General features: G+C 53.6%; 1 protein-coding gene across 3 annotated transcripts; it reads right to left on the bottom strand.

Moving 5' to 3' along the window:
* Positions 1-10,515: 10,515 nt before the first annotated feature.
* On the bottom strand, positions 10,516-55,430 carry STARD10 (StAR related lipid transfer domain containing 10). 3 transcript variants are annotated; one of them, XM_034759221.1, is made up of 6 exons: positions 23,414-23,709; positions 15,878-16,025; positions 15,070-15,173; positions 13,583-13,700; positions 12,275-12,327; positions 10,516-10,863 (listed from the first exon to the last, which is right to left on the bottom strand). In XM_034759221.1, the coding sequence occupies exons 2-6, from the start codon at positions 16,017-16,019 to the stop codon at positions 10,636-10,638; spliced, it is 645 nt and encodes a 214-aa protein (XP_034615112.1). In that variant the 5' UTR covers positions 16,020-16,025; positions 23,414-23,709; the 3' UTR covers positions 10,516-10,635. The 3 variants fall into 3 exon arrangements, with proteins under 3 accessions (XP_034615112.1, XP_034615114.1, XP_034615111.1); XM_034759223.1 differs by lacking the exon at positions 23,414-23,709 and adding an exon at positions 21,123-21,206; XM_034759220.1 differs by lacking the exon at positions 23,414-23,709 and adding an exon at positions 54,265-55,430 and having other exon boundaries at positions 10,519-10,863.
* Between the last annotated feature and the right edge of the window lie 15,079 nt (positions 55,431-70,509).

The raw sequence follows: 70,509 nt of genomic DNA on the forward strand, positions 1-70,509 counted from the left end.
CCTGATCCAGAGCGGCCACCTCTCAGGCTCAGGGTCGCTTATATTTATCCTGCCTTCAGGCTCCTGCCTGGGACCGCCAGCATGGGGGCCAGTTAGTAGCAAGGGGGTCTGGGGCTCTATGCTAGGGACTGCTGGGAACTGGACAGAGACCAGTGCCACCTCATTTCCCCGCTGGTCACCCAGCAGCCGCTAGCTGGTAATGACCTCTGGGGGCTCCAGAGCTGGGTGAAGGCCTCGCTGTACCCCGGCACTGCGCCCCGAGCCAACCAGCTCACCTCCCTTAATGAAAAACAACAAAACTCATATTTCTAGATTAACAACCGCTTATGTTTGAGACTCCTGGGCGCCCTCTGGTGGCTAATGTAGCCTCTGACCATGGCTGGCATCGGCTTTGCCCTGTACCAGTGGGTGGACGGAGCGACCCGCTTGCTGGAGAAGGCACCTGCTGGGGTTACCTTTGCACACCAGCGTAAAACGCCTGTTGCGTTCCCTTTGCCCGGTGCTGCCGCAATCCTCTCCAGAAAGCTGCCAAGCGGGTCCAGCCGGATTTACTCGGTGTCACTATGGGGAGAAGGGGGAGGTTTCGGTGATGGGAACACGGGTGGGCGGGGAGGGTTGGTTTGGCAGGTGTTGCTGGCCGTGGAACAGGGCCAAGGTACGTGGTAGGCTGGTGGGGAGCAGGGGACACAGCAGGAAGGTTTTGGGTGGGGAAGGTGGCGGCAGAGCGGGGAGGTTCAAGGGGAGAGGGAGGTTTGGCTTGACAGGTCTGTCCCCTGAACCAGGCCATGCCCACCGGGAGTGCTTGGCACATGGGGTTGGAGGGTGGAAGTGGACAGCTAGGTTTTGGTGTGGGACGGTCAGTCTGGCAGGCACTGGCCAGCAAGTGGGGCCAGGCCTGCCGGGGAGGAGTGGGAGAAATGGGCAAGGAGAATGGAGAGGGCCAGTGGGAAGCAGGGGCGGGGTGGGATCAGGTTTGGGGAGCAGGGGACACTACCTCTGAGGCCAAGCCGCCTTGATACTAGATCATTTTCTTCTTCCAGCACCAGGAGCCTCTCCCCCATTTCTGATCTATGCCCTTTGGTGCCCAAGGTGGTAAAGTCATAGTTGGCTGGTTCCCCAGGCCCCTTGGGGCAGTCAGTCTGGGTTATGGGGCGGCCGGCTCTCCAGGCCCCCTAGGGGCTGGCAGTCTTATCCGGCTCCCCACACTCAGGGCTGTGGGTCTCACCAGCATGGTCTGCAAGGGGCCTGTTGAGTTTGTGAGCTCCAATCCCTGCCCCTCCCACTTCTGATACAGACTCGGCACCGATCTTCTGAGTGCACGACCCTACGAACTGCACGGGACACAAGGCGCGCGCAGCGTGGCATGAATGGGCCAGGAGACTTGGGGCGGCACACACAGGAGTCAGTGGAGTCGAGCGGACAGAGCATCTCGTGGGGGACTCAGCACCGGCCAGGTCTGGACCCAGTCCTCTTCTCACCAGACTCGAGGGACTAGAGCAGGGGTGGGCAAACTTTTTGGCCTAAGGGCTGCATCTGGGGATGGAAATTGTGTGGCGGGCCATGAATGCCCGGTGAGTGATGGGGACTCTATGGGGCATAGCATAGGGGGGTTGTTATAAGGGATGTTACGGAGGTGGGGTGAGGGAGGACTCATGGGGTGTGGTGTGAGGGGGCTGTATAGGGTGGTACCGGGGACTCCTAGGGACCCTGCCAGCAGTGACACCAAGATGGCCGTACCAGACTCCGCCACTGGCAGAGACACCCTAGCTGGGGCGGGTGCGCCCCCTGGGCGGCTTCGAGGCTCTCAGGGGTGGGGCTGTAGGAGACTGGGAGGCGATTGGGCGCGCTGCCACATGGGGCAGGGTTCCGATCCCGGGAACAGCGCGGAGAGCTCCCGCCTGTGCAGCATGGCTCAGCCTGTCGGAACATGGTGCTCATTGAGGGAGTTAGGGACTGGGGAGCACCGGGTGGTGGGAGTAGGACAAGCCCCCAACCCCGCCCCCCGGCAGGAGCTCGAGAGCTGGATAAAAACATCTGACAGGCCGGAAGCAGCTGGTAGTTTGCCCACGCCTGGGCTCGAGCATAGGAACAGCCAGACTGGATTAGACCCAATCTCCATCTAGCCCTGGCTCTGAGCCCCCAGATCCTTTTCAGCAGTACGACCACCTAGCCTGTTATTCCCCAGGCTGGAGTTGTGCATTTAACTTTTCCTTCCTAAGTGTAGTACTTTGCACTTAAACAACGAGGAGTCCGGTGGCATCTTAAAGACTAACAGATTTATTTGGGCATAAGCTGTCGTGGGTAAAAAACCCACTTCTTCAGATGCATTGGGGTGAAAATTACAGATGCAGGCATTCTCTACTGACACGTGAAGAGAAGAGAGTTACCTCACAAGCGGAGAACCAGTGTTTTTTTTTTACCCACGAAAGCTTATGCCGAAATAAGTCTGTTAGTCTTTAAAGTGCCACTAGACTCCTTGTTTTTGTGGATACAGACTAACATGGCTAGCCCCTGGTACTTTGCACTTGTCATTATTGAATTTCACGTGGCTGACAGACCAATTCTCCAACTCATCAAGGTCATTTTGAATTCTAATCCTGTCCTCCAAAGTGCTGGCAACCCCTCCCAGCTTGGTATCATGTGCAAATTTTATAAGCATCCTCTCCACTCCATTAGCCAAGTCATTAATGAAGATCTTAAATAGTACCAGACTCAGGTCTGAGCCCTGTGGGTCAGTCACTGGATACACCCTCTCTGACAGTGGACTGTTGATAACTCTTCTTTGAGTACGGTCTTTCAATCAGTTGTGCACCCACCTTATAGTAATTTCATTCTCCCACATTTCTCTCTGTTGCTTACGAGACGGTCATGTGTCACGGTGTCTAAAGCCTTACTAAAATCAAAATATATCACATGACTGCTTCTCTCCTATGCACCAGGCCAGTAACTCTGTTAAAGAAAGAAATTAGATAGGGTTGGCGTGATTTGTTCTTTTCAAATCCATGCTGGCTAGTCCTTACAACTGACAGAACAAGGAGCAATGGTCTCAAGTTGCAGTGGGGGAGGTCTAGGTTGGATATTAGGAAACACTATTTCACTAGGAGGGTGGTGAAGCACTGGAATGGGTTACCTTGGGAGGTGGTGGAATCTCCTTCCTTGGAGGTTTTTAAGGCCCGGCTTGACAAAGCCCTGGCTGGGATGATTTAGTTGGTGTTGGCCCTGCTTTGAGTAGGGGGTTGGACTAGACCTCCTGAGGTCTCTTCCAACCCTGATAGTCTATTATCCTTTAGATGCTTACAAATTGCTTGTTTAATAATTTGTTCCAGTATCTTTCCAGGTATCAAAGTTAGGCTGACTGTCTATAATTCCCTGGGTCCTCTTTGTTCCCCCTTTTAAAGATAGGTACTAGGTTTGCCCTTCTCCAGTCCTTGGGACCTCACCCATCCTCCAGGAGTTCTCAAGGATAATTGCTAACAGTTTTGAGATTGCTTCCGCTAGTTCCATAACTACACTAGGGTGAATTTCATCAGGCCCTGCCACCCTGAATACATCTAGCATATCTAAATATTCTTTAACCTGGTCCTTCCCTGTTTTGGCTTGTGTTCCTTCGCCCTTGTTGTTAATATTAACTGTGTTGAGCATCTGACTGAAGCAAAATATGCATTGAACACCTGAGCCATCTTGTTGCCATCAATTATTAGCTCTCCTTCCCCACTAAGTAGAGGACCTGCACTTTCTTTCATCTTCCTCTTGCTCCTAATGTATTTAAAAAAAAAACCAAACTCTTATTGCCTAATAATATATGGAGATATACTTATCTCATAGAACTGGAAGGGACCCTGAAAGGTCATCAAGTCCAGCCTGTTACATCCCTTGCTAAGGATCACTCATTTTTTCATTATATGCTTGTTCTGGTCTTTTGTACACCTCCTTAGCAATCCATCCATAATTTTATCTTACTAGGAACAAATACCACTTAAGCCCCAGCCCTCACTGCTGTCCCAGAGACAGGTTCAGGTTGTGATCTCAACAGCCATCTCACCTTGTCTTTGGGGTGAAATTCTCCCTCCCTTTATGGAGTCCATGACATGGTGTCAATGTCCAAAAACTGTAGGGACCAGAGAGCATTTTCCTATAACTACTCTGGGACCAGGGAACCCACTTCAGCCCTATAAGATTCCAGAGCCACACGTCCAACTGCCCCTGAGGACGATGTACAGACCTGGCTGAGGAGATGGGGTGAGTCAACTGGCTCTCAAATCTCTTTGGCATGAGACCCCACTTGGATCAAAGCAGAGGAGTTCAGGCCCCACCTTCCTGTGTGGGACAGGTGATATCCATACGTTAGCTACTAATGAAATACGGGTACTTACAGTGAGAATGGCCAGTACCCGGACATGGTTCAGCATGGTGGATGAGCTTGTTGCAGTGCATGGACCTAAACCAGGTGGGGAAAGTGAGTCCAGTTTTCATTTGGATGAGTGACCCAAGGGGAACCGGGCTCATGGGAGATCATTGGAGGAATGGGGCTCCAAGAGGTAACATTTTGGGGGTGGTGGACAATAGCCTGGCAGGGGACAGGGAGACCCAGTAGGTTATAAGTAGGTGGAACAGATGGCTTAGTTTCATCCTAACAGTGAGATATTTCAGGGTGTGGAATAAACTTCCAAAGAGAAATAACAACAGCACCCTCCCCTGGACAGTGAAATCTGGACAGGACAGAGCTTTGGTCTGCCAATTTCTCTAAGGGCACCAGAAACCTTCCCTGTAACTCAGCACCCCGAGATTTCTCAACACCCTTGGGGCTGCTCCAATGACTTTTCAATCGCCAGGGCTCAGGGCCAAGCCAGGCTGCGCTCTGTGAGTCACTGTATCAAAACACTTTACTCCAGTCGTCCCCTTGCCTCTCCTGAAAGTGCTCCAGACGCTACATCTCAGGCTGTTGCTTCCTACCCGCATTCTGAACCTCTCTGGGGCCTGCTGGATAATGTCTCATTCTTGGCTGGTGTCTGAGCCACTTCTTTGTTGATAGGGAAAGGTCTGAAAACAAGAACGATATATTTACAGGGGGCTACGTAAGTGCAAAGGGGAAAGAGGCCAATCTACTCCGAGGAGGGTGCGAACGCCCAGAAGGCAGAGGACGCATGAAGCACAACACAATGTGCAGAAGGCAATGGTTGTCAGTGAGATCTAACTGGGTGGGGAATAGTATCTCAAGGGAAAGACTAGACGCCTCATTATTTGGGACATTTGAAACCAAACCTGCACATTACCCCATTCCATAATGCTGTAACACCCAGGGGTGTGCGTGTGTGTGTCTGTCACTACTCTCTGTTGGGCCAGGGAACTCAGATCTATGGGATGGAGAGAGACCCTTGGGCTAAATTCCCAGCATAGCCTAGCCCAGGTGTGAGCATCCCCCCTCGCAAAGTCCTGCTACCCACCTGACTGTGTCTTCACTACATAGCCCACGGTCCGTGGTGCTGAAATTCTGTCCCAGGCCGTTGTGGAACCGGTCTCTCCAGGGGGAGAGAATTGTGGGGCGGCAGAGGGGGCTGTCAGCACTCAAATGATTTTGCCCGCGTCCTTCCTGCAAAGCGGGCGAGTTCCAGCCTGAGTGAAAGCAGCGCCCGGACTCCCCGCTCCCACCTGGGTGAGGGCTTCACACCCCTCCGCGCCCAGCTCAGAGATGCACGTGTGTGGATGGCAGGGGAAGGCTAAAAACCGGTTCAGAGCCCATGTGAACTGTGCCGTGAAGTCATCCCCCAACAGGATTAAGGTTTATAGACTATAACTCTCACCACAAGCTGGCAGGACTGGAAGGGATCTGCTGGCTCAGAGTCCAGGCCCTGCTCTCACAGGTACCTCTGTCCTATAATCCAGTCAAAATTAATCATCCCCTCCCCCCCACACCCCACTTCTGTTGGGGTTACCAAACCTCCATCCTCTGCAGGCTAGAAACCTCCTTCTGCCTTCCAACCTCCCTTACCTAATGCCCTGTTCATCCCCGGTTGGTCTTGTGCCAACACTGCCCTTTGGCTTCAACCGTTCTCCCTCCCCGGTGGAGCCATCAGATCCCCTCTCAGCCTTTGTAGGGCCAGGCTCAGCCAGTCTCCTCTCCTAAGCCAGGCCTGCATGCCCGTGATCCTCCTCATGGCTCTTCTCTGCCCCTGTTCCACTTTGAATTCCTCTCCCTCGAACCCGGAGCCCAGAACTGAACTCTCTATCCCAGGTGAGGCTTGGCCAGCAGCCTTGCGAAGGGCCTAAAATCCCTTCCACCGTCCCACTAAGGGGAGCCTGGTGCACACTGGGAACCTCACTGGGGCACGCTGGGTGCCAGTGATGGGCTTTCAGACCATTCCAGGCTGGTTTGGTAAGCGCCCAGTTTTCCTGCACCTCCTTTACTTCCCTGTCCAGCTTCGGCTCTAACAGACATGAAGCCTGTTGAACCTCAGCCTCTCTCGGCTCTCTCGCACTGTACCCCGCCAGCTCGCAGCACTGCTCTTTCGTGTCCCAGGGAGAGAGGAAGAAGGTTTATCCGGCAACTGGAGCTCACCAGCTGTCTCCTGGAGCTCACCTCGGGCAGCAATGCTGGCCGGGCTGAGGAAAGACGGGTTCTTAGCCCCCAGCTGCCCTGCAGTATCAGCGTGCTGATGCCAGCCTGAAACAGCAGACATCACACACCCCCAAATGCCGGCTGGTAGAAAGGAACAGCGAGTCTCCCTTCTCCTGTTTCCTCCTAGCATCGACTGGGAACCAGCGAGCAGCCTGGAAAGGTGAGAGCAGCCCGAGCTGCTTCCGGCCTTTAGGGAGAGCCTTCAAAAGAGACAAAACTGGCTCTTTCTGACTTACAAGTTTCCTGTGTGCTGAAGTGAACAGATGTGATGGCTTTATAGCAGCGGAGATGGAGGAGTTACAGTATTAGCCCCTTAGTTTCAGCACTTGCCACAGAATGCTCTAGAAGTACCAATCCGTAATCACGACTGCTCAGTTGTGGGTCAGAAGGCCTCTCCTATGAGCATAAGAACGGCCACACTGGGTCAGACTAAAGGTCCATCTAGCCCAGTATCCTGTCTACTGACAGTGGCCAATGCCAGGTGCCCCAGAGGGAGTGAACAGAACAGGTCATCATCCAGTGATCCATCCCCTGTCGCCCATTCCCAGCTCCTGGCAAACAGAGGCTAGGGACACCATCCCTGCCCATCCTGGCTAATAGCCATTGATGGACTTAACCTCCATGAACTTATCGAGTTGTTTTTTGAACCCAGTTATAGGTTTGGTCTTCACAACATCCTCTGCAAGGAGTTCTGCAGGTCGACTGTGCGTTGTGTGAAGAAATAACAGTAGTATTTGTTTTAAAGCTGCTGATGATTAATTTCATTGAGTGACCCCTAATTCGTGTGTTATGAGAAGGAGTAAATAACACTTATTCACTTTCTCCACATCAGTCATGGTTTTATAGACCTCTATCATATCCCCCCTTAGTCATCTCCTTGCCAAGCTGAAAAGTCCCAGTCTTACTCATCTCTCTTCATAGGGCAGCCATTCCATACCCTTCATCATTTTTGTTGCCCTTTTCTTAACCTTTTCCAATATATCTTTTTTGAGATGGGGCGACCACATCTGCACGCAGTATTCAAGATGTGGGCAGGAGCGCCGCCAGCTTTTTTGCCGCCCTAGGCGGCGGAAGGTCCCGCCCCCAAAATACCAACGACGACCAGGGCGGCCGAAGATCCAGCTGACGCGGTCGCTGCCCCCCAAACGTTAGTGCCCTAGGCAACTGCCTAGGTTGCCTAATGGGTTGTGCCGGTCCTGGATGTGGGTGTACCATGGATTTATAGAGACACAATATGATATTTTCTGTCTTATCATCTATCCCTTTCTTCATGATTCCCAACATTCTGTTCGCTTTTTTTGACTCCCACTGCACATAGAGTGGATGTTTTCAGAGAACTATCCACAATGACTCCAAGATCTCTTTCTTGAGTGGTAACAGCCAGTTTAGACCCCATCATTTTATATGTATAATTGGGATTATGTTTTCCAATGTGCATTACTTCGCATTTATCAACATTGAATTTCATCTGCCATTTTGTGGCTCAGTCACCCAGTTTTGTGAGATCCCTTTTGTAGCTCTTTGCAGTCTGCCTGGGACTTAACTATCTTGAGTAGTTTTGTGTCATCTGCAAATTTTGCCACCTCACTGTTTACTCCTTTTTCCAGATCATTTATGAATACATTGAACAGCACTTGTCCCAGAACAGACCCCTGGGGGACCCCACTATTTACCGCTCTCCATTCTGAAAACTGACCATTTATTCCCACCCTTTGTTTCCTACCTTTTAATCAGTTACTGATCCATGAGAGGACCTTCTCTCTTATCCCGTGACGGCTTACTTTACTCCTTACTCCTCTACTACTTACAGCTCACTCCTCCTCTCCCTTTGCCTCCCGCCGCTAGGGGCCTGGGCTTTCGGAGCTGGCCAGGTACAACGGTTGATCAGGTCAATGGACAGGAATACTTTAGTGCACTGAAAAAAAAAAAAATCTTTGCTTCAAACAACAGAGTTAGCTGCACTCTAGGACTGGCTAGAGTAGATGGGGGGAGGGATAGCTCAGTGGTTTGAGCATTGGCCTGCTAAACCCAGGGTTGTGAGTTCAATCCTTGAGGGGGCCATTTAGGGAACTGGGGTTTAAAAAAAACAAACACTATCTGGGGATTGGTCCTGCTTTGAGCAGGGGGTTGGACTAGATGACCTTCTGAGGTCCCTTCCAACCCTGATATTCTATGATTCTATGATCACAGCTTCCCCCCTTCCTAGGCATCTGTCCCAGTTGACCAAACAGAGACTTGGCTTTAGCTCCCTACTCCTATTCCCCCATGTGTCTAATTACTCACCGACGTTTACCAGCCAGTGCCGACTGCCTCCTATTCATTTATGCTTGGTCTGATGCACAGCTGGGGCATCAGCTGTGACTACAAAGCTGGGATCGGGAACAGCCGACGCTCCAGTGCAGGTGAAGGTGTTTGCAGGGGAAGAGGAGGCAGGTAGCAGGGGCCCAGCAGAGCTCCGTGCTGTGCGATTCAGGTTGCAAACACAGCAGGGGAAGGTTTGTATCCCAATGAAACGCAGCAGGGCGGGTCATCTTAGCATGCCCATCTCCAAAGCCAGAACGCTGGGCCCCAGGTCAGTGGATGGGAACCCGTCACCTGTAGGGAACATGCAACCAAGGGCAGGGAGAGCACGCAGGTGTGCCATAGCAAATAAAATCCACAGCCAAGCGTGGCACAATCCAGCTTGAGACTTCACCGGAGAGCAGGGCAAAGCCAAGCAGTGACAGGCAGCTAGAGACTCCCCTCCCATGAGCTTCTTGACCCAGCTGGACAATAACCTGAGCACATCCCCATCCACCGTCACCTCCACCTGGGGCGAGTTGTCAGGTTGCTTGGAGAAGGCAGCGGGTCTGATGACGCAGGGGGCCCGACGGGTGGTGACCAAGAGGTAAGGAAAACGCCAAGCCATCCTGCTTGCCTGATTTATTCATTTTATTCCTAAATAAACTGCTCCAGTACAAGGTACAAAATCTCCTTTTCCCCCATGAAACAGAACACGGGGTTTTCAGGGAGTGCTTTCAAGGAACCCGCTTCAAAATCCAGATTCAAGGCCTCTAATTCTAGCGCAGAGAAAATATTCAGACGTCAAGACCTCTGGGTCCCCTCTCACAGGAAAGCCCAGGGCCCCTAGGGGTCCCACCCTCTCTGGAGAGTCCCAAAGCAGCTGGGGACCCCCCCTAGGGAGATGGGGCCGTAAACTGGTCCCAATCAGAAAAAGGCAGTTCTAACCGTTACAGGATAACAAAGAAAACAGAGACGACAGCCATTTAACGACAGGGGGAGCATGCGGCTTTCTGGGAGCGCCAGTCCCGCTTCAGTCATCTCGTTCACCAAAGGGCAGGTGTTTCCCAAGCCCTCCTCCCTTGGGGGAATCATGCCTAACACCCCCCCAGGCTCCATTCCCTGCTCCCTGTGGGGAGTGACTCTCCCTGGACACTGACGGCGCCGCCGCCCGTTGAAGGTCCCTGCCCTCTGAGAAGGCAGCGCCCAGCCCGCGCTGCCGGGCAGACCGGGAAGGTGGCTCACGCTCCCAGAAGGCCCCGCAAGGTTGATTTTGAACATCGCTCGGCCTATAGTGACCGTTCTGCAGTGCCACGGATTCCTCCCACACCATGCTTTCCTCAGCCAGGAGAGAGACAAGCTTCCCCTCAAGCGACGGGGCATCCATCCTGCTCGGTGCTAGAGCGCTGGCGTTCCCACTGCCAACCACTGAGGCCTGGACCCTGAAAGGTATTTCGATGCCTAAGTCCCAGTGGGAGTTGCACCTTTCAGGGTCCGGGCCTAAAGTACTAGCCTTGGGGAAATCCAGATTTCTGGCATCAAGGGCGGGACAGTCCCTCTCCCATCCCTGGCCTGCTTGAGAAATGCCCAAACACCAGCCCCGTTAGCCGGGGTGGGGAGCGATGGGGCGGGGGAGCGTGTTACACGACCTGCACTGGATACACAGACAAAATAAACCCGGTTGGGCGAGTGTGGAGGGGTGAGGGGCTGGGGGGGGGGGGGGGGGAAGCGAGGGCGGCTCAGTTGACGCTGTCCTCGTCGCTGCCCTCGCCCCTGTCGTCTTTGGTCTCGGACAGGCTGCTCTCGTCGATGTTCTCCAGCGAGTCGGCGTGCTGGATGGAGAGCTCCGAGAGCGCCACGGTGGGGAGGGTGCTCTGCTCGGGGAACAGCCAGGGCTTGAAGTGAGGGTTGTGCTTCTGCTTCCAGTCGGGATACTTCAGGCAGGCTTTGTACATCTTCTTCATGGCCTGGGGGAGCAGGCAGAGAAGGCAGGAGACAGGTCAGAGCCACTCGAGCCATCAGTGAATGAGGCATCTGCACCTAGGGTGGCAGATTGGGTGCTACCCAAGTGTGGGCTGGCTGCCCCTCCACCACGATGGAGAGTCATCCGGGTCCAATCTAGGCCTATGGGGAGGGGGAAGTACGCTCAAGCTTTGCTGAGGACTGCAGATTGTCTAGAGCGGCCTCTGGTCAGAGCCCAGGCTAAGAAACATCTAGGGACCGGTACAGGGTCAAGAAGGCTGCATCACGGCTGCATCTTCCCACCTGGATGCTTTCTGCAGTCAGCGTGGGCCTCAACCCTGGCTTAGGAGGGGCAGCGTGGCTGACTGAATCAACCCTGTCGCCTCGAGCCCATCCGTGAGGCACCGCTCTGACCAGCGAGCCCGACCGAGTCCACGACAGACCTCAGGAGGGTCACACCTGCCTCTGAAGGTCTGTGAGCAACACCGAGTGCACCAGTACAACTCAAGGGATTTGCAGCCTGTTGCTGGCACATCAGTGGCTCCTCCCCAGCCCAAGTGGGCAGGGATTGAAGTCCATCGGGTGACCTATGTGAACTGGGCAGTGGGGTCTCATCCTAGTTCAGGGAGAAGCATAACCGGACTCTGAAGGCAGCCCTGTCCTGTAGGTCTCTCTGGCTGGAAGCCTGATCAAGTTCCCTTAACCCCCTGCAATCTGCCTTCTACCCCACCCATGTCACCAGAACCGCCCTTACCAACAACCTGTGGTTGAACTCGACCCTCTTTTAGAAATCCACCCCACCCCACCGCCACACGATGACTTCACCACTGCCCCATAGCAGCAGTTCCAGTGGTTCGTGACCCTCACTCTTGGAGATCTCCAATTTCCATCTGGGATTTTTTCTAATCTCAATTGCCAGCCTCTGGATCTCATCGTGCCTTGGTCTGCAGGATAAAGGCACCCTGACACCTTCTCCCTGGGCTGCTACTTATGGACTATGATGGAGTCGCCTCTTCACCTGCTCGTTGGAGAAATGATGGATGGCAGCTACCGCAAAGGTAGCCAAGCCAGCCCGCCCAGAGGCAGAAATCACTGGGGCTCTAATTAAACTGTGTCGTCAGTAGCAGGCATCTCCATTTGCCACCAGCCATCACTCTCTGACAATGTTCCAGGCGGAGGGGACAGATTCCGGAACAGCTTCACCACCTGAGCTAATGCATTAAGTGCTGGGCTGAGGGCAAACCAAAGCGACCATGTGATAGCGAAGACTTCGGAGCGTCCTACAGCCGGCCACGTTTGCTAGGTGTGTGGATGTGACAGCTACAGTCCAGAGCCAGGAGAGCGCCCGCTGCCTACAGCGAGAGATGCGCGTGAACATGGGCTAGAATCATAGCCAGGCCAGAGTGGGACACTTACCTTTGGAGCCAGAAACTGAGACGATTTGTTCACCACCCACTTAGGCAAAGAACCTACATAACAGAGACAAGAAGAATGAGGCAGAGACCCGGTACCGCCGCTAGTCCGCACAGTACACCCCCAAATGCCTTGGAGACGACTGCCAGTTTGGCCAACACACCAGGCGAACCACGAACCTCCAAAGCATCAGCTGCTACCGCTTGAGCTAACGAACTGAAGCTCTGTAGCTGGGGCTGTAGAAGACTCATTTCCTCTACGGGTCAGCACAGAGGGGGACCTGTAACACACTCACCAGTGGGTTAGACCTTCACATAGGGACGGTGAGCTGCTTCCAGCCCTTAACGCTATTGGGGTCTGAAGAAAGCCATTCTGGGAGGGGTCATTCATAGGAAAGTCTGCTTGAGGGATGGCACAGGTCAAGACCACCTGGAGAGCAAGCAGCAGTGGAGGAAGCATGTGGGGTGGTGGAGGCAGTCAGGAGATGAAGAGGTCGGAGATGGCAGAGTAAGTCTGAGACGGAGTGAGCATTCCAGAGCATGCCAGAGAGGGACGGGGGCCGGAGTCTGCCCATCTCCCTGAGCACGGCTGTCAAGGGAGCCCCTCGCTCTAAGCAGAACTGCAGTCTGCACCTGGCAGGGCCCCGGGATTTCCCACCCACGGTGTTTCCCTGACGCTGCTCAAAATCTATTTTTTCCTTGAAAAGACGGCACCGCTCAAGTGCTCCACTGGAGGGTGCTACAGCAGGGCCCCAGCGATGCGGTATATTCCGCAGCTTCCCATGGACAAGGACACAGGCCTCTCCTCCCAAAGAGGCGAGATTGCTAAGGAGGGAGCAAAGTCTTCTCGGCTAGCGGCAATTCTCCGTACAGCTGGGATTTCGGTCTGAGATCTGCGACCCGGCCGGGTTCTGCTCTCAGGTTCCCTGCACAAGTCTCCTAGGCCTTGCAAGGCTTCTTAGGCTCAGTGCAATAGGAGTGTATATTCTGCAGAGCATCTCAGCCGCATGGCACCCTGAAGGGGTTGGACGTAAGTTAAGAGACTGGGGAAGATTTTCCGACGAGAGGGAGAATTGATTAGAGGTACAGAGAGACTTCTACAGAGGGTGGGAGCTCCTCCACACAGGCTGGCGAGGCGGGGAGATTTAGTGACAGACGGGGCTCCTGAAACGAATGGGGAGCTCATGGGACGAGGTGATGTGGTTACAGCTCTTTGGACCCGCGAGCAATGGAAAGCAGTGGGGAAAGGGCTCCAATAGCGTCCCTAGAGAAACAGCCTCGCAGCCGGGCCGGCCCCAGGCCGTGCAATTACCTTTGGGGTCAACCTGGGCCAGGTAGGTGATGGAGCAGCTCTTGACTCCTCTCCCCTGGATCAAGTAGCCCGTCTGGATGGACACCGCTCTCACCATGTCTTTCCTTGGAGGGTATTTCTGCAGAGGGGGGGGGGGGGAGGGGGAACAGAAACAGGCTGTTTGTGACTTGGTCTGGGGAGGACGAGGAAGGGACTGGATAATGCACCCTCAGCTGGTTAGTCAAAGGGTCCATTGGTCAGCAGCCCAGGCCTTGGCCCCCCATCCCCAGAGCTAGGGGGAGCTGCCTCCCAGTGGGGTCAACTCAAGACAGGGGTGTTCATTCACCATGTGTTGCCCATACTCTGAGGGGCCTTAGCTCAACCAGAACCCAAACACTCCAGGCATAGCAGGTGGTCCTGGGTGTGGTGGACGAGGACGGGAGCTCTGCCACTGAAATCAGGGGGCGCAGGATTAGACCCTGTGTCTTTATAGCATGGGCTGGAGCAAAAGCCCAGAACTCCCAACTTCGGGGTACCCCGGAGACAAATTCCAGTTTTGTGGCTTGACTCCACGTAGAATTCAGAGTGAGGGAGAAGTAGCACTGGTGAGGGAGAAGTAGTTGGCTAGTGAGGGAGAAGTAGCGCTGCCGGACAGCTGAGCCGGGGGCCTCCGTTCTGACCCACAGCTCTCCGAAGCAGCTAGGATCCAGGGGGGCAGATTACATGCTGGTTTTATGATCTACGCTGACGGGCAGTAAGCCGAGAGCAGACCATTAAATCCAGACACGCAGAGATCAAAGCCTTCTGCATGACTTAACCCAGTGCCCCACCAGAGATCCTTTCCCTACGGAACAACGGTGCACCACAAGGCACGGTGGGTAGTACAAGCACCACTGCTTACAGCTACATTATTGTTGTACTAGTAGTGAGGTGAACGGATGCGGTGTGTGCATGCCTGTGCAATACTGCCTTCTACTGGACAGGGTAAGAGCGCCCGGCTGCGTGTCAGAGGCCATATATATCTATAGGAGCTAACGGAGATTCTCCCTTAGGCCCCTGTCGCTTGATCTAGCCTTTGGTGCAGGCGGACCTGAGCTCTGGCCCTGCTGTGAGGTTCCACGTGACCCTAGTGAGTAAGACGACTTGGCTGTGAGAGTCCTGGGTGACCACAGCGTTGTTAGGACAACTGAGGTTTCTGTGATTCCTTTCACCCCCACATGCAGCCATCTCTAGCGTGCTAAGGCCACGACAGCAAGGAGGGGACAGGGCACCGGGGGCAAACCCCTGGTCTTATGGGATCTTCAATGTCTGTGCAGAGTCGCCCTGCCAGGGTTTCAGCCTGTGGTTCCGGGGCACACGTGGCCAAGTGAAGTTGTAGCCTCTTGTGTCCCCCTGAGCCAGTGCTGCAGGCTAGTTACGGTCAGAGCTCAGAGCTGATCCCTGCCGATCCCCCATCTCAGTCCATCCCGCCCCCCGGCGGGTCAATCTGTGGCGGGCAGGGCACTCACGGGGTGTTTGACCGAGTAGTTCATGATGATGTAATCGGCCCCCATGGGCAGCCAGGAGCGCAGGGTGATGACATCTCTGTTCTTCAGGGGCTTGGGGCACTTCCCTGGAAAGGGAGATGGGGGAAGGGAGATGGGGGAAGAAGAAAGGGGATTTAGCTCCTGAGTTGGAATAAAAGACTTCCCCCTCCCAACTCCCCGGGAGCTAGAGGAGAGAGCGGGGTGTCCTCTGTATCACTAAACAGTCCCAGATAGCCCTCCCCGTCAGCACCATGCTAGTATCCACCCCCAGAACCCCCTCCACCCCATCAGCCGCCCCAGTATCCATTCCCCAACCCCCGCCCCGTCAGCCCCACGCTAGTATCCATTCCCTGCCCCCTCTCCCATCGCCCCCACCCTAATACGTTCCCTGGACCTTCTCTTTATCGAAGCATTTATGCTGTGCTTCTCCTCGGGATACTCAGGTCCCACCTCCCCACCGTGTGAGATCCCTTGCCCCCACCCCCAGCCTTTCAGCAGAGGACAATGCTGCCCTGTCAATGTCCCTGGCCCCGCTCCCTCCTTGCTGGTGGCTCTGTTCACGCTAAATGCAGCGGATCAGGCGCACTAGAGAGGCGACTGACTTGATGCTGTCCTAACCCCGTGCCCAGCCTGGTGCTCAAATGCTAGTGCCCACTTCAAGCCCCTCCAGAACGCCCCACTAACCAGCCCCATCCTCTGAAACAGCCGCTGAGTACAACTGCTGCACAGATTTGGGGAGGAGGGGCTCTATTCCCCTGGGACTCAGCCCTGCTCCCCCCCGGCTCCTCACAGGCGTAGTAGCCCACGTCCGAGTTGACGGTCAGCTTCCCAATGTCGAAGGTCTCAATGACGTTCGTGTCCCACTTTTTCCGGTACTCAATGTCGTGCAGCACGTCGTAGAGCGTCTCCGCGGCGATGTCCTTGCACTCCATCCTGCACTGCAGAGACAGACTGGGTGAGAACCTGACGCACGCACAAAGGGCCACTGCCCCGCTCGGGGTTGGCGCCTGAACTCCTACAGGGCTGGCTTGGCCTGGCCCATAGACTGCAAGCTGTTCGGGGCACAGACCTGCAAAGGCAGGGAAATATTTGCAGAGCAGAGAGGAAGGACAACCCAGGGGTTAGGCACTAAACGAGGACTCGAACCCAGGTCTCCCATGTCCCCCCCCCTTGCTCTGCCTCTGTGACGGGGCAAGTCACTTAGATGCTGTGTGCATCAGTTTCCCCATCTGTACAGTGCTCTGCCCCATGTACTGAAGATTGTGAAGTGCTCCAAAACGGTGGCAATGGGTGTCGTATATGCACGACAGATAAATGGCACGACGAGAGCTGATCTAACCCCGTTACTCCTTCCAGAAGCTTTCGGAGAGGCGCAGACATCTCACCCGACGGGCTCTACACAGGTGTGAGCCATCTCATGGCACAGGGAGGCACCTCCAAGGCGTAGCCCCCGCTTGCAGAGCACAACCGTCGCGAAGGCAGATCACTGGCTTAACCAATGTTTTGAATCGAGAACACACCGCAACGCCAAGCGGGCTACCTCAAGGTAAGTGGTTATTTAGACCAGTCTCCCCCACAGATGTCCCGTGTCGATTAGCCCACTTGAAGCCCAGCCCCCTTTCCAGAGGTTTTACCAATTAAAATCCCCGCCTCCCCCTTACAGCACCGCAAGATTCAGTCAATCAAGCCAGCAGGAGAATCATTATGTCTCTTGCAGGCACCGACCAGGGCCTCCTGGTTTCAGGCACTGTACAAATGAATAACCGGATTCAAGCCAACTCTGCGTTTCTCTCACTGCATCTAGCTCCCTCTTGTGTCACGAAGTCTGTATTGCACTGCCTCACTCAGGCCCTATTCAACTGCCGTCAGATGAAGCCAGTCTCTGGCAAAGGAACCGGGAGCTCCCGAGTCTCACCGTAAATCAGGAACATGAACAGGGTCTGATAGGATGAGATTAAAGAGGTTTGAAGATAGACAGCTGGCTACGGAGCAGCACTACTTCCCAAAGGATGCCCCCCCCCCATCCCCACAGGCCAGTGACGTAGCAGCTACGATCAGAGGGTATTAAATGGGCTCCAACGTGGAAACCAACGCCACGCGATAACATCCAGCTGGAGTCTTTGATTTAAGAGCTGACAGAGCGCGCCATTTCTCAGAATATTAACTTCCGCGTATAGAACGCCTGTAGCTCACAGCGCTTCATAGGCTGTGCACAGGCAGGGATCGCCTCCCTCACCACTGAAATGCAGCCAGCTCTGGGGAGGAAGATGGCAGCTGTTTAGCAACGCAGCGCAGAAGCTACGGACCCGTTTAGGACAGGAAGTGAAGAACGCTGTCCCCCACTGAAGGCGGGGCAAGGGGTAGTTATAGCGAGGTGGGATGCAGGCCCATATCACTAGATAGGCTATTCAGCCAGGACACTGGAGCCAACATCCCTGCTCTTGGAAAAACATCATGAAGTGGGATATTTGAGTCCTTAAGGTCAGCAGCACAGCACCTCCTGCGATCATGCTGGGCCATTATTTTGTACAGATTCCAGCGAGAGGGAAGAGCGCCACCTACTGAATCCCCCACACTGCTCCCTGCAGCACCTGGATTTTCCTGCCCATATATTGACCCTGCCTGACTACTTAGTGCGTGAGAGCTGATGAAAACACAGCCTATGGCTGCAGCATCTTAGAAGCCAAGACCCCGGACAAGTCACATGGTCCATCAATGGCTCTTTGGCTCAGTGCAATAAAACAGCCTCACCATAGGGTGCCTGGAGTTAAGTTTCCTTCACCTTCTCTCGGTCCATCCCATCAGGGGCAGAGGGAGGTGAAAATGCCTTCTAAATCCTCTCCCACTGAACTGCAAAGCTTAATTGCCCGAAAGCCGGGATGTGATCCAAACCCAGAGGGGGCACAATGGGATCAGAGGCAGGTTTGATTGTATTTTGATCAAAGCATCAGCTCCTCTCCGCCTCCCCTTCGCTGTCTGCAGTAACAATCAGACAGACAGTACCCAGCAGATCCTCGGAACAGGCGGATCTAATGATCCCCATTTTCCGGGCAGAGAAGCGGAGAGTCTGGGAAGTTCAGTAACATCGGGGACCAAAGGGCAAGGCAGTGGCAGGACAGGGATCAGGACGTGACGTCCCAGCGCGATTATGGGCACGTCTACGCTGCAGCTGGAGTGAGCAGTCCAGCCCGGCTTGACAGACTTGTGCTAGCGTGCTAAGAATAGCCGTGACATTCCCATGCCGGCAGAGGCCCGGGCTGGCCACCTCAGCTCGGACCCGGCGGGCAGGGTGGGTCCAACCCTTCGCCACCACTCACACTATTATTTTCGGTGCACTAGCACGAGCCCTGCTAGCTCGTCTGCCGGCCCAGGCTGAGAGGCTCATGCCCAGCCGCGGCGCAGCCATGCCTTAAGAGGGCGAACACAACTCTGGGGCGTATAAGCAGAGGGCCAGCAAGTCGGAGCAGGGAGAGGGTGTCACCTCTGCATACGGCATTAGCATTCCTGGAGTGCTGGGTACGGTTCTGGGGTCTGAGTTTCAAAAAGGAGGTGGAAAAATCGGAAAGGCTTCGGAGAAGAGCTACAAGAACGATTGGAGGTCGGGAAAATCCATCCTAGCGAGAGAGTCAAGCAGCTCGATTTAGCTCATTCCACAGAAGGATCAGAGGTCACTTGATCACGGAGTCTAAGTACCTACTAGGGGAGGAGATTTGATAGCCGTGGGCTCTTTGATCTAGCAGAAGAGAGCCAATGGCTGGGAACTGAAGCTAGATAAAAGTTTGTGCCTTATTTCTCATCTGAATTGAGCAGGGAGGGGAATTAACGATTGGCACAACTTAGGAAGGGACATGGTGGATCCTCCATCGCCTGGAGTCTTGATATCAAGCTCTGCTCTAGCTCAGCCAGAAGCGGTGGGCTTGATGCAGGAATTACAGTGGCAAAGTTCTCTGGCCTGGGCTACGCAGGAGGACAGACTGGGCGCCCATAATGGTCTCTTCTGGCCTTCAAAAAAAATCATCAGCTCGGGAATCCCTGACCCCCAGGCCTGTATTCTGACCACTCGACTGCCAAGCCTCTCTCCTCCAACCGGCATCTAGAAACGCCCGGCCCTCCTTCCAGCTCCCCACACCACGGGACATGGGGTAGTTCACGTCACACAGGAGGTCACAGGGAAAGGCAGGGTGCTTGAATTATAGGGTCTGTTTCAGTCAACTCAAACTCAAACAGCTGCGGGGGAGGGATGGACAGGGTGCCCCCATTGCATTAGCAGTGTCCAATATTGGACACCCTGACAGATTCCTCAGTGCAGAATCTCAGCCAGGCCTTCTCCTCCAAGCCCCCCACTCCCAGCTCAGAGCCCCCGGCCTTCCCTTGCACAGACGCCCCTCTCTGTTCTGAGGCCCTGACCCCGCTGCCTTGGACAGCGGCAGCGAAACGCTCCTGACTCGGTGCCCGAGAACAGGCGGTCAGAGGATCAGTCCGTTTCCGCAGCCCGGAGCTCCAGGCGTGTGGGTGTGCGCTGGAGGGCTCTGCTGCTCAGGGGGTCTGCACTGAGCGAAACCACCTGCTCCAGGAACATCGACTGCACGGACTTGCTTTGCCGCGGTGCTCGTCCCCGAGAGAGGCCAGGCAGCCAGGCTGCCTTGGCACATCCACGGGCACCATCCCCTTGACAGCCACGAGACCCTTCAGGCTCATCTAACCCAGCCTCCAGCGTTCCCCCATCACCAAACCCTGCTCAGAGCCTGGTGGTTGTTACACCCATACCCTGGCTATAGTAGTGCTCCAGTACCGCTGCGCCCTGGCTGGCCAATCAGCCGCAGGGACCAAACCTGTGATCTCAGGTTCTGAGCACACGCGGCTCTACTCGAGCTAAGAGAGCTCAGTTAGCCAACGCTGTAGCAGGCTCTATGTCCCAGCCACCACTACAGGGAGACAGCACTGGGCGGAGCGGGTTACTCTCAATGTCGACGCAGCAGCGGCGGCAGATCAGAAAAACGTCTGTGTAGACACAGCCGAGTTGTGGCATCGCCCGGCCTGAGGAGACCACCAGCAGCTGCAGGCAGCCAAGGGAGAGTCTCTCCTAAGACGAAAGCCCACAGAGAATTAAGAGAACCACGCGGGTCTGAATTAGGAGCACCCAACAACGGCACCTGCTGCATTAGAGGACGGATGGGCTCCTGTGTAGGACCAGGACATCGCTAAGGAGAATGGGTGAACCAAGCCCTGGCTTTACTCCCAAGGACGGTGCAGCGTGGGGAGGCAGAGAGATGTAGTAGTTAAATGCTTTACGTCCGTGGTAAGGCACTGCTTGGGACCCGCGCAGCAGACGATTGCAGACGAGGGACCCCTCGTCAGAGGTTCCTCATGGGAGGGCTGGGGTAATTACCAGCACTAAGAGGCAGTCTTGCCTAGTGGCTACAGCACTAGAGTGGGACGCAGGAGACCTAGGTTCATTCACGGCTTTGCACTGGCTACCGGGTAACAGCGCCTCAGGTTCCCCACCTGTAAAAAAGGAGGATGATTCTGACTCTCTTTGGAAAGCCCTTTGAGCTGATGAGAAAAAAGCTCTACGTAAGAGCCAGAGATTACAATTATTATGAATAAAAGGCAGGTAAGTACTGGGGCGCCTGGTAGGATTGAAGTCTGATCATCACAACGTGCTGCTCTTGTTTGTATTAATCCTGTTCACTGGTTACACGAAACTCTCCTGAACACACACCACGAAGGGAGGGACAGACAAACGGACTTCCCCTGGGATAGACGTCCTGTGCCATACACAGGCTTATGTCTGGAGCTAGCCACTCAGATACCATGGCAACGGAGGGCCAGAGAAACAGATTAGATTAGACGGCTGGAAATAAAAAGGACGCTCCTAATGAAGCGTGTCCTCCTAGTACAGCCAACGAATGCCAAAACCTTTCATCTGCCAGCCCCAGCCGCTACGAAGAGCAGATCCCTGCTGGTGCTCAGGGAGGGGGCAAAGAAGTGAGCTGTAAAATTGCCCCAGGATTACTACCCCTGCTATTACTTACAGTCGGGGTTTGACTCTCTGATAAACCTGGGGCAATCCTTCGTGGGCACTCGCTTTGATCCCGCAGGTGATGGCTCGAAACTCCTACAGAGCAGGAGAAACCCACTGAAATGGGGGTGTGACAGCGACGCGTCGCTTGATGCACAGTGGTCAGCGTGCGTGGAGCGTGCGGCGGCACGGAACTCACGAGATTGGTGAGCTAAGGCAAGGGGGATATGCTCGGGCCAATACAGAGAGTCACATCCACGCGGTCTCCCCATGGAGGCCAGCGGAGCCCCCAGGTTTATCACAGCTGTTCTTTCCGACTTGATTGCTGCAAAATAGCTGGTGTCTTGAGACGATCCCATGCCGCGTGGGACTGACACCTGCACAGCCAAGCAGAGATAAACACCGCCACCATCGAGAGATGCTTGGGAGGATAAGAGAGACTCCAGACACACAATTAGACTGAAGGGGCAGAGCTGCGGAGGAACACGGGAGGGAGGCGATTTTACAACCCAGCAGAAGGCGAGAAACCAACGTGCTTTGTGCCAGGATGGGGAACGAAAGCTTCCACATGACAGGATTAGAACAGCAGGGCTGCATGCGAGCAGAGGTGATTCGGTGCCAGGAGTCACATGTCTTTCCTCTGCCTAGAGGACAGCCAACATACCGAACTGGGGGCAGGTTATCTGGAAAGCAAAGAAACACCTAGGACGGAGCAACAGGAGGTGGACGAAATATCAGCTCACAGCGTGGCGCAGCTGCTATGGAAAAGCTGGTGGTATTCACACAGGTACAGCACTGGAACAAATCTGCAGTCTGCTAGAACTGCATGTGCATCAGGATGCCGTGCACCGCACTCAGAGCTTCACAACCACAGAGGGAATGAAAGTCAGGTCCTCCTGCTTCAGAAGTCACAGGGCCCTCACATTTGGAGCTAATGGGGAATCTCCTTCTGCTGTTAGCTATATAGGGCATATGACACACAGATGGGTAGTTCTGAATCTTCCCAGAAGAGGGCAGTGGTGCAGACACTATCCAGTTCCTTGCAAAATATATAGATCATACACTGAAATTGGAAGGGGATAGTGTGACCCATGGTGTCTGGAGCAGCCCTCACTAGAAATGCTGAGGGCAGGGCAGGCTGCAAAAAGGAGAGCAGATACTCCCAAAACTGGTGAGTAACACTGAAGTTAACTCCCTAACCGGTCACAAACTGTGCTCCTGATCCCCACGCTAGTTATCAAGAAGCTGAAAGAAGAAATCACACAGCCTCCTTATTGTATTCCAGTTCTCTGGCTCTCAGTCAGTACATGGGTCCAGTACAGTGAGAAGTTGTTTAAAAAACTCTGCTCACATATACAAAGTGTTCTTCTGACCCCAAAGGGTCAGCCACATTACCAGGTCAGTATAGGGTTAGATCTTCCCCCAAATACCACACTGCCAGCCAATCCTTTAGTGTCTAAAACTGAAGGTTTATTATAATGAAAGAACAAGAGAGTTGTTAAATGTTAAAACAGTCACATACATAGAGCCCTGCAAATCCATGGGTACTCACTTTATATCCATAAACCACTTCTGCGGATAGCAGCTAGGGTTGCCAACTTTCTAATTCCAGAAAACCAAACACCCCTGCCCTGCCCCACCCCCCGCTCATTCTATCCCCCCTCCCACCGTTAGGGCCACACATTATCACAGCTCCAATGGGTCCATTAAAGGCCCACTCCTGAGGCCCAAGTACAAATCCATAGAGCACAACCACAGAAATGCACCTGTCCAGATATCTATATCAATAAATCTGTAGAACTGACATCCACTCCTACATGCAGATGTACACGTGAATACACGTGTGTATGTCTGACATGCACTAGCACATATACTGCCACATCATTTAATATTACAATTGTTTAGTGCCTAGAGACCCCAACTAAGATCAGGGCTCCAGGGTGCTAGGTGCTGGACATACATATAAAAAGAGAGAGTCGGCAACAAAGCGTTTATAATGTCGCTAGACAAAGGTGGGGAGAAATGTGTGATCCATCGGCTCTTCTGCAATTACTAGTCACCAACACTTTTTAAGAAATAATACATTGCTTTTAGAGTGCCCGACTCTTTACAACTGGTTATGAAATACACACACACACACTTTATGTCATCAATCGTTTTATGCGCAGCCCAGCAAAAGGAATAAAAAAAAAGTCAAAGAGTTAGGTTGCAAGTTGTATTCACACAGGTATACACACACATGCGGCAATACATGCACCTCCCTACACAGTCTCTTTCACACACATAGTGCATGCACACACTTACCTACACAGAGACACTTTTTCATACCCCATGTAGAGCCCTGCAAATCCACGGAGATCTGCATCCATGGATGTGGAGATCTGTAGATTATTTTTTGCAGATAGCACATTGGATTTGGATACACATTTGTGTATCCGCGCAGGGCTCTACACATACATACAGAGACTTCAAAGTCTCTCTCTCAGGTTCTTAGTAGTATTGGTGCGTTTGCTGGCTTAAAAGTCCCTCTGGAACACACCCACAGCTTGGATGGGTCATTCAGTCCTTTGTTCAGAGCTTCAGTTGTAGCAAAGTCACACCAGAAGCAGGAACGAAGAGAAAATGGAGACGCTGCAGATGCCCTTTATATTCCTTTTGCCATGTGGCTTGTACTTCCTGTCCCCCAAACACAAGCCCCGCAGAACCTGGCACAGAAAAGCCTTTGAGTTCCGTCCATAGCCAGGCCTCTACACGGCCTGCTGACTCATAAGGTGCAGTCCCTGGTCTCTCAATGGGTTTATTGTACAGCTGATGGGCCATCGAACAGGCCAGGCAGTGCTGATGCAGCTGCCAATCGATATGGGGTGTCACCCAGAAACACAGCACAAATTGAGAAATACAGAGCTACTGTACCCTACGTAGCCAGAACCCACAATACAGAAGGGGAGACAAAACAGATCAACAAGATGATCATAGGTTTCAGAGTAGCAGCCGTGTTAGTCTGTATCCGCAAAAAGAAGAACAGGAGTACTTGTGGCACCTTAGAGACTAACAAATTTATTAGAGCATAAGCTTTCGTGGACTACAGCCCACTTCTTCGGATGCATATAGAATGGAACATATATTGAGGAGATATATATACACACATACAGAGAGCATAAACAGGTGGGAGTTGTCTTACCAACTCTGAGAGGCCAATTAATTAAGAGAAAAAAAACTTTTGAAGTGATAATCAAGCTAGGCCAGTACAGACAGTTTGATAATAGGTGTGAGAGTACTTACAAGGGGAGATAGAGTCAATGTTTGTAATGGCTCAGCCATTCCCAGTCCTTATTCAAACCGGAGTTGATTGTGTCTAGTTTGCATATCAATTCTAGCTCTGCAGTCTCTCTTTGGAGTCTGTTTTTGAAGTTTTTCTGTTGATCATAGTTAGGGAATTATAACTTCTCCACTGATTGCTGACCCACTTGATCCATTGCACTTTTACAATATCGGTACCAACAAGATCGTAAAGTAGCTCCCATATTCCATACAGCGTGTCGCTGCCCCGGCCGTGCCAAGTCCTACTCCCCACAGCGGAGCAGGATATTAGAAAGGCAAGATCAGCAGCAACAAGTTGTTGATGAGGAAGGGAAAGATTCAGCTACATGCACAGAGAAGAGTTCTTCACGGCAAGGGCAGCTAGGAAATGGGACACCGAGTCCCAGGGGAGACCAGTAATAGCAAAGTCTTGGGAGCAGGTTGGAGGGGAAGATAAGGCCACATCCTATGGAGTCCACAGTGACTCGTTATTGGCTGTGGATCCCCAGCCCGAGTGTTGTGCGAAAGCAGCCACCTCTCCCAGCTCAGCACTGTGCCCCAGGCCCCCCATCTTCACCCCGTGTCACTTTGGAGCACATGGCTGGTTTATTCTATGCCCCCAGCGCTCATGACCCCTCCCACCCCCTGGTGTCAGGTGGCACTTTAAGAAAAAGAACTTCACGCTGATTTCATAAGCAGTCGGGCTGCGGTGTCATGCAGAGCCGCACCAAACCAGGCCCCTTCCTTTGGAGAGCTGCTTTGATGCGAGCTCCTGCTGTCCTCCTCCCGGGCTCCCGCTAATTAAGGAGCCCAGCTCCCCGGAATACATTTCCAGTGATTTCCATTCCGCTATTTGATCTTTCCTGAAGACGACCAGCTTTGATCGGAGCTAGTCAGCTGTCTCCATCTCCACTGCAGCTTCCACTAAACAGACACAAACACGGAGAGCTTCGTTCCCGTTATTAACACCACAAACGAGGACTATTAAGTACGCCAGAGAGAGCCGCATTTATTTTTACGAGGGCGGCTAGCGTTTGGATGAGACGGAAAACGGAGATTAGGGCCACCGGTGACAATGCTCCCCGGCACCTTTTGCCAGATGTTAACCCCAGGGCCCTGGCCAAACTCCAGATCTAACAATTACATCCCCTGCCTAAATTCCCTGTCATTTCAATTAGGCACGCTACGTTCACCTCCTCACCCGAGTTAGACTGCAAGCGCTTTGAGGCATAGACCTGGCCTTTCCTCGGTATTTTGGAATGCACCGAGAGCTACAGCACTCGAGAGATCAGTTTCCAACTCTAAAATGTAGTGTGGTGTTGCTGAACAGCTGCTGCGTTCCACCCCAGAAGCAGCTGCATTTCAGTGATCCTTATGGCAAGGGTTTGTCAAGCACTTTGAGATCTCTTTGTCTACATAGGTGTCAGTCTGAATATTTGCCATTACCTCCTCCCATACTGCCGCGATACAGTGAGTTACCCCACAGAGGGTGACCCCCAGGTGAAGAACACCAGTGCTAGTCTAAGTCCCTGGATTTCTCCACTAACACCTCCCTAACCCACCTCCTTTGGAGTGCCAGCCGATACTGTTCAAACTTTCACTGTTGAGCATTGCAAGGTACTGAGAACTGAGCATACCAATAACTCTGTGCCCATCGCAGCCTTTGCTGGTCCAGGGAGCGAGAGCCTGGGGCAGTCTCACTCAGATCTCTCCGGCCACCACGCACCGATCACCTCATCAGACCTTCCTCCACTGATTACTCCTAGGTCGACCTTCTGAAGAGCCTCCCGGCAGGATGGCTCTGTGGGGTCGTTTTCGTTTGCTTGCCACCTTTTATAGACGAACACACAGCTGGATGCAGGGCAGATAGAAAGCAAGTGACAGCCACACAAAGGCATCAAAGCCCCGAGTGTCGTCCTGGATCACATGTCGGGCAAAGAAAGGGTTAACAGGAAAATGGATCCAACATTATCCCCTGCCTGCCGCAGGCACTTTCCCAGCAGGGGACATCAGCCAGGTCTCTGCCTGGAATACCAGATTCCTGTACCAAAGGCAAACTAGAGAGGGCAGCTGGCATGGGCAGAGGCTGTAGCTGTAGTTGTCGGGCACGACACGCTGGGTGAGCAGAGAAGCGCAGATCTCTGTGGTGTGCGGCACTCCACTGAAAGAAAACAGTGCTGCAGAAAGAAAGGTTTATCCACAACAGGCAAGGCTAGTGATTAGACTAAAGCAAGAGAAAGGAGCATGTTTTAACCCACTGGGAGCTCTTTTTGGGTGTGCTGGAGTTTCTAATCCATTAACAGAATGCAATGAACTGGCGAGGGCGTACAGACATGGCTGCCCACTGAAAGGAGTTTGAACTGTGTGTCATTGACCCTATACAGATGGCGGCTAATGGAGATTCTCCGTTCGCTCCAGTGGCAGGGGGCTGGGCTTTCAGGGCAGGAGGGTCTGATTTCAATCCCTGCTCTTGCTGGGAAGTTCCCAGTGGCTGTCAGTCTGTTGGTGGTCGTGGATTGTAATTTGCAAACCTAGACAGGAGATTTAACCTGCTGCTAATGCAGAGTTCAGATCCCAGACCTGGTCCCTGGAAGTCCCAGCTCCTGCCCTGCTGGGGTGCAACAGAGGGGCTCACTCCCCAGGAGAGCAGAGAAATGCCCACTGCCGTCACACCAATCTCTTCCCCAAGGGTGGCAAGACAGCCTGAAGGGCCTGGAAAGCCCAGGCGTCTTTGGAGCAGGGGATATGGTGCTCAGACACCCCAGGATGGGACAGATCAACTGGATAGGAAAGAACCAGCCTGTCACCTCTGAGACGGGAGGCCGCTTTTCACAGCGCAGGGCCAGGCCAGGGCAGAGCCAGCTTCCGCCACCCTGTCCACAAGCCCGTTCCAGCCCAAGCGTCTCCGGGACCTTGGCCGCTGCTGCTGTCGCTAGCAAGGAGCTCACGTAGTGGCCAAAGGTTTTGTGATTAGACATCCCCTGACCACTAGGAACTGGACTGAGAGAATCCACCAACCTGGGTCACACAGGGGCTGCAAAACAGCTGTTAGTCGCAGCTTGCAGGCAGTGCTAGCCGGAGCTGGATTGAAACTGGCGAGCGATAGGTAAAAGGCTCCAGATCCCATTACCAGCCTGTGCTCTGAAGAGAAGGTTCTCGAGTGCCCTTGTCAGGTTTCCAGACATTTTGTATGGAGAGCCTTTGTTTCCAGGTGAGGCCAGGCCCGGTGCCAGCTCTCCACATGGAACCTGGCTTTGTTCGGGTAGAGCTGTTCAAACAGCCTCGTTTCTCCTTCCAAGAACTGGCTTTGCAAAGATGCAGGGCCAGCCATGCAGATCACAGGAACGTAGATTCCTTCCTCTCAGTACAGAGGGACAACAAAAGCAGCTTACCAACACATACCGAGTATGTTATATTACTCTACACATTCCACGCAAATGCAGCCACCTCTGTGGTGGAACGTGGCAGCTGTTTAGCAGGACATAACCACTCAACAGGTTAGGGCAGGAAGTAGAGTGCCATATGCGGCTGGTGTTGCAAGGGGGTGAGGGAAGGAGAGAATATCATTTGTTAACAAGTTTTGCAGACAAGGACCCACTAAAATTGTGAGGATGTACCTAAAACACAGACCTCATTGCAACGGACCAGGGCACAGTCCAGCTAGTCCCCTATCCTGGCTTGGACAGTGGCCAAGGTAGATGGTTCAGAGGAGGATATAAAACTTTGATAATGTACTTAATTGGGCAGTGAGTCCTAGGCAGAATTCCTTCCTGAGCCTAGCCGGAGTGCAGATCTGAGCAAGCCTTGAGCAGTAGCCCTGGCCATTGTCTCCTGGTTAGCACACTCCAGATAAAAAAATTACACGATCTAAAAATGAGCAGAGAGAACATCCTTCCCCCATAGGCTGGAGCGAAGAGCCTGGCATTGGCGGTCTGACCCGTGATCAGAGGAGTCAGGCTGGGTCAGATACCAGGAGGCCAGAGGGCAAAACGGAGAGTCAGGTGTCAGGAAGCAGGTTACCAGGGGATCAGCGGGAGCAGGTGACCAAGGGAAAGCAGTCCTGAGCAGAGAGAACCCAGTTGCATGGACAACTTCCTGTTCCTGTACTTGGGATAAATAGAGGCTGGGGACTAGTCAGATCCCAGGACGGGAGTCCTCAGTTAGAGCTCAGCTGCTAACAGGTTGGGACCGCGTAGCTCCCACAGTCCCTGACATCACCCTCTCCCCAAGGGGGGCCCTCAGGGCGACGGGGGCACCAGGCTTTTCGGCGTCACTCCTATGGAACGTTTGCACAAGTGCAGGAGCAGGTGTAACCCACACCCCTCCTGGGCAGCTCTCACGCACAGGTGCTGAAACTGGGGGGGCCGCCGCATCCCCTGCCTAGAAGTGGTTTCCATCATATCCAGGGTTTACTGTTTGGTTCAACAGTTCTCAGCCAGCCCACTATACAACCCCCTGCTCTCACGCAATCCAGCAACTCGGGACTCAGGGGTAGCGGGTAACAATTCCTGATAGCTATCTGGGTCGACGCAGAGTTGGAGACTGCCATCTTTCTTCTCGACGGAAAGGACTGGTGCGCCAGCCAGCGAGGTCGACTTGCAGATAAGCCCTCGGGACAGGTTCTTCTGGAAGTTTTCTTGGGAGCGCTGTCAGCTTGGGCTCAGACAGGGCACGAATTTGTCCAAATGGTATTTTTGCATTGGGCTGCAGCTCTATTGGGCAGGTCACAGTCCCAGCGTGGAGGTAGTGTTCTGCATTCTTCTTTTCCAAAAACATCGGCGTAGTCTTGGTCACCTGAGGGGAGTTCCGAGGGGACGTCACTGGAAGGCTCTGGGAGCGGGTTGGGTAGGGTCAGCCAGGAAGCAGCGGAAAGCGGAGAATGGATCACACCAAACGGTAACATTTCTCCGTGCTCCTGAATCACGGCCTCCAGGGGAGCCGTTTCCTCCATTACTGGACCAGAAGAGAAAGGGGAACTGTCAATAGCCCCTATAAAGTCAGGAGCGGCCTTGTGTTGCACGGGAACCTGCAGGATCCGGGCAGCCACAGCATCTATGAAGCGGTCAGGATGGGATTTTGCAGGGACGCCCCTGGTATGTGCAATTGGACTGACGCCTGCAAGCGGGGAGACTTCAGGCAGGGCTCTGGAGGTGTTCCAGTCTGGAGGTGCCTTTTCCCTGATGCCCTGGAGTTCGTACGGGGCAGGCAGAGATGAAGTGCCCTGGCTCGCGGCAGTACAAGCGGAGATGGTGCTGGCTGTGGCGTTTCTTTTCCGTGGAGGCGAGCCGGAGACGGCCCACATCTACCTGCGTCGGCTCAGCAGGAGGCAGAGGTGAAAAGGCTACAGTAGCCGGATAGGAAGGTTGCAAGACCACCCTGGTTTCCTCCCTTTGTTCCCATAACCGACTGTCTCTACAAACCCAACCGCTCACAGTCTTCCACTCTCCCGGAGAGTTCCTCCATCCTCTATCCCCTCCTGTTTCCTTTGCTATTCTGCAGATGCTGGAACCGGCGTCCCAGGCTCCTACCGTGTCATGTGCACCCTTGGTCGAACTCTGCTGCTGCCAGTCCACGCTCTCTCTGGGCAGGAGCTGGTCTGTCTCTGATCCAGACGACATTTCTCTTGCCCCAGACAGTCTTCCTGAAAGGGCTGCTGGAGAATCCATGGTACCAGGTCTCACTTGTATCCCTATTTAGGGATTGTGGGTCTTGAACCCTGGTCCACAGGGCTCTTCTGAGCCAGGAATCGAACCCACGTCACCCATACCCAAAGTACGTCCTGCCTCCCATACTGGGATTGGGTGGTGGGCACTGAAGAGTTACGAGCCCCCCTTGGCACAGACTTCCTCACTTGGTGCAGTTCCAGCCAGGAAAGGGGCCACAAGGATGCCCCGTTGAGCTGCTATGTTCAGGGTGGCCAATTCTCACGATTGTTTCTGGAGCTGTGAGATATTTGGTGGCTTTGCTAAAGCCCCAGCTCCCAAAGCCAGGGGGATAGGCCAGAATCTCACACTATTGTCCAATGAAAGCTAAAGCCCTCCCTGGCCTTTGGGGCGGCAGAGAAAACTTAGAAATGTTCGGTTTGGTTTAAAGTCTCCTGATTTTAAAGCCACCTTCGTAACTTTGGGGGGCCCAGCTCATGAATCTGGCGTCGGCAGCACCAGGCATCGCATCTCTCACAGCAACCCCAGGCCCGCACTCCCCTTCCCCAACTAAAGAAGTGATTTTTCTAACCGCTAGCACCAATCCTCAACCATCTCTAGGGCCTTTCTACATGAACGCCAGCAATGGAACCTTTCCAGCACAGCTCTGCTGCATGATGCACCACAGACTCCAGCTCGTCATCCCAATAATAGCCCTGCAGAGCCAGCGCTGCGAACAGGCGGGATGAGTCAGCAGGCGGAAGCCCAAGACCCCTAGGGAGCAGGAGATGCTGAGCCAGAACGGGGCCATTTTTAGAGTCACTTATCAGACCAGAAACGCACCTGACAGGCCATTATGTGGCTTACAAATTTCACACGGCATCACAGCTGGGGCCCGTTTGTGCTACGCCTTCCAACCAGCAGAGGGCAATACTGCTACAGGGAAGAATCTCCCAGACCAGCTGATCAGACAAACCTCTGCAACCAGGGAAGGCTCCAGCATTTCTGCTGCCCCAAGCAACAAAAAAAAGCCGCGATCACAATAGCGATCGGCGGCGGCAATTGGGAAAAAAAGAAAAAAAAAAAAAAAGCTGCGATCGGCGGCGGCAGTTCAGCGGCAGGGCCTTCGCTCCTAGAGGGAGTGAGGGACCTGCCGCCCCCGAATTGCCACAGGTGCCGCCCCTCTCCCTTGGCCGCCCCAAGCACCTGCTTGTTAAGCTGGTGCCTGGAGCCGGCCCTGTCTGCAACCCCAATCTGCCAATCGCCAGCCCCCGGCGATGGAATAGCTGGCTCCTCTCGTCACGGTCCGAGGCTCCCGGATCGTGCTGGGAAGCCGTTTTCAGAGGTGGAATCAAGATTTGACTGCTCTTTACTGCTCTCCCCTCAGAGCATCCTGGGTGAATGGAAACAGACCCATGCAGAGCTTTTAGAGGGATTACTAGGCCTGGTTGGATAGGTGGGGGGAGGGGGGGAGTGTCTTAACATCCCTGTTCCCACCCCGGCCAAACCCTCCCAGCTTGGCTCAGAACTGCGCAAAAAAAAAAAAAAAAAAAGATTGGGTGGGGAAAAAAATTCATAGTCACCCCAAACACCACCCCACAAAAAACAAACCCACCCAAACCAGCCAACCCACCCAGCATTTTGTTTCATACAATTTCCTCTCCCTGTGACATCTTGGGGGATTTCTGGGAAGTTTCAGGAGCTGGGACATTTTCCGTAGTGAAGAAAGTGGGGCGAGAAAGACAAGAATTAAAACAGCTACGTTTGCTCAAAAATTTGCCTTTAGAATTTTTCTCACACACACACGCACACACTAAACTCCCGTAAAGGCAGCCTGTGCTAACAGACCGAGCAGAGGGCTAGCAGGAACACCCAACCAAGCTCCACCAACAGGCTGCTCTCTCCGGGTCTACTCTGAAAAGGGCTTTGTAAAAAGGGCTTTGTGGGGCTCCATTTTACCAGCTCCCAGAACAAATCCGATCAGATCACGAGTCAAGAGATGCAGTTTTCCTTACAGCCGTCGCTGCAAACACCCTGGCATCTCTCGAGTCAAGTTGGCCTGTGGCCTCCCTGACAACAAAGATGCACCTCGCTAATCGCTAGTAGTGGGAAGCCTGCGCTTTCATATGGGTGCAGTTTGCAAAGTTACATGTGTAAGGAAGCCAACAATGTCCGAGCACTGAAAACACTGGATGGTAATGGATTGCAAATCCCAGTGATGATTGAACCTGGTCACATTCTAAATAAAAAGAGCTCTCAACCGTGGTTGGAGCGGTTTCCATCGCTTCATGCTGCCTCAGACATTCCTGGCTTCAGAGTGATGTTTGGGGTTATGGTGTGCGCTGGTTGTGTGGTGTGGGTGGGTCGTTTGGATTTGTACAGAGGAGTGAGCATTGCAGTGAGTGGCTGTGTATCTGGGGTTATGGTGTGGGCTGGTTGTATTGATTTGCGCCCAAGGGGGTTGTGCACCTCTCCTTGTGTTGATTTGGTCAGGTGGCAGTTGGGCAGTCTCATATAACCAATGAAATGGTTGCATGCAAATTGGCTGTAGAGTAAAGGGTGGGGATTGGCTGAGTTACCTGTGATATCACAACCGACTCGGTCTCTCAGCCTGGCATAGAGACGTAGATCACTGGAGCCGTACACCACACAGGGGTAATCCACTAAGTCAAAATGGCTGAGGATGTAAAAACTGGATGGTAATAGACCATGAATCCCAGTGATGGGTCAGCCTGGAGATATCCTGAACTGAAGGAGCTCTCAGCTAGGCCTGTAGCCGGGTCCCTTCTCTCACACCGACTCAGACGTTTTAGGCTTCAGAGCAACACACCGAGCGACATTCTAGAATAGTAGAGTATTACCCAGGGTCTTCTGACAACGTGGGAGCAGCTCCCTCCCCCGCGGCTGCATTGGCTCTGCGAGATGAATATCTTTTTGTCATCACATCCGTCGCACATGCGACGGCAGGTCTAGCGAGCCAGAAGGTGCCACTTTTCCCACAGCGGCACCTGGGCCTTTCCGTAGCTGTAGGCAGACCTCTATCGGCAGCTAGCCCCAGGCTCACAACAGAAATAAACTGAGGGGCTGGGAAGAAAACCCAGAGCTCAACCCCCGGGCCGGTGCTGAATCCAGTGCTCAAGTCAGTCCCTTCAGCTCTGTAGGTCCCAGATCCCCCGTCTTTCAAATGCCGAGAATGACCCCTGCCCACTGCCTTCCTAACAGGGGCCAGCTGGCTTGGTTTGATGAGTCACACTGGGGTCTTGGAGTTCAGCGTGTTGGGTTATATCAACAGTTGCCTTGCAAGGCAACATTACAGTCCTAATATTCTGAGGGACAGAGGCAAGCATCGTCCAGAAGCTGTAGAACTGATGAATGAAATTGTTTTTAATTGTTCACTTTATTAATGTAACTTCATAAGTAAAGTTTTATGAATGAAACAATATTCATTTATAAAACCGGTTACCCCAATAACTGGCTAATTAATAATTAAGATGCTTGTTAAGAGCCATAGCTGTTCAGTCAGCTGCCTTTGTAAGTTTCACTATCAATCCAATTCCTGCTTAAATCACTAAGACTTGCACTGTTTCAGTATTGTAATTTCTGTTCACCATTTATTACACTTGCCTACAGTGTAACTTCTGTTCACTGTTTGCCATATTGTAATTCAAACCCCATTTTAAAACGCTTACTCCATTTTCTAAGGGCTTGCTGCAACCTTCATTTTTGCAAACCCTGCTGTAATCTTATTAGTTTAGATGTGTGAATGAGGTATGTATGGATGATGGAATCGACCTCCAGCCCCAACCTGTCCTGATTAAATAGAGTTCAAACACCAATGGCTGAAGATGCAGACAAGAGCCCTAACAAAGTAGGAAGAATCCACCCTAAAAAGAAAAGGTACAATAAAAGGAAGATCAAAGCCCGGTCCCAGTCTGAAAGTCATGTCTGCAATTGACGGGTGATCAATCACCAAACCTGGAGGCAGCGTGACACAGCAAGACCTATAGACTCTGGATTCAAACTAAAGCCTACAAAAAGGATGGGTGAGATGGAAAACTTTGGAGGAGGGTAACATTCTGCTGCCAACATGGAAGGGCATCGGTGCATGCCCAACAGAGACCCAGCTCGTCCTTGTGCCCGGCTTTCCTGGCCAGTTAACCGCCACAAGCTACGAACCCAAGCAGGACTGGTAACTATGCAGCAGCTGCAGAACATCTGATGTGTGTGTGTATAAGGATTAAGATATTAGTTATTGGTCATAAATCAAATTGTTATCATAATAAATGTGGCATCTTTATCTTGTCCCCTTTAAGATCCTGTTACTTTTTATTGGTATAACAAAGCCACCCCCTCACCCCGTTCCTCTTCCCATATCAGATCCTCCCCCTCCAAGCTAGCAGGGAGGAGAACCAGCTCGTGGTGCTGCCCCAGTGTCCCAGAGAAATTCTCAGCCCTGACCCCAGCAGTCATGTGGTAATAGAACGTGGCATCATGAGGCAACTGGACTGGGCCAGTTACTCATCAGCTTTGGCACGGTAGGAAGAAAGCTCAAAAGGTCGGGAGCTAAGGAAAGGGAATCCAGGCCAGGCCCCTGCTCTCAGTCCCTTGCTATTTGCTTTTCCTGTCTAGGATGACTGGGGGTCACGCCGGTCGGCTGCAGCTTCTCTCCCCAGCGGCTCAGTGAATCCACCACCCACAGGAGTCCAGGGCGGTGGGCACTGGCTGTAATAAGCTCCACCCCATCTCTCCCCCCCCCCCCATCGGCATTCACCAGTATCCCCTGCAAACACCACATGCTGGATCGACGCTCTCCACCAAGAGGGCTGCAGGGAAACAATTTTTTCCATCATGTCCATACAGCACCGAGCGCAATGGGGCTGTGGTCCGGATCAGGCCTCGTGTGATCACAAACAGCGCTCACCACCAGCACGAGCACGCAGCCAGAACCGGTTCCTGCCCCCTCCTAAAGCCGGTGCAAGGCAGGGGCTCATTTTGACAGCAAATGCTGCACCGGCGGCAGTGAGCTCACTGTCCGTTCCTACAGCATGAATCTCTGGGAGATGGTGTAGGCACTCACTTGAGTGCCTACACCCACCACAGGGGGTTCGGAGAAACTCGCGGTAACCATGACAGCAAAAATATCATCCAAAGAGAGATTCTGACAAGGAAAAAAACCCCACCATCTTACCCAAAACAGAGGCCGGCAGCGGTACACTGTGTTAGGGAACTGGCCTTTCTACTCTATAGGCCAGAACTCAAAATCCCAGCTCTGCTCACATGGCAAGAGAACAAGCGGCTTGAGGGCGCCAGGTTGTATAATTTTTGGTGGTGCTCAGAACAGGTCCAAGTAGAGCCGTCCCCCGTCCATAGGACGGACTGGGGCAACCGCCCCAGGCCCCACGTTTCAGGTGGACATGGGGTTCAGGGCGGCTTGGGGGGGATTAGCCGGGGGTCTGGTGCTGGCAATAGCAAGCGACCTGGTGCCAGCCCGCCCCATCAGCTCCCGGTGTCACTCATGGGAGGGGGGCGGAATCTGGAAAGAGGCAGGGTGGGGGCGGAGCAGGGGTAGAGCAGGGCGGGGGCTTGGGGGAAGGGATGGAGTGGGAGTGGGAGTGGGGCAGAACGGAGCTGCTCGCTGCTGCTGGTGCCAGGCCCCCCCGCTAACCTCCCAGGCTGCCCCGGGCCCTGTGTCTCCCTGAAGCATGGGGCCCCCCAAAGCACCGGGCCCAGGGTGATTGCCCCGGTCTGTCCTATGGATGGGATGGCTCCGAAAATATAAGCCCAAACATTGGAGGAGCCGGGCCCACCTTCCTGAATATTAGTGGAGCACCGGCATCATGGGCCCATATAACTCGCCGCCTATGGTGGCTTCCTCTTAATCCCCAATAGATATTGGTCTTCTGGACAAAGCCATTTTGCACGAGGAGGGCTAGAGTAGCAGGTGAGGGGTGGGCAGGACTACACCAGCCGGGGGGGCTGCGAGTCAAGTGTGAGGTGCATCAGCAGAGCTGCGGGGCGTCTGAGAACTGGGCTAGCAGCGACTTTTGCAGAATAGGGTTGAAATGCACTGGGAGAACTGAATTTGGAGTCATGCCGAGGGGGCTTGGATCGTGATAGCAGGGTGGGGAAGTTTGCATGAAGTGGCAGGGAGCAGAGGGGGAAGGCGGCCCTGCATGCACTGGAGAGCGGCAAGATGAAATTCAGTAACAGGAATAGGACGCGATCATGCCAAATGCTGTTCTTACACACCGAGGAAACATTTGCATCTTGAGCGCATTCCAACACAGGTAATAGCAGCCTGACTCAACATGGCAATCGGATGCACAGACTTCTCCCCTTCCTGTTCTGAACTTCCTTATGCGGTGATGCTGAGCACTGTTAAAAACAGCTGCTGCGTTCCAGCCCAGAAGTGGCTGCATTTCAGCATGGCTGAAGCAGTCCCTGGAACGGTATATAGTTTGTATGAAATGCTTTGTGGGCAGTTACTTTAGGGCATCCCATGTTGACACTTTAACACATCCCAAAGGGGGCACACCTGGGAGAGAAACAGTGAGGTATGGGGGGGGAAGAGACCCCCTGTGGCCTGAAAGACAGGAGACTGGTGATAGAACGGTGATGAACCGCGATGGTCAAGGGGCGCACTACTCCTAGAATCCCCCTTCCCTGCAGGTGGTGGTAAGTTTCTGAGTCTAACTAGCCCTGGCGGATCAGAACAGGGACCCTTGTCCCCAAAGGATCTGCAGTCAGTTTCCCCTGAAAATGGGGGCTCAGGTGGACCCCACTGCACCCCCAAAAGGGGAAGCCCTAAGGCCTTATCCAACCCACCTCTGCTTTGCATGGGACTCCCAGAGAATTTCAGAGCTTCCTCAAGGGCTACTCCAGCTCCTACAGATGTCAGTGGAGCCGGCTCTGAATCAGCGGGACACGTAGGGCTCCCTCCAGGAGAGGCCAAGAACGCCGCTAGCCTGACCCTCCAGGGCCGACAGACACTAGCTCCGCTCTTCTGCGCAGCCGTCTGGAGCCCTAACCACTAGGGCTTACTGCTGCCCCGGAAACAAACGGGGTTTAGCGCAAAGTGCACGCACCACTCACGGACTGCAGCAATGAAGTGGAAAGAGGAGCCGGACTCCGGCCCGGGGCAGGGAACTGCTCTCGGCTCTCCTAGGCAGTAGGATCCCAGCCAGCCATTCAAGGGGAGGGGACCCTGGCCCAGGGCGAGCCATTCAAAACCCCAAGCCAGGGACCATCCAAATCCACTGCTGCTTGCACAGGATGCAACAAGCGAGCAGAGATCTCGGAATCAGGGCAGTTATTTCCCCACTCAGAGGAGCCTCACACGCAGCAAATAGTCAGGTAGCATCTCACAGTCCCCAGTATGGGAAAATGGGGCCCTGATCCAGCACATGGTGAGAGACAGTCTCTGTCCCTACAGCTTACAGCCTGAATAAGCCAGACAGACAGAAGGGAAGTAGCTAACCCTGGGTCAGACACCACGTCAGGGATCCCCTAGTTCCCCTTCCAGGGTCCAATCCACTACAGCCCACTAAAGCAGAAGTCGTTGTTGGCGGTTTGTGCAGCTCCTAGCACAATGGGTGGGGGTGTGTCTATATGAGAGAGAGAGATATGAGGGCTCCTAGGTGCTACTGCAATACACAAATGATGATAAACCCAAATAGGTCGTAACAGTCACTTCCGCCTGGAGCGTCACCTACCAACGGGTGCAAAGCAAAGCGACAAGATCTGCAGCAGCGTCAGGCTGGGAGAGGAAGCGGCAGTCTCCTGGCACACCCAGAACTAGCGGAGGGGGGCTACGTTTCGGGCAGACACACAGGTGATGCCCGTTCCCATCCCAGTCCAAGTCTAGCAGGTATCACCTGGCACTCATGGGCTACGCAGCGTGTCTGCCAGCACTGAATTAAACCCGGAGCACAGGCTCTAACCGAGCTGCGTGAGCTACGCTAGGGCGAGGATCCTCGCCTGAAACCCAGCCAGAAGTCAGCAGCAACACTTGGCATTTACATCACAGGGGGTCGGCCAGTCCATGGGCAGGCGGCATTATCGGCTCTGTTTTACAGAAGGAGTAATGAAGGCAAGAAGGATGCTCAGGACACTAGCTGAGACCTATGTTCAAGTCCCCGATCTGCCAGACTTGGGTCAGACACTTGGCCGCTCTGTGCCTCAGTTTCCCCATCCATATAATGGGGATAACAGCCCTGCCCCATAGGGGTGTTGTGACAAGGAATGGAATCAGAGAAGTGTAGAGCTGGAAGAGGTCTTTTAGTCCACCCTCCACGCCGAGGCAGATTATGAAGAGATCAGATACTACGGTGAGAGGCCAGATAAATACGGAGACAACGGCACAAAGAGGTGAGGCGCCCCAGGACACACCGGGAGCCAGCACAAGGAGCGGGACTGGAACACAGGTTGCCTGGCCCAGGGCTGTATGTACACGTGCCTCGGGCTTGTTACCTCACACTGGCCAAACCAGCTGGGACACGGCGAACCAGGTTCTGCACCGGAACGGAGCACTCCCGGATCAACGGCGTACGCCCTGCGCCAGAACCAAACACGGACGCTGCTGCTGCGAGCGATGAAGAAGCACTAGCGAGGCAGGAGAACCCAGCATCACTGAGTATTTATATCGCGCTTCCTGGGTCGCTGAGCGAACTCCGTTCCCTTTGGTAGACTTGTCACTGACTCACGCCAGTGCTGAGCACTTCCAAAATCCGCCTCCCCCCAGCAAATCAGAGGTGTAGTGTGGGGTAGGGAAGAGAGAGGGGAGGAGAGAAGTGTGTGGAACTAACCTAAACGCCACATTCCCCGAAAGAGAAGAGGGTACGAGCTGTTTCACGGGATCCAACGCGGGGAACCGTGTGTACAGCTCGCCGCTGGGACAAGCTACACACATGGGAAGGAGGGACCAATCCTTCAGAAGAAAGCAAGATCCACCCAGTCTGGGGTGTCAGGCTGAGTTTGGGGTTTGGGCCCCTGGACCAGCAGTGTCCCCTCTCTCTCCTTTTTCCCCGGGGCTCAGCATCTGTTTTCCTTCTGGCTTCCAAGGACAATAACCCTCACACCCCATCCCTCTCTGGGGACCCAGGAGGGGCTATTAAACCCATTTCACAGACAGGGACATTGAGGCACAGATTGACTGATTGATGGTGGCTTTGGGCAAGTCACTTAGTGTCAGCCAAGAACCAAAGCCAGATCTGCCTGACGCCGACCCACGTGTTCGTTCCCCCGGACTTCACTGCCCCCTGGACTTGGGGTTTCATTCGCAGGCAAACGCACAGCTCAGGAGGCGTCCAGCCTGTGGTCCTTGGGGAAGCTCAACTGTGGCCCTCAAGGGTGACTGTGCCGGAGAGAAGACATGTGCATCTGTATTTGATGAGGAACGGAAAAGGCATTTCACCTAGAACGTTACTCAGTAGCGGAGGGGGAGCTAGGGACAGAGCTGGGGCCGGGACAGGGAGAGAGCAGAGCCCTGGAGCTGTCACAGGCTGGGGAGGGGAGCCCGGGGAACAGCACAGCAGCTGGTGCAGGAGGAGCTGGGGTCCCCGGGACAGAGAACAGGAGGAGACAGGCAGCAGCAATGGGGGTGTGTGTGGGGGGGGGTACAGCTGAATTTGAGCGTGGAGCAGGGGAAATGGTTTGAGAAAGGGACAGCGCCAACGTTCCCTCTCATTTTTTACATCTATGTGCGGAATAAATTTTGTTATGCACACCAATATGGAGGTGATGTGTGGCAGGGGTGGGGCCGAGGGGTTCAGAGTGGGGGAGGGGGCTCAGGGCTGGGGCAGAGGGTTGGGGTGCAAGGGGGTGAGGGCTCTGGCTGGGGGTGCAGGCTGTGTGGCAGGGTGGGGCTGAGAGGTTCAGAGTTTGGGAAGGGGCTCAGGGGTGAGGGGGTGAGGGCTCTGGGGTGGGGCCAGGAATGAGGGGCTTGGGGGTGCAGGCTGCCCCAGGGACAGAAGACTCCCACAGCCCTCTCTTGCTGCTGCAGCGAGGCTAGGGGAGAGGCGCCTCTCCAGTCCAGGCCCTGTGGCTGTGTGCCTGCGCGGCCCTTGATAGCCTGCTGCATGGCCATGCGGCTTAGAGGGAACTTCGGTCAGCTCTGGGGCAGAATGTGTGTGTGTGGGGGGGGGGGTCATGGAGGGATATACGGGAAAGCAGGCAGATTTGGAAGCTGCTCCTGGGAACATGGCCTGGCTAGGAGGTAGGGGAGCAGGCCAGGCACCCCGCGGGATAGAGGGATTAGTGCTCAGTCTTAAAACACGCGTCGGCATTTCCTCGTCTGCAGCTGATCTAAGTGCCCAGGACGAGCATGAGGAGGAAATGAAGCAAAAGGCCAGTTTGAGTTAACGATCAGGGACTAGCAGATCTAGCCGCTCTCAGAATCACCTGCCCAGCGGGAAGGGTGGAAACCCCATTACACCAAGTCCTATCATTCATTATTGGTATCACTGTCGCGCCTATTAGCCCCACTGTGCCGGGCGCTGCACAAACACAGAACAAAGACAGTCCCTGCCCCAAGCAGCTTGCAGTCGAAGACAACGGTTGGACACAGACAAACCGACAGGGGAGCACGGAGACCGTACTGGTCAGCAGGATGGGCAGTAGTGTCCATGCACCACCTGCAAGTTATATTGTAGGCTGGAGAAACCAATCCTGTGCTGGCCCGAGGGATGGACAAGCTGGAGCCTCTCCCTAATAATGTGATTTTGTACATCTACAGCGGCTCTCATCGGAGGATCTCTGAGCACATCACTATGCTTATTAATTACCTGTATTTCGAGAGCACCTAGGGACCCCTCTGAGATCAGTGCTGGATGCTTCTCAGATGCATGCTCAGACAGACGGTCCCTGCCTTGAAGAGTTTCCAAGCTCAGCAGGCAAGACAAAGGGTTGTGGGGAAACTGAGGCAGGGAGCGAGAACATGACTTGCCCAAGTTCACACAGAGTCAGTGGCAGAGACAGGAAGAGAACTCAGTTCTCCTGACTCCCAATGCAGTATTTTAGCCACTAGACATGTTGCTTTCCATAACCTCCCTCTGAGTTGAATGTTGACAGATTGGTAAACTGAGGCACAGGTTGGCACAGCAAGCTGCCCAAGCTCACACAATGAATCTGTGGCAGAGCAGGGGCTGGCACCCAGGATCACTAGCTCCCAGCCCACAGCTCTAGCCACTAGATAGCACTCCCTCCCGATGATGCACATTAGACACTAGAGTCCTAGCGCGTGGTGTACTTGGCACAAAGGGATCGGCTGACTCGAAGCACCTGTGTCTATGCCTACGTGTCACACGCTGGCCAGAACCGGTCCGACTGGAATGGTCGCTGCGGGTGAGTCAGCTCCCTCCAGCGAGAGGGGAGGAAGGAGACTGCCCGGGGATGACTGTCAGTATCTCCACACCCTCAGGCGACCAAGCCAGCATCTTGAGCCTCAACAACAGCTGGGCCAGTCCCACATCACCTGGTGGGAACGGCACACGGATCTGGGCTGGGCAGGGGCTGAGCCGTCAGCAGGTCCGGGAAGTCTCTCGGGTCTCGCTGCATTCTGCGGCCTTGAATCAATATTGACTCTTGCGCTGTGACACCAGGCGGAGGAGGGGAGAAGAAAGAGAGGGGAATACGGTAGCGGAGTAGAGCCAGTGAGGTAGGGCAGATTGCCATTGTTATTCTGTGTATTATAGTAGCACCCAACTGAGATCAGGGCCTGGGCGTGCTGGGCGCTGCCCACTCTGGGTATCTCTACACTGCAATTCGAGGGGCCGTTGCAGCAAGCACCAGTACACCGAGCTGGCTTTCACCTAGGTAGTGTGAATACCAAGAGTGGTGAGACGGTGGCAGCACGGATGGTCCAAGCCCACCCAGCCCCTGGGGTACTTCGTTATCCCCCGGCTTTGCTGCCGTTGGTACCGGTGCCAGCTAGATCAAAGCTAGCGCCGGTACCGCTACATGTGCTGCGGTCTCACCTCTGACCTCCGCTCCGAGGGTGCGTCTACACAGCAGCGAGCCCCTGCCCCACAGAGCTCACGTTCTAAGTAGATGAGGGTGGTAGGAGGAAACCGAGGCACAGAGAAGGGACGTGACCGGCCTGAGGTCACCCAGCAGGCCAGCAGCTGAGCTGGGAACAGACCCCAGGTCTCCCAGTCCCAGGCCAGTAGCCTGGCCACTGGAGCATGCCAGCCCCCACCACCAGGGGCCAAAGTCACAGGCTCCGTTCTCGTGGGTGCAACCAGAACCCCACAAGACTCCAATTCGTTCCCACCCCAATGAGCAGTAGATGAAAGGAGGCGAGGCAGATCTTGGGGTTAAGGCAAAGAGCTGGGAGATGTCACAGCTTGGTTCAATCCCTGTACCCAGACACAGGTTCAATCCCCCAGCTCCGCCACAGACTCCCTGTAGAACCTTGGAAAAGTCACAGATGCTCCCTGCCTCAGTTTCCCCAGCTGTAAGCTAAGGCCACCAAGAGCAGCCATATCACAGGGTGGTCACAAGTCTTCAGTTGCTAACATCTGAGATTCTCACATGACTGTGCTAGCGCAGGGCAGAGCCTGAGCGATATTAATGCCATGCCAGCGTGGGAATATCACCATAGTGTCTAGGCTCCACTGTAATGTCCAGGGGCCACCGTGCCCCAGTATCACCTCCTGATGGAGGGACCCAGCAGGGATGTTAAGACCCAGTGGCTCTTCCAGACGTTCTAACGCCAAGGCAGGCCGGGCGGGTTCATCTGGCCTCCTATCACCACTCCCAGGAGCGATGACAGCCTTCACCTGCAGCTCAGGGAGCTCAGAAAAGGGCGGGCGGGGGAACCACTTTTGCTTTCCAATGCCGGCAAGTCAAAGGAATCCAGCCCTGCCGAGCAAGAGCTGAACGACCGACGCAGTGGGGAAGCCGGGTATCCCTGCGTTTATGAGCGCTCTATAGTATCGTTTACCTCAATGCACTTTACACACACTGATGAATTAGCCCTCCCAGCAGGCCTTACTGCCTCGATCTTACAGCTAGAGAAACTGAGGCACGGGGAGCCTAAGTGACTTGCCCAGAGTCACATGACAACCCAGTAACCAGAAACAGAACCCAGGAATCCTGACACTTAGTTTCCCTCTCCAACCACTAAATGTCACTTCCTCCCAGATCTGAAGAGAGCCCCCAGGAGTCCTAAGTCGCTGCTTTGACCCACAGCGTGTGCTGCCTTCCTATTTTACATCCGATGGTCAGCCTAGACCGTGAACAGCTGGACTTGGCCCACGCCGCAGCGGCTACAGAGCACGTGGGCAATCACAGGCACGGAGAGCAGCTGACGCCGTGGTAGGGTGACCAGACAGCAAGTGTGAAAAATCGGGACGGAGGTGGGGGGTAATAGGAGCCTATATAAGAAAAAGCCCCAAATATCGGGACTGTCCCAACAAAATCGGGGCATCTGGTCACCCTACACCGTGGGTCTGGAAGGAATGAGAGGATTTCCCGACCGCACGGAGACATGGGGAAAACGCGCAGCCAAGCCACAAACTTTGGCTGACTCCAGCGAGACGCTCCCGAGCGTGTGTCTACTGTTGATGGGCACAAGGCTGCTGCAACAACATCTCTCACTGCCCAGAGCCCTCCTAGGCACCTGCAGAGCTTTCCTGGAGCGAAGCTTCCTGCTGGTTAGGGAGCGACCCAAATATTGGTCCTCCTGCACGTTGCCGTGGAGCAGTGAGGAACCGGGGGGCTTTGGGTGATGGGATGGTGTTTGGGTGATTTAAACCAGATCTCAGGGTCTCTCTCTCCCCCCCCTTACTTCCGAGATAGATGCAGCTAGTACAATTATTGGCATTGGCTAGTTCAAGGTACCCTGCAAAGGCTGGCGAACTCATTTGCTTTCTTTGAGATGAAGCAGCAAGCGCCTTTAACGTCAATACCATCAGGAACATCCAATCTGCTCTTCCCTGGGGGACCCACCAATGGTCTCGGGCACAGACAGTGGCCTTCTTCTGCCTTTAACTGAATCCAGTAATTGCCAGACCGACCCGATCAGAGCACAGGTCCCAGCAGCCCATCTCGGACGGTGACCAGCACTGGCTGCTCCAGAGCAAGGTGCCAAAAATGCCTCAATGACCCATTTTGGAATCATCTGTTCCTGGAGGAAGTTTCTTCCTGACCGTGGGTGGCTTGTGCCCTGAAGCATGGAAGTTTATATCCCCAATGTTTATATGTTTAGCCGCTCCTGTAACTCTACATTAAGCCACATAAGCCTCTAATCCTTCCCCACCACCAAGGGGTGGGGGAAGCTGAAACTTCCATCCCCCAAATGTTTCCCAGGCATTTGAGTTCAAGGCAGAGGATTTTAAACAGCCTGACTAAGTTCACCATGCAAGGGGAAGCTGGTTGCTCCGATGTCATAAATCTGTCAGGTTCCCAACCAGACGCAGACTCAGGAAGAAACAGATTAGATGAGACCTGAATTTCTAATGTAAAAACAAATCAGGAAAATGGCTTTTAAGAAAGACTTTGGAGTTTTCTTTAATCATCGTAAAGTGATAGAAGAGGGGAAAAAAATACAACCCCTCCCCCCTGCCCCCCTCCGTTTGCTGGCCGCCTTTACACTGCTAGCCCCGGATGGCGGGACACGGTCATTTGCCCACGTCCTTCACCCCACATCACCGCGTGCTCGGTGAGGGCTGAACGTGCCCCTGCCTTCACCCTTAGGAGCTTTTGGTCTTCCCACAGTGCCAAGGGCACCAGAGGAGACTCGCATCCTGAAGCGGGGATGGTGGATTTGCTTTGGGAGGAGCTGGGAGAGGAGCTAGGGGAAAGGCAGCCAGGATGAGAGGAAGGAGAGAGGAAGCAGCGGAGGAGCAAAGGAGCAGGGAGGGAGGATGCAGGCCCCCCCCCCCGTGCGGAGCGAATCCTCCAGTGACAGGACACACCCTGCAGCCAAACGTAAAACCTCGCTGACTCAAGAGAGCTGCCGCTCCCACACGGTGCCCCCACCCTCTAGGCATATGGCAGGCACAAGGCACCCAAAGCTGCCCCCAGCGTGCACTGGAACGCCAACCCCTGGCAGTTTCTGGCCTCCCCCCGGCCTGGCCGGCCTGCCACCTGCTAGAGCTGAGCAAGCTACGGACGCCAGCTTAGGAGCGGGATCCGTTTCCAGCGAGGCGTGCGGCAGAACCTGTCTGACGGGAAACTAAGACACACGGGACGTCAACTGACGCCCCGCCACGGAGAGCGCCAGGGCTGGATTAGAGATTGCGGCCTGCCCTGGGCGGCCCCTGGCCGGGAGCTGGTGAAGAGGCCTGGAGGGATTCTCAGCCGGGATGGAGGGAGCGGGGGACGTCACTGGGGCTTGCAATGGCTGCAGGACGCCCCTCTGCTCCATCCCAATTCCATTCTCCCTTGTTCCTCTAGATGCTCTTTGCTGCTGCAGGGGAGGGGCCATCTCTGAGCGAGCACAGGCCTGGGCCGGAAGGCCCAAGGTCCCTCCCGCTCTCCTCCTGCTTCTGGCCACCTGAGGCGAGCCATTGAAGCTGGAAAGGTGAAAGGTGCTGGCTGGGCGACCTCGGAGCCCATCAGGACAGCGACGGAGCGACCTCGGCCTCCATCGTGACCCGGAGGGGCAGGGAGCTGGGTGCCTGTAGCCCAGTCAGCCCATGTCGGGGCCAACGAGTGCCAGCTGTTTGGAGTGCACAAGCACCTGGCGGTCCCGTTGTCCTAGGCGCTGTCCAGACAGAACATAAAGCTTGTCCCTGCCACAGAGAACTAGGCACAGTCCAGCTGTCTTACTATTCCCATTCCCCAATACATACTCGGCCTTTCCCTCCAGGTCACTGCACCATCCTTGCCCACACGCCAGCCGTTCCGGGAACCCAACTAGACCCCTCGATCAGACGGGGCGTGTCAGAGGTCAGTGCATTCTGCTGCCAGCACCAGACAGACCCAGCACCAGTCCAAGCCACAAGCACAGGGCTCCCCCCCAAAGGTGCCACCTTTCCCCCCCCTTCCCCCAAAGTTTATTCTGTGTTAGCTCAGCCCCTTTGGAAGTCTCTCTGTCTCCCTCACACACATCCCCCAGCCTCCTCGGAAGTAATCTTTAACGGCTTTTATCACAGATCAGTTTGGCCCAGTGGCTTGCATCCCTCCTGCGGAATGGGCAGCAGAGAATTGAATTCCCAAGTAGGCTACAAAGGGGTTTAATTATTAACCGCGAGGTGCCAGTCATATGTTCCAAACGTGTCATTTGAGCCCAAGTCAGCACATCCTATTGTACGGTCTCGGGCGGTTTTTCTGCCGGATGGATAATCATTACAGGATATCATGCTCCATGACGCAACCAGAATACAGGCAGAGCTCTTCTACCTCCCTCTCACTCATACTCCACGAAACCTCCCGCGCTCGGCACCATTCAGCTCAGCCCCTTGGATAAACAGTCATTTCAATGCTGCCTTTGATCCTCCAAGGGGCCTAGAGTGCTTTCCACCCCCCACAGCCATGGCTTCACCCACTGCTGGAGTGAAACCACGGCTGTCAGACAGCCCCACGACCCAAGAGTCCGGGGCACGAAGGGAAGCAGAATGCCATGATGAAATCGCAGAGGGTCACTTTGATCTGAGAACCGAAATCAGTGCCATGAAGCCTCTGCCTAGGCCCCTCAACCGGAGCGTGGCAGCACATTTCCGTAAGCTAACGGGGGCCAACCAACGTCCAACAGGACGAGGACGGGAAATCCCTGTGCACAGCTGGAACTGCGGGGACAATTGCAGAGATTGTCCTGTGGGCGGGCCAAGCGCGTTTAACCAGAGTGGGATTTACCAGCTGGGCCAGTGACATCACCACAACAGTGGCCAAGAGTCCCCTAGAGGTTTCCTGGCCAAGCCCAGACCAGTTAAAGCTCACACACCAGCTCATAGGCAGTGGAACTGTTTCACTTCTGGAGATTGGGGTCACTCGTGCATCCTACAGAGATACCAATAAAACCGTGCCCAGCAGCAAGTCCGTTAGTGGTTAAAGCACAGGAACGCAGCTCTCCCAGCTCCCACACAAGTCCTGTCTCCGCCACTGCTTGGCTAGGTGCTTATACGGCTCCCATCTCCAGCATCCTCGCGCCTGACAAACCTCGGTTCCAGTGAGGGCTCCGCTACGTGGAACAAGAGCCACCTCCCGTCACAGACCGAGCATCCGCCCATCAGGAAGGCGTTTCCAGAGAAAGGCGGTGACTCTGACCTCTTCCAGGCCGCTAGAGCACAGATGAGTGCCAGCGAGACCAACCCCACCCGCTCAGACCTGCTGTGGCACCAAACGCCCCAAGCCGCTCGCTCAGCGAGTTTCTTTCGACGCACAGGCCTAATCTGGGAAGCTCCTTGTTTTGTGAATCCAGGCTCAGGGCCAGAGGTAAGTGACTCCTATTGATCTGAGTGGGAGCTACCCTGTAATAAGACCAGAGGCCTCCCATCTCTCCTGCCCTACAGGTATGTCTCCACTGCACGCAGGATCTCAGTGTCACTCAATGGAATGCACTCTTCAGGCCAGGAAGTGGCCGAACGCTCCAGGGCTGCTGTTACTATTCAGTTACAACAAAGGCCTTGAGACTTATAGAGGAAGGATGGTTGTGTGATTAAGGCAGTGAACTGGAACTCAGGAGACCTCAGGCTCCCAGCTTGAGCTGGGGTAAATCATGCCATCTCTCTGTACCTCAGTTTCCCTTCTGTAAAACAGAGAGAGTCCTTCCCCCCTGCCCCATCCCCGCTGCCTGGTCTAGTTAAGCTATCAGCTCTTTGGGGCAGGGACTGGCTCTCACCCTTTATGTGTTTGTACAGCACCTTGCACAATGGGACTCTGATCTCAGCTGGGGCCTCTAGGTGCTCCTGTAACACAGCAAGAAAAGCAGGGGTCTACTGTAAGTGTTATTAACACAGCCTAGCAGGGGTGCCATCGCTTCTGCTGGACTCTCAATCCACTAGTGCTATGGAAGGGTGGCGAGACAGCTGCCTCCAGCAAAGCTCAGAGCCCTCCATTAGGACTGAAGTTTTAGAGGCACGTTTCCACAATCCTCGATGTGTCAGACTGGAAGGGACTTCAAGAGGTCATCAAGGCCAGCCCCCTGCGCGGACGCCGGGCCAAGCAAACCTAGACCAGCCCTGACAGGTGTTTGTCCAGCCTGGTCTTAACATCTTCAGGGACAGGACTTCCTCCCTCAGAAGCCTAGTCCAGAGCTCAACTCCCCTGTCATCAGGCAGGTTTTCCTAATATTGAACCTAAATCTCCCTTGCTGCGGACTGAGCCCATCACTTCTTGCCCTCCCTTCAGTGGACGTGGAGAATGGATCAGTCCTGTTGAGAACACACCGTAACAGATTTGAAGGCTGTTCTCAGGTCCCCTCTCAGCCTTCTTTTCTGGAGACTAAACCTGCCCAGTTTTTCTAATCTTTCCTCACAGGTCAGGTTTCCGAACCCTTTGATCACTTCTCTTCTCTGGACTCTCACCAATTTGTCCCCATCTTTCCCAAAGTGTGGTGCCCAGAACTGGCCACAGTTCTCCACCTGGGCCCTCACCGGTGCCAAGCAGAGCAGGACAACGACCTCCCAGGACTTACACACAACGCTCTAAAATACAGCCCAGAATAGTCGCCTTTTTAGCAGCTGCATCACATTGACGACAGATATTCAACTTGTGAACCACTAGGACCCCGCAGATCCTTTTCAGCGGTGCTGCTGCCTAGCCAGGTACGCCCCAGAGCGTAGTTGTGCGTTTTGATTTTTCCCCTCCCACGTGAAGTACTTTGCCCTTGTCGCTATTTAATTTCATTTTGTTGATTTCAGATCAGTTCTGATTGGTCACGGTCATTTCGAACTATAATCCTATTCTCCAAAGTGCTTGCAACCCCTTCCCCCAGGTTGTCACCTACAACATCCTCGTCACTCCATTATCCAGGGCATTCGTGAAAATATTGGATAGTACCAGACCCATGACTGACCCCTGCAGGACCTCACTAGATATGTCCCCCCCCATTTGAGAATGAACCACTGATAACTATTCTTCGTGTAGGGTCTTTCAACCAGTTGTGCACCCACCCTACAGTCATTTCATCTAGGCCGTATGTCTCTAGTTTGCCCAGGTCATGTGGAACGGTCTCCAAAGCCTTATTAAAAATCAAGGTCTAGCGCATCTACTGCTTCCTTGCCCCTCCCTTCTTTGGCAGGGAGCGACTGGCCTAGCGGTTTATAGTGAATGTGCTACCAGCCTCCCGAATCACTGTGCTCACATACGGCGATGCCTCCAGGGCACGACAGGGATCAGCTGGTTTCATTGTTACAGCCCCTGGGGCACGCTCAGCCGGACATTATGTCCTGGGCTCTCCAGGCCAGAATTTAAGGAGACCCTGCGTGATGAAACTAGATATCCCAGCCTCAGTCAGTCTGGGAACCAGAGAGCCACAGGGCCTGTGTGCATCCAGCACCCTCAGTGGCAAATCCCCTTGACAACACAGTCGTGCCCCATCATGATGGTATCTGAGTGGGCTAGTGCGTGTGGTTACAGGGACCCCAAAGCAGCGTGCAAAGGCCAGAGGCAGAGATGTGCTTATAAAATGAACGGGGCAGGCCCCCGGCCGGCCAGCCTTGCTAGCTCGCAGGAGACTCTCAATCCACTAGTGCTATGGAAGGGTGGCGAGACAGCTGCCTCCAGCAAAGCTCAGAGCCCTCCATTAGGACTGAAGTTTTAGAGGCACGTTTCCACAATCCTCGATGTGTCAGACTGGAAGGGACTTCACAGATTCAGCGTAGGCGCCGGAAGGCTGCAGTGCCCGATGCAATGCATGCTAAACCTCAGCAACGACGAGCGTGCCAACCTCTGCGCTTTCACCGCTGCCGGGCCCCAGACGGGGACAGTTACCGAGAGGGGAAGCCTGGGAGAATGGGGGCACCCTAAGGCCCCGCCCCCCAGGTCCCGAGCACTGCCGCGTAGGTGATTTGCAAGTGTTCTGTGGGCAGACCGCATGGGAGAGGGCCAGGCAAAGAAGGGTCCCTAACCCTTGGGGAGGGGAGGACAGCGGACCTACAAAACCTGCTGCCATGGGATGCCAGAGCACACAGAGATCTGTTTTCCTTTACGTGACTGAGCCGGCCAGCCCTCCAGCCAACAGGGAGGCTCTCTCCCTCCCAGCCAGCAGCGGTCTCAGGAGGTAGGTTGCTCAGAGCCGCCAGCTCTGTTTGTTTGCTCTGCATCTGCAGTGCAATGTGCTGCCGGGCACACACTGCTCCCAGCACGCTGCCAAGGACAGGCCAGAGCTTTCAGGTTTGTGTTGCAGCCAAACAAGGTTGTAGTCAGTGCTGGGAGCAGCTGCTTTGCAGGCCCTGGCCTACGGAGGCAATCCCTGTGCTTCAGGGTAAAAAAAACAAAAAACGCTCCGAGCTAGAGGCCGGATAAAACAGACCCACTAGTAACAAAGCACTCCCAGTTTGATGGGGCAACTACAGACCCAGAGGAGAGACGTATGGTCAACAGGAGCAGCAGCCCTATGGAAGGATGTGGACTAGTGGCCCGAACACACGACCAGCAGCCAGGATCCCTGCATTCTAGTCCCGACCCTAACAGTGATCCTCACCAGGGCATAGCTCTCAGGCAGAGACTTTCAATTTTTGAGTGCCCAACACGAGACCCTTAGGGCCTGCTGCTTCCTGAGAAGCCGAGGACCCACGCCATCCATGGAAGCTGTGGGCGCCTCTGCATAGCCAAGCCTAGAGCATCTCAGGTCATGGAATCATAGGGTTAGAAGGGACCACGAGGGGCATCTAGTCTAACCCCTTGCCAAGGTGCAGGATTTGTGGTGTCATGGCTCCAGCCTCCTTCTGAAAACCTCCAGGAAGCAGTTTCCATGACCCCCCGAGGCATCTGTTCCATTGTCCTGCTGTTCTTACAGTTAGGAAGTTTTTCCTGAGATTTTATCTGGTCAGGCACCTAAAAATCAGGGGCCACTTTGGAAAGCTGTAGCTATATTCTCTCGGTGTCTGTCAACCCACTGGCGAGGATCTGCTTCCATCCCTGACAGGGGAAGGGGTTGTCAGGTGAATTCATGCTTCACGTGTTAAGTAAAAACTAAGTGTTGTTATAGAATTGCACCACTCAGCCAGTGCATTCTGGATCTTTCACTTTCTCCTGAACCATGAGATCCTGGCCATTGCGGGACACAGGCAACGTTTTACATACAGACCCCCAAGTCCGTGTGAGAGTTTTCATGGATTTCGAGGCCTGTCAGGACCATCACAAGTAATAATGATCACCTAGTCTGACCTGCTGCATAGCAGAGACCAGAGAATTTCAGCCAGTCATTCCTGCATGGAACCCAATTACTTCTAAACGTGGAGTGGGTGTGAAACGTCATTTTGACAGCCCAGACTGGCTGAAGCCTTCAATTTGCCCGTAGTGATTTTTTTCAGGTTCAACTCACCCACTCAAAACCTGGAGAGTGGGAAGCTCTCTATTCAGTACAGCAGGCTAAGCCATTGATTTGTGCAAAATCTGTGCTTTCGGTTTAAAACAAAAAACAAACAAACATTCAGTTTCTAGGCCTTACCACTGCAAAGAAAACCTTCCAATGTCGCCTTCCTGGGTCTGCCTGCAGGCAGCTCCGGTGCCTCTGTGGCTGATCAGAGTTTGTCAAGCATCAGCCAAGTGAAAGTAATGACATTCTGCTGCTGCCATTCATAACCCAGAAAGCAGCGGAGAAACGGTCAAGAAATCAGGTGAGTTTGGGGGAAGCGCTGAGGAGCGGCAGTTGCAGAGGCAGGCATAGGAGCTGACTGAGGAGGAGGAGTATCCAAGGATGAAGGGGAGGAGAAGGGTGAGAGAGAGATTGCTCCTTCCTTGCCCTGTGCCACTGAGGCCAGGAGGCTCAAAGGGAGAGACAGAAAGCACAAAGGCGGTGAAGATTCATCTCAGTCTTAGGTGCCGGTTGGTGGAGGCCAACAGGAGAGGGAGCACGCCGACCCACCGAAGCAGAAATCCCAGATTCCTCTTCCTTCCCAAAAGTGGCTTCCTCAGCCAGGTGCTGCCTCTGGAACTTGATAGCTGGAGCTCCCCACCACCTCCTCTGCCCCCGGCTACCAGGAGTCGGGCAAGTTTTTCCAAGCCCCGAGCCACGTAACAGATCCAGTACAGGTAGCGTTAACGCAGACAGTTCCTCGGTCCTGTCTCAGTGGGGCGTTCAGCCCCCGTGCCCCTTTCAATCTACGGCCACTTTGCTGAGGCTGCCGATAAAGGAGCCAACTAGTGCACTTTGCGGGGAAGGTTCTGCAGAAGGGACACTTGTCTGCTTCTGAATTGAGACCCCCAAATGCACTTCATGTCGGGGACACCAGAACAGGGGGCCTTGAGATAGGAGGGTCTTTCAGATGCTTCTGACACCTGCTGTGAGCTGGAGTGGCAGGATCAGGAGCCTATGGTCAGCTCCCAGAGGTGGCCAATGCCACCATCTCTTGCTTTGTGTTTGTACAGCACCTTGCGCTGGTCCTGATCGGGCCCGGGGTGTGCCCGTAAGGCAGACGATTGCTACCAAGAGCCAGTCCTGCTCTATTTTATACAAGCTCTTATATATCCCTCATTATCTGAGCACCTAGGAAACTCCAGGTAGTAATGGATCCGGGATCACACACACTCCCCAAATCCCTCCTTGTGCGCACACTTTTCAGACCTGGCCACAACAACTTCCCTGAAAATCCTTACAAGACATGGGAGATGGGCAGACCTTGCCCCAAAAGTGAGTCTGTGATACCACGCAGGGATCCCAGCCTGGTCCCATCTTCCTACCCAGCTACCTTCTAACTACCCAGACCCAGCAGGGGCTCTGGAGACACGGAGCCTCGGCAGCAGATTCCACAAGGATCTAAGATGGATCCAGCTACTCCACCTCGCATTGAACTTCTTTGCTGAGGCTCCCGCAGGCTGAGAGGGGAGGCCTGTACAGCAGGCGCTCGCGGAGGAGATAGAACGGTGTCATGCGTTTGTGGGCACGGGCTGAGTGTGGGACAAGTAGAAGAAGCCCCACTAATAGGCGCAGAGCCCATAACCGTTCTAGCCAAAGGCATCTGCGAGAGAAATGGAGTCACAGCTGCAAGTTCTAGGCACCAAAGGCCCCGATCGCACACTGCACTGGACTAAGGGGACTGCTGCTTGGGGGCAGGGGACAGAGTAGCTTCTCTCTGCAATTTGGGATCCAGGGCTCAGGCCTGTCCTAGCTTCTCTCTCTGCTGCTTGAGGTGCCCCAGTTTCCAGTTCATCCCAATCCACTGGTGGAAACGGCCCTCAGAAAGGAGGGGTCAGCTCCTTGGTCAGGCAACTTTGCTGATCCCTACTTTCTGCCAAGCGGAGAGCTCCCAGGGGGTGGTGAGCTGGCTGTCCTGCCCCCGGCTGGCTCCACGGAGCCAGCTGTCACCGCTAGTAAGGGAGCAGGGTGGGAGGAAGAGACACAAGCCAACTGCAGATCAGCATCATGCATTACAGGCCTGGGAAAGGTACATTTGGGCACTTCCTGTTCGCCTCAGCACATTGTCCAAGGAGGAGAAGCCCGAGCAAAATTCAAAAGCAACACATTTCAAATGGATCCAAAATGCTGCCTTAAAGAAAGTCATTAACCTGTGGAACTCACTGCTGACAGATATTTAGGCAAATAGCTCAGGATTAGATAATAGGACGTGCTAGGACACTGGCTAAAACAGAAGAGTTGTAGGAGATACCCAGTCCTTCTGCTCCAGGGTAAAAAGCCTAGGCCAGGTGGGGTTAGGAAGAAATCTCTCTCTCACACACACCCTTGTGGTTCAGTATGGCACCATTAGGTGTATGTGTGTATATATATATATATATATATATATATATATAAAAAATGGGGATTTTATGCCAGCGTCCTGCCACTTGGAAACAGGATACCGGGCCAGATAAGCTATCTGTTCCACTAATGTAAGAAGAGAGGGTACTACATAAATCATTGATCTGATCAGGTGCATGCAGGGGACCCTGGAAACACTCCGACACAAAGCCCTACAGTCCCACCAGCTTCCGGCCCTGCACGATGCACCTAAGAAAAGAAGAAATACAGAAGCAGCAAATACACAAGGAGTCTTTTGCAGCCCACTTCTGCAGTGTTTTGCAAACAGCCTGCTTAACTCCAGAGTGCGTGGGCACAGACAACACAGAGGGTACGTCTAACATTCCCACAGATCCCAGCCGGTTTCTTACCTTGATTTTATGCAGGGATCTCTCCACCTCCAAGATCTGAATCCACACAACAATTCCCGATTTGTTATAAGTTTGACTCCAGCCTGCGTCCGAGTTGCATTCTGTCCGGAAATTATTAAAATCCCGATCGTCTGGGATCTGTACGCTTTCCCGGGTGGACATGGTCGTGGAAGGGACACTGACAAATTCTAATTTTAAGTTTCCTTAACAACAATAGGCTCCGTGGGCCTTTAACGGTGTCTGTCTCCCCCTCACTTCAAAAAAATGGAAATACTGGTTTTGCCCCAATTAAGAGATTCTGAAACCAGAATGGTTTTGTTTTTAAAGGGGGGGGAGAGGAGATGGTTTCAGAACAGGCAGGAAAAGCAGATTTCAAAATTCAGTTCTCTATAGTGAGAAGCAGAAGCGGTCTCCTAAGGATTCCTGGTGGGGAGGAGTCACTAGAGAGTTCCCATACAAACCAAAAAAAGCAAAAGAAAATAAATATTTCAGCCCAGGCTGGAGGAAACCCCTCGAACTATCGCTGAGCTGCGCTGGAGAAGTGTGTAGAGATGGAGTCTCTTCTCTGGGGGGAGGCTTTAGCCTTTTCTCCCTGGCGTCTAAACGTTTAATGCCAAGTTGCGCGGCTCCCCGCTGCCTCGAAACCGGCCCCTTCTGCCCAGGTGTGCCGCCAATGGAGAACAGGTGAGTGTTATTACCGCGGCAGGTGGGGCGGGCTGCTTCCTCCTCTATGGGCGCCCGCAAGCCACGCAAGCTGCCTCCCCGGGAGGTGACGATGGCCGTGACCGAATCCAAACCAATAAAACCAGCCCAGCGCCGGGGAAGGGCTTGATTGCCCACGGAAAGCTGCGGCAGCAGCGGGTCCCCTCTCCTCCGGCTCCAGCCCCGGCCGGAGCAGCAGGTTAGCAGCTGGGCTCTGCAGCGGAGGAGGAGGAGACTAGAGCAGGTCCCTGGTGCGCAGCAGACTCGCGGCTCCCAGGGGAGAGGTTCCACCCAGGGCTCCCCCCACCTTGCGCCGGCTGATCCTGCCCCCCCTCCCCCTTGCAGGCCTGGGGCGCCCCGCTGGGTGCTGAGGGCCGCAGGTGGAAGCCGCCCCCTCCCCCTGCCTTTGGCTGCGCGGGGGTGTCGGGCCAGGAGGTGAAACTGACAAGCCGAGCCAAACCCCAGACACAGCTGCACCTCCCAGGGCGCTGCCGGAGGATCCCGCCGGGTCCTAGCTTCCCTCGGACGCGGCGCAGCCAAAAAAAAAAGGATGGGGCGAGATAGTGTCGTAATGGGTCATTACAGAGCAGCGAGGCGCTGGTCCGGGGGGAGGGCAAGGCGCTGGCCTGGCATTCAGGAGCTTGGGGTTCAGGTCCGGTCTCCGTGTGCCTGGCCTTGGGCGAGGCACCTCGACTGTCCGAGGGAGGTTTTCTTTCTGTTTACAGTGTAAACCCATCCGGGCAAAGCCCCGGGGCTCTGAGCTTAGTTGGGGTGCTCCTGGGATTTAAATAAATAATGATAATCGCTCTCGGCATCCTGCCCTCCCTTCCCCCATGCAGCTGGCATGAAGGAGTCCAGGCGATTTGCATCCTGCCATTAAAGGCAGTGAAGATGCTAACACTGAGCTGTCACGGTGCTTTGCCGTTTGAAAGTACTTTACCGTCATTAACTTATCAAGCTCCATCATGCAGCGAGCTGGCTGGAGTGTACACGCACCACTACCGCCTCCTGGAGGGAAATGGAACTGCTCAACTGTGTGTCATAGGTGCCATACGGCCAACCCCTAATGGAGATTCTCCTTTAGCTTCAGTGCGGTTTTGGAGCAAGAGAATCTGAGTTCTGTAGTGGTCATTGCCAGTAGCCACAATGTATAGTAGCCACTATGGATTTCTAGGGGCCACAGATTTGTTGCAAAATTCCCTTCCTGTTTTACCGAGGGGGAAACCGAGGCACAGAGCAAGAAAGTAACTTGTCTGGTGCCACATGCTGAATCAGAGACAAGATGAGAACTTGGGCGTTCCCTGCAGTGACCACTAACCAGTGCTGTCTTTCATTTCCTTCACCATCAGGTGCCACCTGAATCCAGATTAGGTTCTAGTAACACAGTTTCTAAGAGAGACCCATTGACTGTATGGATTTTAATTGCTGTCTTAAAATCATACAGGATTAAGTCGTTAGTTCCTGTTCCTGCAATCGCATCTGGGCAGATGGCCCCTTGCGCCCACTCAGAACTAAGGGCTTGCCCACCTGGAGCCAACTGCAAGATCAGGATCTTAATCTGTATTTGTTTGATTGTAGGATCTTGGTTTCTAGATGCCCAGTTATGATTTTTATTACAGAAGCACCTAGCGCTCCAGCTGAGATTGGGCCCTCGTTGTGCTGGGGGATATACTGGTGCATAGTTCCTGCCCTGAAGTGCGTGCAATCAAGCAGACAAGTCAGCGAGAAGGACTGTTACAATTTGACAGATGGGGGAACTAAAACCAAAGCAAAGTGACTCCCAAGCTCACAAAGCAAGTCCGTGTTAGAGCTGGGAATCAAACATAGGTCGTTTGTGTCCCAGTTCAGTCCCTGAACCATAAAACCGTCCCTTGATATGTTATATCAATATTAAAGCTTTATGATCCTTTCACACCCATCACTGAATGTGCCTTCGGAAATGATCGAGGCCAGCGGAGATGACCAGAAACGGAAAGGACTATTGCGTTGTGGTAAGTAAAGCAGAGCTGCCGAGGGGATCCCTCCGTATCTGTGCAGAGCAGACAAGCTGGGCTTGCACAGATAAAGGTGCAGCTGTTGCAATATTTATATAGATAGAACAAATAGATCAGCTTGTTTCGCCAGAAAAGGGGAAGAAATTGCCCGTGTCGAGCGTCTGTGTGGCTGACGGGCAGGAGGTTGTTGCTTCAGGATTTTTTTTCTCGCAATTAATAGATGACAAAGATGCCCATTTCCAGCCCTAGGCGCCCTCCTCTTGCAAAAACAGAACCGCCTGGTTAACGGGAGTGGAGGAAACCCCAAACCAGCTAAGTTAAGACCTAGCCTTGCCAATCAATCTGGGGCAGGAGCGGAGCCTAGTCTAGGAGAGAGGTCAAGGGGTGGGGCACGTAAATACTCTCCTTGCATAAACCATTGCTCCAAGTTCTCAGAGCAAAGCGGCCGCCCAAGCCTCGGCACCTCAGTGAACTGGCTGGTTGCCACTAAAGATGTTTCCAGCATGGTCCATAATGTGTAACCTCTAAGACAGGCTGCTCCTACTGAAGTCCATGAGTATTTTGCCTGTGATTTCAATGGAAGCAGAATTGGGCCCTGAGGATCTATCCCCAGAAGCGGGGGGGGAATAAAATTTTGAACAATAAAAAAAATCTCACACAAGCACGTCAAGGCTGGTTTGTCAGGGGGAGGATGATGCAGGGGTTAGAGCAGCAGCTATGAGGCTCAGAAAACCCCACTTCAATTCCCTGCTTTGCTACAGCCTCCCTGTGGGCCCTTGATCCAGTAATTTAGCCTTAGTGCCTCAGTTCCCCTTCTGTACAATGGGGATAACAACACTGCCTTGCCACACAGGGGGGCTGGGGAATTCATAGAACTGGAAGGGATCTTGAGAGGTCATCTAGTCCCGTCCCCTGCATGAGAGATTGGGAGGTGCTGAGGCACTACAGTGCTGGGAGACATGTTAGTCTCTTAAATAAATAGATAAAATGCCTTGGTTTTAAACAACCACGTGCCTACCTGTGTTACTAAGGGCTCTTTCTTTAATTAAAACTGACCCAGGGCCAGCCCCCATAGCTGGTGTGCATCAGCGTCACACCCATTATACCAGCTAAGGGGCTCTCCCTTCATTTCTGAACATCCCAATTTACTTTTCAGTTTTTATGCTCCTTGGGGCCAGAGTGTGTGTGTGTGTGTGTGTGGGGGGGGGGTGTCTTACCAGTTCCCCTGCACAGTTTGGGGTCCAGAGGATGCTGGGGGAGGGGTGGCCCCAGCTGGGCCCCATTCTTAACAGAAAGTTGGGCATGGAGTTTAAGGATCTGTCTAGATGCCTATATCCAACAGACCAAGACCCTCAAATGGTATTTAGGCTCCTAACTTCTATTGCAGTGGTCCCCAAACTTTTGAAGTCATGCCCCCCCTTACCCCAACGTAATCTGCCCGTGCCTCCTGGGAGCCATGGTCGGGGCTGGAAGCGGGGCTGCGGTTGGAGCCCGAGGCCAGGGCTGGAGCCGGGGGCAGAACCGTGGCCAGGGCCAGAGGTGTGGCTGCAGCTGGGGTCAAGTCACATCTGGGGGACATGGCCAACCAGGGGCCAGGAGCTGGGGACAGAGTGGGGCTGGATGGCGCTTTCCCCTGCCCCCCGTGGGGCCTGGCCCTGCCGCCCCTCCAAACATTCCTGCACGCCGTCCTGCGAGGGGCATGTCCCACCGTTTGGGGGCCTCTGCTCTATTGAAATGAGCGGAAGGGAGGAGCCGAAATACCTTTGATAGCTGAGCTATGGGACCTCACGCCCTGGGCACTCATCTTGGAAACTCAGAATGGCAACTTTTTGCAGCGGCTTTGCACGTGGAGCAGGGCAGCGCCAGCGACACATTGGGGCCCATAGAGCCTGGTCCGAAACCTACTGAAGTCAATAGAAATCCTTCCCTTGCCTCCACTGGACTCCGGGTCAGGGCTGTATATTTAATACAAAAAAACCCTCCACGTTACGCGAATGACACTGTCGCAGGGCTAAGACCTCCAGTGTCAAGCGATGCCCAATGCTGGTAACTTGGTTCACTTTAACTCTCTCCCTTTGTCTTCCGTAGGCAGGATGGTCTGGAATTGCTTGGCAGGCGGTTCAGGCCCAGACCCTCAAAAGGATTTAGGTTCCTAATGTCCATTGATTTCAATGGACTTTAGGGGCCTAAACACCTTTGAGGATTGGGCCTTAGTTTGTAGCTAAATTAGCTGTGAAAACACATCCACACTGTCAACTTTAGCTGCGCATTTTGCAAGATTTCTTCTAGGCCCCCTTTCTGTGATGTAATCCGACTGATCTGCGGTCGGGGGAAGCGTTCAAGTGGGTGTCGGTTTCTGAGCCTTTTGCTAGTGGTGACAAGCCCGGCTCGCAGAGCCCTCTCTGTCCTGCAGGTGGCAGCGTGTCTGTCTGTCTGTCTGACTCTTCCCAGACGCTTGGGTGTGTGAGCGTGGCTGTATCCGGATGCATTGAATCATAGAATATCAGGGTTGGAAGGGACCTCAGGAGATCATCTAGTCCACCCCCTGCTCAAAACAGGGCCAATCCCCAGATTTCTGCCTCAGATCCCTAAATGGCCCCCTCAAGGATTGAACTCACAACCCTGGGTTTAGCAGGCCAATGTGCAAACCACTGAGCCTGCGTTGCAAGTTCCATCAGCATCTGAAAACTGATTGGGAGTGGGAGCACCTCCAAGTTCCTCCTTTGCTTTCCCACTGGAGCTGTGGCGCTCAGCCAGCCCCCTCATGCATCCAGCTCTGCCCTGCTCTGTACTGAAGGGGCCTGTAGTCCACCAAGGAAAGGGAGGAACCCAAAGGCATCCTTGGGAGCTGAGGGCTGTTGCCCTCCCGTTTCATGCAGAGCTAGCCGCTTGGATCCCGGTGGAGGCTGCATGCAGAGTAATCTCTGCTGGCTGCATCTTGATGTTAACGGTCCAGGCAGCCCCGGTGCACACCCGTAGATTAAACCGGGGGACCCCCTCCAAGTGAGGAGTGGAGGAGGCACCTTGGACACTGAGCAAGTGCGTGTGGCACAGGGCTGTGCTCCTGGCCTGCAGTCTGAGGTGGCCAGCTGTCTGCGTAGGTGTGGGCTCTGCCCATGGTGGTTCTGGCATTGCTGCACCTTCCTTCTGTTCCGTGGGTCGCTCCCTGCGAAGGGTGGGGGGTGCAGACCCAGCCTTTTCCCTTTTGTCTTGGCTCGCCGGTCGTTTCCAAGCACCTGAGGTCCCGATCAGCCGTAAGTGGCCCAGAACGTCACCCTAGAATGTAACCCTCTGCTCCAGATTGCCGTGGGCCTCATCACAGAAACGTGAAAATGCCTAAACCCTGATCAGCGGCTCTGCTGGCTGGCAAATATGAACTCAATCCAGTAGTGCAAATGAGGTGTCCTGCTTCCCACAGCCTTGCTGATTCCCTGTCTCAGGTAACTTACAAAATGCACCTGTCTGACCCTAGGAAACCTTTGTTCTGAGCTAGACTCTGACCACTTGCTCCCTCATCTGTTTCCTAAACTCCAGCCGTTTCGAAGGAAGGCTCTGGCTGCAGAGAATAGGCCTCTGGGGAAGAGGAAGCGTGGCTTTAAAGGAGAGGAGAGGAATCCCGCGCCAAGTTAGGTGTCCATTTGGGCATGGGTGCAGGTAGGTTAATCACAAGTTGCCGCTTCATCCCATGCCCTTCTTGGGAGAGGGAGGGAGTCTAGTTTTCAATCTGGGTTAAGAATCATGATACTCGTGAATGGTGGATGAATGTATTAAATGGGTCAAAAGGGGTGGCAGAGATTCAGGGTGCCAGCTGGAGGCAGGTGAGTCCAACGCCTCCTTGGACTGGGAGTGCCAGGATCAGACTGGGGCTCGGAGCTTTAGAATGACAGGTTGTGTGTGAGTGTGTCCCTAAGAACTGCTTTGCGAGTGTGTGGCTCGAGCTGTCCATGCTGTGTCCTACAACCGGCTGTCTTCTCCAGGCGGCTAGTCTTAGCGGAGGTGATCACTGCACCTCGTTCTCTGCTTGTGCAAGGGGACAGCGTATTTCTAGGTCCCTTCCTTTGAGCTACGCAGCTTCTCCAGCTCAGAGCCAGGGAGACGCTCAGCAGTGATCTCCAGTTTGTCTCCTGGCTTGTGGCCGGGCTCATTTTAAGCTGCGTCCTTCCCCTGCCTGCCGGTGCACCTGCACTGGGTGTCTGTGTGGCTGAGCTCTCTCCGGGACATGCCTTTCCAGTGAATCCAATCGATGTAGCTGCAGGCTCCTCGCACCGCTGCGGTTTCGAGTGGCGTGGAAGCAGTGCTGCTAGTTCTGGGACACGGCTGCGTGGGGCTCCTACGTGCAACTTAAAAGCTGTAGCTTGCCCCAAGCCAGAGACTCCTAAAAGGTGCTGAGAGAATTCCCAGGGCACCTGGGCTTGGCAGCAGTAGGAACAGGTCTGGACTGCTCTCCTGCAGAGATAGTGTGTTTGTTGAGTGCTGCTCTAGACCGTTCTGTGAAGGAAGTGGGCAGCAGCGGTCCACTCTGGTGTAATAACACATGGGCAGTGGGGTCTGGAACAGGATGAAGCAGCTTTTCCCTCTAAGATTAAACTGCTTTTGCTGACAGCTGGATTTGTGTATTGTGGGTCACTGCAGCACAGTGCGTACAAGGCAAATGGATATTGGGGGGTTAATATCTATCCTGCACAGAATATTAAAATAACCTGTCGGCCTGGTCCATGCTAACCCCCCATTTCGAACTAATACGTTAATAACGTAGCTGAATTCAAAGTACCTTAGTTCAAACTTACCGCGGGTCCAGATGCGGCAGGCAGGCTCCCCCGTCGATGCCGCATACTCCTCTCGCCGAGCTGGAGTACCATCCGGGATCGATTTATCGCGTCTAGACAAGACGCGATAAATCGATCCCAGAAGATCGATTGCTTACCGCCAGACCCGGAGGTAAATGTAGACCTCCTGCACAAAGGACCGTGGTAGTTCTAAGCGTGGCTGGCCGTCCACCTCCTCAGAGTTTGAAGATTAACGAGACGGCACTTGCAAATCTTACTCTATATGCAAATCATGTGATTTCCAAAGGCTCATTTTGACTCCATTGAATAAAAATCCATTTCTTCTCCAATGATCCAGAGCGCTTGCCCTCAGAAAGGAATGTTTTCCTGCTACATTTCAGCATCCCACCTCCAACCATTCCCATGCTACAGCTGTTGAAAAAACCCCAAAGTCACGATATTTTCTTTTTAATTGTGAGGAAATTGTCATTTTGCCCCACTTCCCTCCAACTCAAAAAGGGCCAAATGGATTTTGCTTTTGGGTCGGGACTAAGCTTGGAGAATTTCAGCCAGAAAAGTAGAAGTCTTAGTCCAAGCGATTTAAAACAGGGGGTTAGAATGGAAAAGCTTATGCACCTCAATTCTAGTTAATCCTAATTGCACTGGAGTAGTGATTGTGGAAGAACTGGGAATAGAACCCAGGGCAGTGGATGGGGGACTCAAGAGAGTCTTTTCAGTAGAGTATCCTGAATAGATTGTCATTATAGTCAGGCACTACATTGCCTCTTTAAAACTTTCAGCTAACCAGTCAGGTTAATACTGTGTAGTAGCTGCATTAGCTAGGCTTGGAAGGATTACATTTTTATTGATAAATGTTGGTAAGTGTCGATTTCACCATACACACAAACCGACCAAAAATATTTGCACTGATAATAATCGACCTTTACAGACAGGCAAAGTAAGAAAAATGCTCCTTGAGAACTCATGAGAATCCAAAATCCAGTGATTTAGACTTTTGAAGTAGGCTTGTTCCAAATGGACTCATGAAGAAATAGTAACAAACAGGTGTGATATATAAAGCTTTAACTTTTTGAATCTCAGCGTCTACAATTGTCTGATGCCCCATAATTTCCCGCAACTGTGCAAATGTAAATGGATCAAAATCTGTAAAAGGGCTTAAAAATAAACATGAACATTATCTGTCAAAAGAATAGTGCTCACTTTGCCAGGACTAACATCTTATTACAATCCAGGGAGCCTCCCAAAAGGCAGTTAATATGGTTAATACAGCAACACATCTGGTGTTTTGAATCATAGCTAGACGCGTGTGTCAGAGAGACATGAATCTTAAATGGAAATCAAACTTCTGGGCATATCTGTTTGTGTATTTATTTGCCATTCAGATGTCAGTTCAGCTAATAACAGTGTTTATAGGCATAATTGGTTTATCTGATACTCCCGACAATTTTCCCTCTGTCTCATCAGCATGCGAAATTGGATCAGTGTGTAATTGTCGTTTCTGAGCTGAATGGGAGGTTGAAGGATGATTCATGCAATGCAGAACGGCTAATGCACCGGACAAATCCCCTGCAGGCACTGAGCTGATAGCAGTTTGTAGGGAATTTCCTGAGCATTTATGGTCCTGTGTAACCCAAGCTCCACCCCTCTGGTCGTCATTCCCTAGAAATGCCATGTGCCAAAGGTTGCTATTATTGCATAAAGCACACATCTGAGAAGAGGCTGTGAAAATCGTCCCCTCCTTCTGCTTCCTGCTGGACGTATTGGAGTCAGAGCGGCTGACTTCAGCCAAGCAGAGCCACCATCTAGTGGTCACCATTAAAAAGTCAGCATGGAGGTAAGAGCTGGATTCTACTGCGGCTCATGCATCATCGACATCATTGTTAACTAAGGCCCAGAGCCTCAAAGAAACCAATGGGAGTTAAGTATCAGAGGGGTAGCCGTGTTAGTCTGGATCTGTAAAAAGCAACAGAGAGTCCTGTGGCACCTTTAAGACTAACAGATGTATTGGAGCATAAGCTTTCGTGGGTGAATGTCCACTTCGTCGGACATACATCCCTTGAAGTGGGCATTCACCCACGAAAGCTTATGCTCCAACACATCTGTTAGTATTAAAGGTGCCACAGGACTCTCTGTTGCTTTTTCCAATGGGAGTTAGGCACCTAAATACCTTTGAGGAGCTGGGCCTAATTTCCAATTGCAGGGCCTGATCCTGTTTACATTACACCCGCGCAGCCCCAGTTTGGAGGCAGTAAGGCTCCCCCGGTGTAACGAAGGGCAGATCTGAAGTCCCCGGGTGCTGCACGGTTGCCGCTAAGGGTACCATTTGCACTGCAGAATCTGTATTTCTCAAGACCATGCACAAGCCAGAAAGAAGCCAGCTTGACTCTCAGATCCCAGAGGGAGTTCACAGTGCTGGCACTCTGGGAAAAAAATCTTTCCGCTTGCAATTTGAGCACATTTGAGCTGGAGTCTTTGATGGATGATAAACATGGAGCTCCCATAAACATGGAACATTAAAGATCCTGAGGCTTGATCCTCTATCTTTGGCTAATATGTTCCCCTCCTGCCCTGTTGGATGCTAGCTGGTTGCTGGCCTCCTCCCCAGAGAGGCAGCGTGGACCAGTGAGGAGACCACTGGCTTGGGATTGAGGAGACCTGGTTCTGGGGTCTGTCCCTGGTGCTGCTAATAACCCTGGGCCAGTCATTTCACCTCTGGTTCCCCTCCCGTCATTTGTCAGCCTGGTGTGTTTCATTTGTGGGGGAGTGCCTCTTGCTGTGTGTTTGTACAGCACCTAACACAATAGGACCCTGGTCTCAGGTGAAGTCTCAAGGTGTTACTGTCATACACATAGTAATGGGGTTTGCTCCTAAGTCAATGGAAAGTCTCCCTGGATCCCAGCACGAGTGGGAGCGGACACTCGAGTGTGAGATTTCCCCCTGTACCCACTAAGTGGAGCTTGCTGGAGCTGGGGTGAAGGCAACTGCTATGGGGAATTACCGAGCAAGTGGATTTGCTCTTTGGATGGGGGTAAATACAACAGGGCCAGAGCCCCAGGCAGGGTGGAGCCGTGGGCCAGGCCCTGGTGATGGCGTCTGCGGGAAGGAATGTTATTTGTTATTCTGTGTATTCCGAGGGTTCTCAAAAACCCTGTGGAGCTTGGGTCCCCGCTGCGCCGGGCGCTGCACATGCATAGCAAGAGCCCCAGCCCGGAACAGCTATGCTCCGAATAGACAAGACAGAAAGGCCGGGCCGTTATCCCCATGTTACAAGGTGGGGAAACCGAGGCATAGACCGATTCCCTGCGCTGGCCCAGATACCAGTGCAAGGGCAGTTTGAGCCTCCCTGTGCAGAGACTGTGGGGGCCTTTCAACACTGCCCTAACCTCCCTTCCACCCCAAGGCTTTCCAGGGGGGGAAATGGGCACCGAGAGCTGGCTTAGCAGCAGGTCCAGGAGCTTTCTGTACCGAGGGGGATTCCCTAGGCTCCATACACCTGCCCTGCGATTCCTGTACACCAGCCCAGCTGGGGGAGGTGAGGTGACGTGTGCCATCGCTAAACTGTAGTCCCATGGCAGGGCTGTTGGCCAGCGGCAAGCTACGGCTCTTATCTGCCACGGTGAGAGGCAGACCTAGGAGCCAGGCAGGCCCCCACCCCCCACACGTGCCGAGCGGCAGCTGTCAGCAGTTGACCTGATGGGGAGCACTCATGCAGGGTCTATCTGGCCCCCGCCGCTCATGCTGACTGCAGCAGGTGCTGGGGGCCCTCGGTCTCTCAGCGGCAGGCTCAGAACGACGCAGGTTTGGGGCCCAGGCCGTGCACGGGAGGCAAATGCACTGACCTCTCTACAAGCTCCCTGCGGGCGGAGGTGGGGGCGCGGGGGCTGTCAGGCAGGCCCAGCTGCTCCACTGCCTGCAGGACCAGAGCCACAGACGGTGCCAAGCTTGCCTTGAAAGGAGCTGCGCTGTCTGATGCCGGATGGGGATCTGGCCTGGTAATGGGGCCTGTTGTCTTCAGCAAGGCCTCAGTGAGCAGCCAAAATCTCACTCAGGGTTTGAGGTGAGTGGGGAACGGGCATAGACGCAGACAGGTGGCAGGAGACAGCAGCCCCTCTGCTGCCGCCGTGTCTCTGAGGCAGGGAGAACGGGCTAGTGGTTAAAACACAAAGATTCTGGGGAGCAGCCTGGGATCCCACAGCACCCCTGTGAGCTGGGGCAGGCTGATAGCACTGGCTCCATTTCACAGGTGAGGAAACTGAGGCACAAAGAGGTTGAGTGACTTGCCAAAAGTTCAAGGCCAGAGGGGACCATTAGATTATCTAGTTCTGGCTGCCTGTCTATCACAGGCCCTTACATCTCACCAGTCACTCCTGTACTGAGCCCAATGTCTAGTGTTTGCCTATAGCCAGTGGCACAGAACCCACATTCATGCTCCATTTTTCGCTTCACCTAAATTCCCTCTGAAATGTAGTTTCACACTGGATACAGTTTTCTTCCCTTCCTGTCGGGTAGTGTTGCCCTGATCTGTTAAAGCAGGTGCCATGTTCCACCTCAGAGGTAGCTGCATTTCAGTGCCGAGAGGGCAATCTTTGGGGCAAAAGATCTTAATAAAATTGCAAGACATTAGGAGGATCTTCATTGCCGGACACATTATCTTTCAGTCCAGTTTGTGTGGTGTTGTCCTGCCATCTAGTGGCCAGTTAGTTGAATCAGAGTGTGTGCTATCCTGAGGCCAGGGGTGTCTGAACTGGCCCCCATCTACTTCTGACCCTACAGGTACATGAGCAGTGTGCCTGGGGTGGAATCCTGGCCCCACTGAAATCAATGGGAATTTTGTCACTAATGGGGCCAAGATTTCACTTCCAAAGAGACAGCTAAATAGAAAAGACAAAATAATTCTTGCCAATTTATTTCACGCTCAGGTTCCCCCACTGGAGCGCATTGTAGTTTATATTGTAATGAGCTGGCTAATTGTGGATGTGTGACTTCTGCCCTCTCCTAGATGGAATCAGAACTGCTCACATCTGTGTCCTAGGCCCTATACTGCTAACATTTAATGAAGATTCTCCTTTAGTTCAAGTGGCAAGTGTCGGGCTTTAAGGCAGGAGGATGTGGGTCCAGTCACGAATGGCTCTGGTATCTCTGTACAGAGGCAGGCTGTTACTGGGTTTCAGCTCAGTTAAACTGTTCAATTCAAATAAATAAATAAATAAGCCTTGTTTGCTGGACTGTCGGGCTGGGAGAGGGGGGTTGATAGTGAGTCTCCATCGCCTTGGATTGGGGCGGGGGGGGAATGCTTCCCTGCTGCTTAGCATATCTGTTGCCATGGCAATAGAGATGCCCCAGCCAAAATCAGGACCCCACTACACGCACACGGAGAGAGAGGCCCTGCCCTGCCCCAGACAGCTCACAGGTAAACAGACAGGGACAAAGAACTGGAAGGGAAGTGACTTGCCCAAGGTCACACAGCAAGTCAGTGGCAGAGCCAGGTCTGCCGAGTCCCAGTTCTGTGCCCTACTCACTAGACCACACTGCCTTAAGTCAGGGCTCGGCTCCATCTCCCCTCACATTGCTTTGGACAGGCCCGGGGTAATAAGGCTCTTCTGCTCTGCTCCAGCACTGCCTCGGGATCAGGCTGCACAGGGGGTCCTCCTCCTTGCCCCTTCCCCGGGTCCCCCACCGCGCTATCCCTCCGGGCTGTGCCCAAAGCAGCTACAGCGCCACTTCTGAAGGGATGCTAGGGACGCAGGCAGGCCGGCCTTTCCGGGTCGCGGGGCAATGAGGTTACTCAATACTGGCACAGACGCTGCGGAGGCATCGAGCACGTTGTTGTACATTATTTGTTTAGCTAGTGCGGCCGGGGGTGGGGAAGGCAGAAACAGTCTCTGGATTGTCACACGTTCCTATAAACACAGACAGATGGAGAAAGAAATACCAGACCCGCTCTCCAAGGCACTGACTCCCACAGGGAGACGTCTGCCGGAGCGAAAGCGCCTTCGCTAATATTCCCCCTCACCCGGCAGTGAGTGCAGGCATGGAAGTGCAGCTACTGGAAAGTGACCAGCATCGATCTTGCTCAGTAGACACCTGGCCAGTGTGTCTCTGAGTTGCTTTTAGAGCTGCTGGCCTTACGGAGCCCAGGCGGCTACGGGAGAGCTCTCCTGGCTCGCGGAGCGGAGTTAGGTTCCCAGGGCAGGCTCTGTATTACTGCAGTGGTTGGAGAGACAGGGAGAACAGGTTGATTTTTACATCCTTGGTGGTGACAGTGCCGGGAGTTAAGACAACGCGGTTTTGCCTTGAATGGGCCCCGCAATGGCTTTGTTGGAGTCACTTTGAGACCTGCTGCAGACTGTGGTAGCTGCGATGAACCTGGCTTGCTGAAATCTTACCACTCCAGGGCAGCGTTGTCTTCATAGCATCCTCTAGTGTGGATTTTTAAAGGCTGGGGGGTGGAGGGGGCTGTGTCTGAACCAGCTTTGCAGAGCCTGGGGCCTGCGTGACCACTGTCCAGAACACAGCAGCTCGTTCCACCATGCTGGGGATAAGCCAGCATCGTCCCGTTACGGACTGGGGCCCAGGAGGTCACAGCACTAGATTCCAGAGTCTAATCCACCTTGCAATGGGGAGTGCACTCTGGAAGGAAAATGAGAGCGTCACTGGAGAACCGAGCTAACGGCCCGTGGGAGGCATCTCCCTAACCAAATCTGATACCCTGCAAGTTTCAGGATTCGTTACAGGTGGGTTCTTCCAGCCCAGGTTTTACCCAGAGCCCGGTGCATGCTGGGACAAGGGCGATGGGAGTCTGATCAGACATGCAGATCCCCCTGCAGTGTAAACGTGATCAATACAGTTCCCAGTTATGGATCTCACTCTCCAGCATCCACGCCTTGATTTAAGAAGCTCCTGGCATGCCAATCCCATTCCCTGCCTGCCTTGCCCAGGTTGGGGAGCAGTGCAGCTTTCACAAATGACTGTCACAGGCCCCCTTGTGACCCTGGCACCTGTGCACAGAACAGGTGTAGGTGAGGATCCTTGAAGCAGCTGGAGTTACAGAACCCTGATGTGAATTCAGTGGGAACACCTTGCTGGCAGGACGCCGGAAGGGTATCCTGACCTGGGCCAAGCACCTACTGTTAATGAGGTTTTATGCAGTGTCTGCGGCCTCTCAATTGTTGTTTACCATCGAGTTGTTGATCAGAGGGTTGCAAGGGATGTATAAACAGATACTGTGTCCTTTTTGCGAGAGGGCTGCAAGGGGTGAATATTTTTGCATCTAAGAGGTTTACGTAGGCTGCACTTTTGCAAGAAATGCGACGGTTTTGTAAGCAAAACATTTCTTTCCCCAGGGGATGCAGTTTTCAGGCAGCTCCAATGACTGACACCTGTCAGCTCGAAGAAATTGCCTTCAAGCTGGCAGGCGGCCTGCCCCTTCCATGTAGCTGCTCTGCTCTGACAGATCATTATTATTACACCCACCACATGCAGAATGGTGTGAGCAGCTGACTGACAGCAGCTCCTCCGGCAGGCAGGCAGCTCCTTACCGTGTTATGTAACTTCTGAAGATCAGTTACACGGGAAACCCCTGTAAGATGTAATGGAGCACAGAGCAGAAGCTCTCGTGGGTGGATAAGAAACAAGGGACAGCGTCTGAGGGTCTGTAGCACAGGAGAGACACACTGGCTTGTTCTCTCTGGGAGAGATGCAGGATTGGAGGTCTGAATAACCACTACACTCTGTGGGTAGAAGGGGATGGGAATAGCAGGGGGCAATAGAATCACAGACTCATAGGACTGGAAGGGACCTGGAGAGGTCTAATCCAGTCCCCGGCACTCGTGGCAGGACTAAGTATTATCTATTCTAGACCATCCCTGACAGCTGTTTGTCCAACCTGCTCTTAAAAATCTCCAATGAAGGAGATCTAGGCAATTTATTCCAGTGCTAAACAACCCTGACAGTTAGGAAGTTTTTCCTAATGTCCAACCTAAACCGCCCTTGCTGCAGTTTAAGCCCATTGCTTCTTGTCCTATCCTCAGAGGTTAAGGAGAACAATTTTTCTCCCTCCTCCTTGTAACAACCTTTTATGTACTTAAAAACGGTTATCATGTCCCCTCTCAGTCTTCTCTTCTTCAGACTAAACAAACCCAATTTTGTCAGTATTCCCTCCTAGGTCACTTTTTCTAGACCTTGAATCATTTATGTTGCTCTTCTCTGGACTTTCTGCAGTTTGTCCACATCTTTCATGAAATGTGGTGCCCAGAACTGGACACAGGATTCCAGCTGAGGCCTAATCAGGGCGGAGTAGAGCAGAAGAATTACTTCTCGTGTCTTGCGTACAACACTCCTGCTAATACATCCCAGAATAATGTTTGCTTTTTTTGCAACAGTGTTACACTGTCGACTCATATTTAGCTTGTGGTCCTCTATGACCCCCAGATCCCTTTCCACAGTACTCCTTCCGAGGCAGTCATTTCCCATTTTATATGTGTGCAACTGATTGTTCCTTCCTAAGGGGAGTGATAGACCAGGACGGAGGTGCTGTGACAGAGCTGAGAGGGAGTGGGGGTCAGGACTGGAAAAGCGGGGGGGCCGAAGATCAGGGTTAAGCTGCATGGGCGGAGGGTTGGACGGCAATCGCAGGGGCTGGCGTCAGCAAGCTGCTGGGGTGCATTTACCCTGCTGAGTGGTGCCCAGCACTGGCTTTGTAGTATCACCGTTCAGCGCTCCATGGACAGAGCTTGCCACTGTCAAAGTTAGAATCAGGACTC

Source organism: Trachemys scripta, chromosome 1 (genome assembly GCF_013100865.1).
Source record: "Trachemys scripta elegans isolate TJP31775 chromosome 1, CAS_Tse_1.0, whole genome shotgun sequence".
NCBI classification, from domain to species: Eukaryota; Metazoa; Chordata; order Testudines; family Emydidae; genus Trachemys; species Trachemys scripta.

Excerpts from the sequence above, each read along its gene's own strand:
- STARD10 (XM_034759220.1), bottom strand. The coding sequence starts at position 54,426 with ATGTCCACCCGGGAAAGCGTACAGATCCCAGACGATCGGGATTTTAAT. Across the intron at positions 15,174-15,877 it reads GGACGTGGGCTACTACGCCT|GGAAGTGCCCCAAGCCCCTG; the intron begins GTGAGGAGCCGG and ends CTCCCTTTCCAG. Across the intron at positions 12,328-13,582 it reads GGCCCAGGTTGACCCCAAAG|GTTCTTTGCCTAAGTGGGTG; the intron begins GTAATTGCACGG and ends TCTGTTATGTAG.